The sequence below is a fragment of the Protopterus annectens genome, chromosome 4.part0 (genome assembly GCF_019279795.1).
Source record: "Protopterus annectens isolate FY-2018-M chromosome 4.part0, PAN1.0, whole genome shotgun sequence".
NCBI classification, from domain to species: Eukaryota; Metazoa; Chordata; order Ceratodontiformes; family Protopteridae; genus Protopterus; species Protopterus annectens.
In genome coordinates, this window is record NC_056733.1 from 704,817,892 (window position 1) to 704,889,980 (window position 72,089).

Consider the following 72,089-nt stretch of genomic DNA (forward strand, 5'->3'; position numbering starts at 1 on the left):
CTCAAGAAATGAACTCAATTCACTTAATAGCCATTCTCTAAAGCCATTTATTTTAGTAATGTAAGCAGGCAATCTTTGCCAATAAATAAGATCTTTAGATTTAATACTAAATTTAAATAATATTGCATTGTGGTCAGACAGTGAACAAGATGTAATCATGACGTTTTGAGTCTTTGATAATAAATTATCAGAGACAAAAACCTTGTCAATAGTTGTTTGTGTGCCATATCTATATGAGAAGTGTGTGAAATTCAGAGATTTTGATTCTTTAATCTCATATATATCTCTTAAATTATATAAAGAGACAAAACTGATATTTTTTTAGCTGGGGCTTGTATTGTAATGATGCCACTCTTAGTGGTATCTTTTGCAGATAGGATACAATTAAAATCTCCTGACAGGATAATATTATTTTGGATTTAGATGAAAATATTTCAAGATATTTATTTGCTGTTTTAGCGCCGATACCAGGAATCCAATATGCAGTTACTAAAGTAAAATATTTCTTATTCAACTCCAATATTGCTAAGCATAACATGCCATTTTTGTCTGAATATATGTCAATTATGTTAGGAATTTGGTAATGATGTCTTCCACAAAATCATGGTGCCTCTTCTCTTGGTCTGATAATGGATTCAGCAAGGACAGTGTAACCATTAAAAGATATTTTATCCAAATCTTTCTGTATTATATGAGTTTCTTGTAGAAAGACAATATCAACTTTATTAGATGTACTTCCTATCTTAATAGGGTTATTGAGACTGTTAACATTTAGAGATAAACATTTATATGAAGACATTTTTAACATTACATTTCACACCATTAGAATCTACTTTGGACTCAAACAATACAGAAATTTAAAAAAACAAAGAAACAAAACTATGTACAAGACTAAACATGGAACATCTAGTGCCTGGATTGATGACTAGATCATCAAAACCACCCACAACCATCCTTAGTGCTCAAGACTACCACTATCTAATACAACTACCTAATATATAGCAAAACAAGCAGACTATAAACAAAATTGAATCTCCAGAATAATTAAAATTTACTTTAAGATACTTATACAGAGTGAATTCATGTCAATACCATTAGTGTTCAATCTCTAGTTAGTATATAATAAATAATCATGAGTATGGTCTAGGATCTTAAACTAAAATAATTATAATAAAAGTTTTAACAGTGGTAATGAAATATACATATTATTCATTTCTTATGTAAATGGATAGAATTCTTTTAACTTATTTCCCTTCTTTTTTTCTCCTTTCTTCTCTTCCCCCCATCCTCGTCTCTATAAACAAAGACAGTTTCACCACCTTACCCATAATAATATTAAAGCATAAGGTGCCTATCCAAGTCTTATCTGGTCTGTCATCTCATTAACTTTTGCATCCCCTTTAAGAAGAAATAAAAATAATAGGTCTATATAAAAAAAAAAAAAAAAAGCTGTAATAGATCACATCTACATTATATGGGTCCATCAAGGAATAGAAGTATTAGCAATTACTATATTTATTTCTTCAGAAGTGCAGCATTTAATAATAATCCATAACAAATGAAACTTGTTATGACATCTATACCTCACTCTGTGTTGGATATTAAAAAAAATTCACTGTCTAAGCCTTTTAGCTGATTTCCTATGCAATAAAAATATCCCAGAAGAAATTAAAAAGTGTCACATGAGTGCACATCAAAGCAATGCCACTGTAATAACCTATAGTTATGTAACCATTTCAGCATTTGTGCCACTTGTGCAGAAATCTGAAGTAAAGATATTAAAGGCAAAAATACAGTTGTAATAATGGATCTACAAAGTCTAAATATCAACTGACCAGCAATAGTGAAAGACAAGAAGCCCATAAATATTCAGACCTATACCTCTAAGAACCCAACAGACATTTACATATAAACATTTTCAAAAAATTTTAAAACAACACTTGAGTTATGTCACTTAAAATGGAGGTAAGCACATCTGAACAAAAATGTGGAGAATATGCAGTATACTTAAAGGTAAGCAATGCAGCTATTATATATTTACAAATCATAGGTGCTTTGCTTTACATTTCTGAGTTCTTGCAGACTGCAAAGCCATTAAATTTTAGATGCCAAAACTATAATAATAAACAAGTATAAAGGGCTTACCCCTCGTTCCTCCATTCTTGCTACTTTTTAGCACAAAACATGCTTTGTACAAAGAAATTTAAAAATTTAACATAAAAAGTAATAAGGCAAAATTCATTGAATGCTTCCAATGACCTGCTACTCAAAAGTCTGTTGCATTTGACTCAACAAACAGGTGACGAAAGTTCAGAGCTCAAAGAAGTCTTCCGTTTACATGGGAAAACATACAGTTTGATTCCTGTTGAAACAAGGATTCATTGACATGTCTCGAGGGGATATTCTTGCAAAGCTTTTCGGATTTTGGCAGTAAGGGGCTTGAAATGAAATAATCGCAAGTGACTTTACTGTGGCTTCACCAGACACTCGTGAGATAAATGGAAGTAGAAAACAAAGTTATGAAATGTTAATTACTTCCAGTTAGAATGGCATAAATAATTAATTGAAACCAGCAGTACACTGTAACTTAATATAGGCTTCTCTATGAACATACAGCACTCACAAAAGGACCAAAACTAATTACACAAACATTCAATCCCCAATTTACATACTTTAACATTTCAGGGGATATTAAAAACTTTCATAACATAATGAATAAAACGAGAGAAGATGGCAAGCTCCCAACCCTCTCAGACACACGAGAAGTCATTCCAGCCCCTCTAGGAGCATTTTTGTGAAAGCAAGCTTCCATATAAATCAATGGAACTATAATATGAAGTCAGGTCAAACCTAGCAAAGACACTTCAAATTACAACAAAAATAAATCTAGTGGAGACCATAGAGGTCACAAAATAAAAGTTACATAAAACAAAATGAATAATGTAAAGGATTAAATATAATACCCTAAAGGCACACACCCTTGTCATTCATGCAATAGCCAGCAAAGCCAAACATGCATGTACATAAACCTTATGAAGTTCAAATTTTTTTTGTTTAAATGAGATAAATGCTGTCATTTCAATGGGGCTATAAAGTAATAAAACATATATGCTATAACAATAATAAGCCCCCTATTGCTCAATTATAAGTACTGAATAGTAAGTAAACATATATGCTATAACAATAATAAGCCCCCTATTGATCAATTATAAGTACTGTATAGTGCATTATTGGGAAATTATGTTATTGCAAGATTATGTTGTTGAGTATATATATATATATATATATATATATATATATATATATATATAGCGAGAGAGAGAATGTTATGACAATACCTTAGAATATTTGTCCTTTTCCATATGAAGATAATTTACTGTAGAAAGGAGAGACCTGGTGTTTGGAGGAATTTAAGAAAGTGTAGTAATGAAGTTATTTGCCTTTAAGTTTCTTGCTTGTTTTGTCATTTGATGTCAGTTTACCATTTGTCGCCTGCCTTTTCAAACTAGGAAAGCAAAGATCCATTTCTTCAACATTTTCAAGTGTAATCATTGTCAAACCTTATATTTCTTCCATTTATTTGTATAGGATTTCCCGACCAAGTTGTTCTCAAAATTAAGTCTTTGTCTTGGGTTAAGAATTTAACGATGATGTATCTTACTATATTAGGGGTTTTTGACAGGGACCGTTGGGCTCTTTCTATCCCAAAAGAAAGAGACTCAGGCAAGTTTAATACCTTGGGTAACCAGTCATTTAAGAAATGAATCAAGTTATTTCCTTCCATTTTTTCTGGTACACCATATATTGTAATATTATTTCTTCTAGATCTAGACTCTAGATCTTATGTTTTGTCTAATAATAAAGTGTTTTGTTTTAATAAGAAGTCTATCTGATTATCATTTTCAAGTTGTCTTCCTTCCATCTATCTCATTCATAGATTCTTCAATTGCAGCTACCTGAGCTGTGTGTTTTGTAATTATCTCTTTCAGGTCATCCATCTGTTTCTTTCTTTCTTCTTCATGTTGCCCATAATTTTCTCCAAATTATCCATTTTCATGGAGAGATCTTGAAAGCTGGAAATTGTTTTGTAGTTCTTTCTTCATGGAACTATGCTGGAGAAAAGATTTTGAATGACTCATAACTGAAACAGTCTGTAAAAGGCAGCAGTAGAACTTCTGACAGGAAAATTTCACTTCAAAGTCACTAAAACTGATTTTCTTGTAAAGGAAGTTATCCACAATATCAAAATGAATGAGTGAGAGCAGAATCCTTTTTTTTTTTTTTTGAAATATTAAAATGAAAAAATCCTGTCAGAATAAATTATTTAAAGCAGAGCATGTAAGAAGTGCTGTTATCTCCTTGGCATCTTGGCCACTCCCACTATTTATCTTGTTTTATGAAGTATATAAGTATTTAAAAGATTTATTGATAGTATTTTTTTAACTTAGACTGGCAGTATTAATGAATTAAATAAGTTTATATATACTGAGTTGAACCAAGCACAGTCGTCATCTTCTTCTTTTGGCTTTTCCTGGTTAGGGGTCAACACAGTGGAACAGTCTGCAGAATGATTGGCAGTGGAGTTTTACAGTGTTGAGTTTCCAGCCCACAGCCCAACCTTCCACAGAAGGCACATACAAACACACGCACACCTAGGGCCAATTTAGAGTACCTAATCCACCTACAGCATATCTCTGGGAAGAAATTGGAGCACCCAGAGGAAACCCACGCGACCACAGGGAAGACATGCAGACTCCGCACAGAAGGCACCCCAGCTGAGAATCGAACCAGAGAACCTCTTGCTGTAAGGCAGCAATGCTAACCGCTGCACCACCATAGCCACCCTATTTGAAGCAAGCACAGTATTCTACGAAATTTAGTAGGGGCTATAATATGAAACATTTAGTTTTCCTAGATATTGGGCTTTGTAAGGAGAATGGTAAATTGTGTATGAATGTTACTAAACAAAATGTTAATAGTAATGCTTATTTATATTAAACAAGTATGCATCCCCCTTGGATAAAATGTAATATTATAAAAGAACAGCCCATTAGAACAAGTAGGTTGACTCAAAAAGCGGATGCCTTTTTAATGGAGATGGATTTACTGAAAAACAGATTTTATATGAGGGGGTATCCTAAAAAAATGTCAACAAGGAAGTGGTTAGTGTAGCAAAGGAAAGAGATACTAAATATAAACCAAAGATATTATGTGAGTCACATATTCATGAGGTGGGCAGGGGAAAGGTGAGAAGTGTTTGGATATGAAAATAGTGAATTCTGTAGATGCAGGTTCCATTAAGAAAATTAATTATAGATTAGAAATGGAGAATAATTAAGGGGTCACCTAATGTTATGAAAGTATTGGGTGAGGTACCCAAGTTTATATCTAAAAGAGAATGTTGAAGGAAGTTCTACAACATGTGCTGATGGAACAGAAGCTAAAGGGAAAACTCGCATATTTGGGAATTGTAATCACTAATATATTAAGACACAAAGTGACTAAAGCTGTTGAGAGATCTGTGTACATTGCAGGCTTTTTTCCTGTAATACATGTTGTTCTGTATGTTCAGCATTTCATATTGGAAGAACATCTCAAATATGGTCAAGACATATTTATGAACATATATACGTGCAGTAAAGATGGTGATGAGAACAATGCTTTGTTTAGACATAAAAGAATGTAAAAATGCATGTTTTAAGTTTGCTGTTATTGAGCATGTTAAATCTGTATATGGAAAAGGAATGATAGAAGATGTATTAGATTGGAAGGAATATGTATGGCAGGTTAAATCAAATGCCTTATAAGCCTGGTATTAATGACATGGAAAATGTTATTGCTTATTTAAAAAGGGGTGTGGTCCATTAGTTGGGTTTCCTATTAGTTGCTTTTTGATGTATAAGCAGTATGTGATTTTAAATGTTTGATGAAGTCTTCTGTGAGGAATAAAACCTCTTACTGTTTATTAAAAAATATATATATTTTTTGTGTGTTGAAACACTGTTGGCTTTATTATTTATGACTCAGTGAAAACTGTTATCCTTGATAGTCAATCCATCTACTAAAATATTTCAGAACTCTTTTCCTTCAAACCTCCACAACTGAAGTGTCATAAGGATAGGTTAGTCATTGAGACTAATCCATCCTTTATGTGCAAGGATGCTATGGATGCAAATGTAAACTAATGTATAAAGTTGCTACATTTCTTCCCAGCCTACTTCAACAAAGCTGAACATCTCCTTGACATCAATAATGTCCATAGAGATTTCAGTTAGTAAAGAGACAGAACTAAGTCCTGGAGGAAATATGATCAACTGTTTGTATCCTTTTTGCTAAAACTTTGTGGGGTAAGAAGTTTACCATACTGTCCCCAGATGATTAGCTAAATGAATTTCCTTCTCTTACAAAAAATACAGAAGAACTCTTCCGACAACCCCAAGTCTCATCCTGCAACAGCAGTAGCCATCTATACAGCCTTTTTCTGTAATACTGCTTTGGCTGATAGCTGCAAAGCAGCAACCTGGTCTTCCCTCAAAACCTCTGCAAGGCACTATATGCTGGATTTTAGCTTTGGGTCCAGGTATTCTTATGAAGCCATTGCCATTTGATGCCCATTCCAATAAAATAAAAGCCTTGGAAGATTAGCTAAGAACTCTTTTCTAAAGGTTGCCAGAAATGGACCTCTTCTTATTAGATGTAAAAGTTGTTGTTAATTACCATAAGGATGCAGTCATAAGAATCTCCAGCTTAAATAACTCACTATCTCCACTCCTACATCTTTTCATTTAATTTCTTATCTTTATCTTTCTTGTGGGACTTGCTTCAGATTTTCATTGGTCAGAGAACAACACAGCACTGCAGAAAGGATAAAGAAGATGAGGTGGCCTTGTAAAAGTTTATCTGTCAAGAGATCCTAACTCCTGTGATGCAAATCCTAAGCGTAACTGAAGATGGACCTTCTTATAGATCTAGAATTATGGTAAATTCACAAACATGAAAGCTATGTACTTACTATAATGATAAATCTGTAAGAGGTAAAGCCATACCCACAACAGGCCTACTATTGCACAAACCCAGTACAGTGCACACTCTCTTGTAATGTATGCACTTCAGCTGCTCAGTTATAGGTAGTTATAATAAAGACAAAAAATAAAACACTTTTGCAGTGAAGTAAACCTCCTGCACTCTCCCATGTGGGGGTTGCTTTCTTCTTCCCCATTACTTTATTATTCTCATACCAAAACTGTTGCATCTTGAAGAAAAAAATTAATCACTTCTTCAAGATGGTCACTACCATAGATTAGGGCAAAATGGCACATACTGCTTACCTTGACCTGGCAAAGATATTTGACACAACATCCGCATCAACACATACAGACACATCTCATGGAGCCTCTACCTCTAAGCCCATAAGGCAAGTCATCACACAATCCAACATTCTAGTCATTGGAGAATCCACTGTGAGACACACTGATGTCCCTCTCACCAGGCTGAGTAAGGAGAAAGTTACAGTCAGTTGCCTATCAGGGGCTAGGATCTGCCAGATTACACATGCACTCAGGTCACTGGATCACAATTACCAATATAACTCAGTCATAGTCCATGTGAGAGTAAATGACCTGAGACGTACCTCCCTAGACTATATGAAGAGAGACATCATAGAGCTTTCAGAATATGTGTCTCAGGCTGGTATGAGCCTAGCATTAAGCAGCATTTAACCTTCTCCAAGGATGATCCCACAATACAAACAAAAGATGATTGACTTTAATATCTGGTTTAGTTTCTGGTGTTATTCTAAGGGGGTGCAATATTTGTCAGCATGGAAGGAGATGGTCAACAGACCATGCTGCTTTGCCAGGGATGATATGCACCTCTCCCCTCTAGGCTTTCGAATATTAGCTAAAATATTGTCTTCCTCCATAGTGCTTTTTTTAGGCAATGCCAAACTGAAAGTACTTCTGACAGAAAATCAGAACCAAGAAAATCTAAAGGTATTACTGCTCAATGCTAGGAGCCTAAACAAAAAACTCCTCTCCCTGGAAGCTCTCTTTTCCCTAAAGAATGCTGATGTCTGTGTGGCCTCAGAGACATGGTTTAAAGCTGCAGAAGGCACACCAACAGTGCAGGGTTATAATGCCTTCCGCACATTTAGACCAGCTACTTCACAGGCAGAGACTAAAGGTGGGGGTGTCTCTATTTACATCAAAAATAAATATACTTCAAGGCTAGTCAAACAGGATAATGCACTTGAGCTGTTCCATGTTCAAATCACCATAGGTATAATCCAATACCACTTCCTTGCAAGCTACAGTCTCCCTCTATGACCCAGGAAACCCATACCATGTATTTAAACTTATTACAAACACTAACCATCCAACCCAATTCCAAATTCATGGGTGACTTTAATTGCCACACTATTAACTCGGAATCCTACACAACATTAAATATACATGGACAGAGATTCCTGGATTTTGTAAACACAAACTCCCTGGAACAGATAGTCAACACACCAACCAGGGGTGCAACCAGACTGGATTTGGTCCTCACTAATATGGGAGAGTGCTGCACACCCCACTACTGTAATGCCTTCCCTGGTAAGGTCAGACCACAAAATGGTCTCCTTTGAAGTAAAAATAAAACTTGGACCCCCAGCTAAACTGGGAATATTCTGAACTATTCTAAGGCTAACCTCCTGCTATTAAGTGAGAACCTGGCAAAATTTCAAGCACCTATAAACTCTGAGAACACTTCTGCCTATGCAGAACTGTTCACAGAAACCATGTATAGAGGCAGCTGTACCCACCAGGAAGTACAGAACTAAATCAAAAAACAATCCACCCTGGTGGAATCACAAAATCAATTGGACGTACAACAGGAGGAAGATCATGGCAAAAATGAGGAGGTGCAACACCCAGCAGGATAAAAGCACTCTCATTAAACTACAAACTCAGAGGACAGATAAAGTCTACCAAAGCCAAATTCGAGATAAGTTTGGCCTCCCAGGACAAGGGCAACCACAAAGCATTCTTTAGCTATGTCCACAACCTCAAAGGCAATACACAATTGTGTGCAGAGCTCATTGTAAATGGAGCCATGTATACTGAGCCAGAAGATATAGCAAACCTCCTGGCTGATAAATTCAGCTCCAACTTTACTCCTCTCTCCCCTCAACTTTCCCTGAGGAAATACCATTAAATATAACTCCCCCTACTATCACTAGGGAACAGGTCCATGATGCTCTCTCTAAGACCAAAGACACTGCATCAATGGGCCTAGACAACATCCCAGGATGCCTCCTAAATAACATGAAATGTGACCTATCAGGGCCTCTGGAATTACTATTTAACTGTAGCCTCCAAACAGGCTTTCTGCCTCATGAATGCAGAAAGGCAACAGTCATGCCTCTGCACAAAGTTGTGCCATCTACAGACCCTGGAAACTACAGACCCATAAATCTCACTAGTCTTATATGTAAAGCCATGGAAAGAATTATCATGGAGATGATCAATAGAGATATAGTAAACCTCCAGACACTGGACCCAACCCAGTTTGGTTTTGTAAAGGGCAAATCATGCCTACTCAACCTGGTGGACGTTTTGATGTCAACAAAGCAATGGATGAGGGCAAAATTGTTCACACTGCCTCCCTTGACCTGGCCAAGGCATTTGACACAATACCCCACTCAGGTAGTGTTGACAAACTCAAGAGGTTAGGTACAAACCTACATCACCAAGTGGATAGCCAAGTGGCTCACAGACAGGACCCAGGAAGTCTACAAAGAGGCCAGTCACAAGTGGAGTCCCTCAGGGATCAGTCCTTGGACCATTCCTTTTTGGCATTTACTTCTCAGAAATCAAGGCCAATGTCAGTGGTCTCTGGCTGACTAAATTTGCAGATGATTGCAAATTAGGAGCTGTCATTGATTCTCACACTGGCACAAATGTTCTCCAGGAGGGGCTGACAGACAAACTGGTGTCAGAGTCGTGGACTAAAATAAATGCCAAGAAATGCATAATAGTATCCTTTGGGAAGTCATCCATCCCTGGTAACTACCATATTGATAACACAGCCTTTGATTATCATGTCTACAGTGGTGAGGAAATCATTCTGTGTTGCACAACTTATAAACAAAGATATGGCATCTAAGTCCAAGGAAGTCATTGTTCCACTGTATTTGACATTCATCAGACCTATTATTGAGTACAATGCCCCCCTTTGGTATGTATCTAACCAGGTATATCCAATAACTGGAATGTCCCCAGAGGTTTCTCACTAAAAGAATACAGGGCATAAGTAATATGTCCTATGCAGACTGCTTCAAGGCCCTAACCCTGCATTCTGTCTCCTACAGACTTTTGAGGGGAAATGTATGCCTGGCATACAGGGCATTGTCAGACTCCACTCTGATGGACCTCCTGCATATCCATAAAACAAACAGTAGCAGGGTTACACATTCTAAAGACTTAAACCTTGCATGTGATATAAATAGGACCTGCTGGAGAGATAGATATGTATCCCAGAGACTACCCTGTCTATGGAACAAGCTCCCCATCCATGTGAAGCAGAGTTCCTCCCTAATCCAATTCAAGTGCAAATTGGATGGAAAACCAGAAATTCATCTCTGGTTTGACACCTATGTCTATGACGCAAACAGGTAACCTACAAATGGTTCATCTCCCAGGTCCATGCTTACACTTATCAAGGATATCAGAACTCATCAGAGATTTGGGATGCATGGCTAGGCTTAAAGAGGAACTTGTGGTCATTAGCCTAGTAAACACCTATGAACCTTATGAACCACATGTGGGTATTATACACACATTTACAAATTTAGGCATAAATCCCTCTGTCACCCAATGGAAAGCCAAATGGCTCACAGAAAGGACACATGAAGTTAGAGGAATCCACCTCCATCAAGGAGTCTGTTACTAGTAGTGTCCCACAGATCTCAGTACTGGGCCCTTTCTGTTCAGAATATACTTCTTTTAAGACAAATGTAGAGGGCCTTTGGCTGACCAGATTTGCTGATGACTGTAAGCTGGGTGCAATCACTGAATCCCCCAAAGATATAGATATCCTCCAAGAGGGTCTTACACAGATAGAAAACTAGTCCAGAACCATGGCGTACAACTCAATGTAGAAAAATGCATAATTATACCCTTTGGGAAGAAGACTACCCCTGCAAATTACATTGATATCAATTACCTAAGAGCAGACCTACTGGTAAGGGACTTGGGAACTCAGGTTGACAGTAACCTGAACTTCGATCACGGTGTGTCTATTGTGGTGAGAAAATCCTTCTATATGGCACAACTTATAAGAAAGGACATGGCATTCATATCTAAGGAGATCAAAGTCCCACTATACTACAGGATATATATATATATATATATATATAAAATCTGCCATATGCAGACTGCCTCAAAGCCCTGTCCCTGTACTCAGTCTCCTACAGACTATTAAGATACAACCTATGCCTGACCTACAAGACATTCTTTGATCCAGCTATGATGGATCTACTACACATTCACAAAACAAACAGCACTAGAATTAAAGATCTAAACATCATCCGTGACATAAAACATGTTGGAGGGATAGATGTGTGTCGCAGAGATTTCTCCCTCTCTGGAACAGACTTCTCATTCATGTAAAGCAGAGCTCTTCCCTGCACCTATTCAAACACAATTTGGATCAATGGATGGGAAATCTTAAATTCAAGCCTGGCTTGTTGCTTGTGGCCCTTATGGTCTGTACCAAAGCTGTTCTAAGCCCACACACATTGACAATTGGGAAAATTTGGGCATGAATGGCTAGGCTGGAAAAGGCTTTAGGGCTGTTAGCCCTATAACCTCCTATGGTCCTACATTATGCAAATGATGTAATACCTGTCTCTCTTTCTTAGAGGTGCACTGACATCAGACAACTCAAATTTTCACTACAGCTCATGCTACAGATCAGTGAGCAAGAAAACATGAACATATTAAAAAGCAGCCATGACTTTGAGCTTGTGTCCCAAGCAAGTGTCTGTAGTCCTCATAACTTCACACAGCAAGACACCTTCACAGACTGACACACTGCCAGTAACCTTCTCATAAATCCTCCTTACAGGTTTGCCCATACAAAAGATGGCAACAATTTCAGAAACCTGGAAAGTCACAGATGCAGACAGTTAAGTAGCAGGTAAATGTTTTAAAGAACAAAAGGGGGGAATCTGATGTTGGAGAAGGTTTTGGTAATAAAGAAAAGGAGATAAATGTCTCTCCTGAAGAAGGAAGAGACTTATTTTATGAGATACAACTTCAAATGTTGTTTACGGCTTTTTAAATGCAGCCTCACAAAATTCTTGGCAAATTAAAAAAATTACTATTATGTATCACCCAAACAAAAATTACTAATATATGTGTCACCTGAACAATAAAGGCAGTGAGTTTGCCCCATACATCTTAACATCTGAATATTAAAAATCAAAGCACTGATCTTTAAAGATCATAGGGCCAAAAAAGAAGCACTTTCTTACCTTTTTTTAAAAAAGAAAGTCTTTAAAAATAATAAAGAAACAAATCCCGAAGTTGCCATAATGGTTAAGGTCTTCACTGCCCATGCATACGGTTCTGTCCTGACCTCCAACCAGTGCCTCTGTGGAGTTTGCATGTTCTTCCTGTGCATCTGTGAGGTTCCTCCTAAAAACATGTTAGGTGTTTCCACCTCAAACTCATCCAAAAATGAAGTTGGGGGAAGTATTACAGACTCCAGATGGATCTTCTTGGGGGAAGAGTTGTGCAGTCCAACCACTCTGGGCAGCAACTGTCATGCCTTGTTTTCACTAGATAGAACATGGATCACAGACTGCAGGCCATGTTAGCTCTAGCCACTCAAAGATGTAAAAATTGGATATAGGTGATTTGGTCTCAATGACTAACATCAAAAATGGGCATGGGTATATGCCGGTGATAAGTGGGTTGAGGACCCAACTACTCTGATCTATGCCAGGGACCCACATTAACAATGGGAAGGTTCTATATGTCCAAATTTAGCCAGTGTGCTCTTCATAAAGCTCTGAGTCAATAAGTACTGTCAGTCTCGTGTCCAGTTGTCCAACTTTGGTTACCTAGGACAGTTCTCTTAAAAGCTCAATGTAAATCTAATCAACTTGCCAAATATGAACTAAGGATTGCTACACAGTATAAATTCACTGTCACCACCATGCAGCTTGCAAGTGTATGACATGATGCTAAGGAGGAGGCTGGACATTCTCTGTATCCAGAAGGCAAGATGGAAGGGGATTGCAACAAAGTCATTTGCCTTGGATCAAATGTTTACTACTCAGGGTGAGGAAATTTTGATGAGGGAGGCTTTGGATGACAGTGAGGGATGTCATTAGAATTAGTGACAGATTCATGGCAATCAAACTCCAGTGTATACTGTACTATACATAATCTTAGCCTATGCTCCACAGCAGTGTTGTGATAGTGAAGGAAGAGAGTGCATTCAGACTGCAGCTGCACAACTTACTGGATAAGACAGAAAGATAAAATATGACAAGACACCCATCCTAAGGAATACTAGCAACAATCTCACCAGTCCACAGAACATCAAAGGCAGATGGAAGGAGTACTGCTAGCAGTTTCTGAATGAAGAAAAGCCCACATAAGCTCTACTTCTCCAGACAGCGCCCAAGATGAAAGAAGAGGAGACTCACATCTTAGAAGAGCACTAAAGAAAATGGAATCAGGGAAAGCAGCAGACTTAGATGAGGTCACAGCAGTTGTGATCAAGATATTGGCAGGTTATGGGAGAAATGACTCCTAAAGTGACTCATAGCCATATGGTGAGAAAAGTGTATCCCTGATGACTGGCAAATAAGTATACTGTCACCAATTTACAAGAACAATGGGGATATAATGGGGACATTCACAAATGTGGGCAGGACAGAAGTATCAAATTCCTGTGACACAGAATGTATGTTCTGGTGAAGGGGGTTGATAAATGAATGCACAGACTATAAGAAAGTAAGATGTGAGATAAGCAGTTCAAATTCAGAACAAGATGCAGCACAACCAGCCAAACTTTTGCAATGAGACAGGTAGAGGACAAGAAGCTAGAGATGAGGAAAGAGTCCAACTGGGCATTCTGAGACTTGGAGAAAGCATATGGCAAACTCCCATGAAAGCTGATTTGAGCAGTCCTGCTATGGTTTGAAGTCCTAGAAACATTATTAGAGTCACTGCAAGCTATGTACAAGGACTCAATGATTAAAGTATGAACAGAGCTCAGTCTTGCACAGAGATTCCCCCATGGGATTGGGTGTGCACCAGGGTTCAGCTCTGAGCCCATTGTTGTTCATACTAGTGATGGACTACATAAGCAAACAGGTCAAAGTAGATAGATCAACAAAGTTCCTCTACAAATAGACAATGTGACATTAGTCAGACTCTGAACAAGAAGTTCAGCAAATAACAGGGAAATGTCATACAAAACTGAAGGCACATGTGATGAAACTGAGTACAGATAAGATATGTAAAGGCAGCAAATAGGGAAATTAGAAGAGGCTGTGGATTAAGACAGAAGAGAAAATAGTGGAACTGGTTAACAGGAGAGGGAAGGTCTTTATTCAATGTACATCACTAGCAAAAGCAGTCTTCAAATAATTTAAGTAGCCAGTTTATGTGCATTTTCTGAATATAGACTGAGACAAATGTTAGGATGCACACTGTGGGACAGATTAAATGAGAACATCAAAGCCCAAGTAGCTCCTATTACAGAAAAGGTCAAACACAACAAGGTTGTTCGAGCACATGTATAGGAAATCAGAAGACATGGTGAGGAAGATTTGGGACAGACAGAAAAAAAGCAAGAAGAAACAAGGGTGTCCAGCAAAGAGAGATGGATTGTGTGACAGGACCTGCAAGAGTCAAGCATGACTATCAAGGTAGGGCAGTGGCACTGAAATGAAACAGATGGCAGCAGCTGACACAAAATGCCAATCTCATGTAGAAAAATGGGGAAAAAAGGGGATTGTTGATGATGAAGATATTGTGGAAGTTGCTTGCTATTGAGGCTAAATTCATGTGACTTACTACTGGTTGTTGTTCTACTAAGCTTTTTGTTGCTTTATTTCTGTTATAAATAAGGCGATTTAGCCCTAGTTTCTCATTTGCTACAAGAAACAACACACCAAGCTAAGAGCACCACTTAGTCATTAGATAAAACCAGATCAGGCTGCTCATTCTGAAGCCAGAAACAGCAGACTAAGTAACTTTGATAGAATCACTTAATATTGAGTGCACTGATTCTGCTTGAATGGTTTTACTGCTAAATTAGTGCGTTTTTTCTTTAGTGTACTGGCTCCTTCTGGTTGCAGAAGGTTTCCAGGCTGTTGCTTGCTACTGAGGCTAAACTGAAGTGTTTTCACGTTGGTTATTGTGCTCTAGTGAGCTTTTTGTTTATTTCTGTGACATGACAGAATTTAGTGAGACGCTTCTCACAGCACTCTACAGACTCAGGAATTTAAGCCTTAACTTACTCTATACTAGCTGCTCCTCTAATTCCTATTGTAACATAAATTGTAATAGACAAAGTACAGTTGTGTACACTTACCATAAATGTAGATGTCTGAGTGTATTCACTGTTGCAGTCATCACTTTTCTGCTTGCAGTAGCCCTCAGTCGGCCTGATTAACAAATTCTTGGGTCCTGTGTCGGTTGCTGTCCCTTCATCCATAACGTCAGGTTGTCAGGGGTATAAAATATGCAGCAGATGCCATTACATCAGTTTTTCTTGCCCCAGATGTCAGGTGTCCCCTTAATGGGAAGCAATTAAATCTATAAATATACAAGGTTATACCCTCTAACAAAAAAGCAAATACACCAAAAAGCTTTTGAAGACAGAAAAAGAAAGTAGTATCCAAAATAAGAAAGGGGGCTGGAGGGAGGGTAACCAGGACTGCAACAGTGAATACACTCAAACATCTACATCTATGGTAAGTGTACACAACTGTACTGTTATTTGTGTTTCACTGTTGCAGTCATCACTTTTGGGTAGATTCCCAAAGCTAAGGATGGGAGGAGGAGGAATTTAAACAACATTAGGACTGGCTAAAAGGCCATGCAAGACTGCAGTGGCAAAGCCAGCTCTGGATTTAGAGAAAATTGTCAGATGGTAATGCTTGGGGAAAGTATGTACAGAACTCCAGGTAGCAGCTTCTAGGATGTCCCTGGTAGGGATGCCTCTGAGAAAGGCTGTAGAAGTAGCTGCAGTCCTAGTAGAGTGGGGTCTGATCCCCTGTGAGATAGGTTTTCCATGGTGTTTGTAGCAGAAATTAATGCAATGGCCTATATATTTGGAAATGGTTTGCTTTGAAATAGCCTTCCCATCTGCCCCTGCAGGAAATGCCACCAGAGTTGATCAGATTTCCTTTGAGGTTTAGTTCTGTCCAAGGAGAATCTAAGTTGTCTGTGCACGTCTAAGGAGTGCATAATCTTGTCCCCCTTTGTTCAGTGGATTAGGAAAGAAGGTTGGCAAATGTATGGACTGATTAAGGGCCAAACTGGATACCACCTTGGGCATGGAGGGATTGGTCCTGAGGGACATCCTGTCCGCATGAAAGATGATGAAAGGCTCCACTGCCACGAGGGCCTGTAGTTCAGATACCCTTCTTGCTGAAGTGATCGCTAAAAGGAAAGCTGTTTTCCAAGAAAGAAGTCTGCAGTGGCAGCTGGCTCGAAAGGAGGAAGGGTGAGCTTTTTCAATACAAAGTTGAGGCCCGAGACTGGAGTTGGAGCACTCCTGGGTAGTTGTAGATTTTAGCCTCTCTGAGGAGCTGTTTAAGCAGTGGATGAGAAGAGGGGTGGCTCTGTGTTGCAAGCTGAAATGGCTAAGGCGTGAATTTTGATGGAGAAAGGCCCTTATGAAGTATCTCAGTTAAGTATTGTAAAATCTGAGGTAAATTGGGCACTGTTGTGCTCATCCCTTGAGATTGGTTCCAGGCACAGAATCTTTTCCATTTTTCAACGTAAGCCTTTCTAGTACTAGGCCACCTTGCCTCTAAAATGATATCCATCACTGGTTTACTGAGGGATGGTAAAGGAGAAATTATGTAATTAGCCAGGCTGCTAGAGTCAGTGTTTGAAGTTGAGGGTGCAGAATTTGGTTCTCCTGCTGAGATAATAGAGTAGGAGTCAGAGGCAGGTGCCATGGGGCCAACAGTGACACACTGCGCAAGAGGGGGGTACCAGTGTTGGCGTAGCCAGTCTGGTGCAATCAAAATTGTCCTTTGTCTTCTTTGATCTTTAGTATTACTTTGGAGAGCAGAGGCAGAGAAAAGGCATAAACTGATATGTTTTTCCAGCTGAAGGACAGAGCATCCCACTTTCCAAGCTTGTTTGTGGGGAGTCCTTGTGCAAAATCTGTCCAACTGATAGTTTGGGGGGAAGGCAAACAAGTCTATATCTGGGCTCCCCCAACTGCTTGTCAACATCCTTGGTTCCAGTTTCCACTTGTGTGGGTCCATGAGGTTTCTGCTTAGTTAGTCTGCCAGTGTATTTAGTTTTCCCGGCAGGAATTGAGCTTGTAGATGCACTTGATAGCTCAGGGCTATGTGCCACAATGCCATGGCTAGTCTGCAGAGTGGGTAAGAATGTGTACCCCCTGCTTGTTTATGTTTCACATAACAGTGGTTGTCAGTCTATTAATTGTCCTGGAAGAATGTGGTCCTTGAAGGCTGTCAGAGCATTCTGTACAGCTAACATTTCTTTCTGATTGATATGCAGGTGCATTTGACCCTGGGCGCAGTAGATAAGCCAAAGGGCAGTGCAGAGAACTGATAGTGCATGTAGCCTGCTTTGAAGCGTAGGTATCTTCTGCAAGACTCCCTGTTACGGATGTGCATGTATGCTTCTTTTAAATCTAGTGTTGCCAACCATGCATCTTTGCCTAGCATAGGTAGCAGCTGGTGAAGAGTCAGCATCTTGAATTTTGGAATCACCAGAAAGGTATTTAGAGTAGAAAGGTCCAGGACAGGACGCCATGTATTGCCTTTTCTGGGTACCAGGAAAAGTCTCAAATAGAACCCTTGTCCCTTTCCTCTTCTAGTACCAACTGAATAGCCCCCATGCTTAAGGAAGTACTTGATTTTGGGCCCCTGCCCACTGATTTGGGGGTAGATCTGGCCACCCGCTTTGTGTTGGTAAGGTGTGGAAGTGAAATCTGTATCCATGGGACACTATTTAAAACCCATTTGTCCTGGGTAATGAGTTCCCAGTTTTTGGCCTGCAGACCAATCTTTCCGCCTAAAGGAGCATTCAGTTGGGAAGTGCTTGGAAGTTTGAAGTCAGAGACCGTTTTACATAGGGGGAGTCTTACTCCCGGATTTTGGTGCGGAAACTCCCCACTGCTTAGTCTTGTGTGCCCCCTGGGACTGAAACCTGGGGTTTCTGCTATGTCTGGGTTTGGCTTGAGAAGACCTTGAAGAGGCTGGAAAGGACAATTCTTAGGTCAGTGCCTACTAAATCTAGGGGGGGCTGCACTTGTAAGAAATCTTTAACAGTTTGCATAGATTTGGCTTTATCTTCCATCTTTTTAAGAACTTCCTCAGCCTTGTTGCCAAACAGGCGATCCTGATTTAAGGGAGCATCCAGCAATTTAGCTTTAACATGATCAGGTAAAGATTGCTCCTTAAGCCAAGCATGCCTTTTGAGCACAGAACCAGTAACAGCAGCCCTGCAAGAGGCCTCTAAAGAATCAAATCCACATTGCAAATTATATTTTCCAACCTGTTCAGCAGAATGCATTAAATCCTGTAATTCTTTATTTTCTGCACAGTCAGGAATCATTTTCTGCGTAAGCAATCCAATAACATGTTGATACTTTAACATATGACACTGGCAGTTTAAAGCCCTAATGACCAAGGTTGCAGAAGTGTAAACCTTCTTACCCCATCTATCCAGCACCCTGGAGTCTATCAGAAGGGGTAGGAATTTTAGCAGTAGAAGCCTTAATGCCCTTGGATCCCTGTGATCTAGTGTCTGGATCTGCAATAGAATTTTTGAAAAGGAACTTGTGTGAATCAGGAACCCTGTAATATCAGTCAGGTTTTCTGGAGCAGGAGACAAAGAATCAGGGGCCAAACTAGATTCCGAAAAAGCATCAACAATGTCTAGTACAGGAGGAATAGCTAAAGGCCTATGCTGAGGCAGGAGTAAGAAATCCCTAAGCTTCTTTTTAGAATCAGAAAAATCATGTCTTTCCCAGTGGAAATGCTCCCTTAGAGTAAGGTTTCACCAAAAGAAAAATCCTCTGGAGGGGAAGCAGAGGGAGTAGAGTCCTCTGCATCAGAATCCTCTTAAGTAAATAAGGGCAAATCCAGATCAGAAGAATCAGAAAACTCAGAATCCAAGTCAGAAGATTCATAAACAACTTCAGTCCTAGGTCTCTTAGAAGGGGGAGGCTGGCTTCCCCTGATTAAAGTAATAAGATCTTCAGCATTCTTGTTTTTATGCAGAGGCCTGAGCATGCGCGGTCTGGGCATCGTTTTTTAGGCATGGTTCGAGATTTAGGCCTAAGAGAAGGAGGCATTGGTTTAATATGCAAGTCCTTAGGCCTGAATACACCCTTAGAAGCCGGTGCCTGCACAGCAGCTCCAGACCCATCCAAGGTAGAGAAATCCACAGGTTCTATAGTTGAAGCATCTCGTGGTATACCAGACTCAGAATGGGTCTCAGTAGAGGCCTGCAAATCAGAAGTAGCGAGTATCAGGGGCTGCAAAAGCACCTCACTGAGTACCGGCAACTGGCTTAGAAGCATCGTCGGCAGTTTTGGACCTCAGCAGCCTCTATCCTTGCAGTTTTTTTGGAATCCCGATAGTCAGATGGCTAACCTGACATTTCTAGATAAACAGAGAACCGAAATATTTATAGGCAAAAATATACCAACGGATAGTGTGCAGATTAAATAAAGCACAACCAGCAGCACTGTATGTCATGGTCAGGGCCTAGGCAAGGAATACAGTACAAAAAATCTGTGAGGTATTTGCTTTCCAGTAATGTAATTAACTTTTACTGACATCAGTAAGGAGCAAGAAAAAGTTTCCCCAATGGTGTACTTCGCTTTAGTTGAAGACTTTGGTTCTGAAACTTGAAAATGAAAATTTCAGGAGTCTGCTGACCGGCACTTACAAACTGCTTCTGGCACCACATGGCAAGAAAGACTGATGTAATGGCGTCGGCTACATGTTTTATACCTTTGACGTCATGGAAGAACAGCAACCGATGCAGGACCCAAGACTTTTGTTAATCAGGCTGAGGGCTACTACAAGCAGATGGCCCAAAAGTGATGACTGCAACAGTGAAACATGAAGGTATTCCTTTAGGAGCAGTTTGAAACTGTTCAGGATATTATGGTGCATTACATTCCAGAAGTGTCAAAGTAATTATGGCACTTACACAGGGTCTTGGGGTTGGTACTTAGTTGCACTAGGTTGGAGTGCAGGGCAGTTTTCAGGTTTGTGGATAATGGAGTGGGCAGTAATAACACTAGTTTTTGAAGAACAAAGCAATGCTGGGTCCCATTAGGTATATTAGCAGCAAGTCTTGCCATTTTATTATAGCAGGAATCAAGTAGATTTAAATCAGACATGACGTTAGTGAAAATTTTAGAATAGTAGAGATTAGATAGGTGGGATCTTGCTGTGGCTAGTCTGGCGTTTTGAGTAAGGTAAGGTTTGGCTCTATATAGTGCACCAAGTTTGACATGAACTTTGATAGGTTTGAATGTTAGATTGTCTATTGTGACCAAGTAATGTTTAACTGGTTCTATTACAGTGCCATTAGTGGAGTAGATGGGAAGAGGTAGGTTTGCTTGGGTTTCCTGTTTAAGATCATTAACTTTGTTTTGTTTGCATTTAGGATGAATTGAAGCTTAAAGTAATTTTCAATCTTTAGAAATGATTTTATCCTGGAGTTCTTGGGGTATGAGAGCAGAGCAAATGAGTAGCACCATCAGCATACTGAATGACAGATTTAGTGGTAGTACTTAAGACTATTTGTGAATATAAAAAGGAAAGGGCCAAGGATGGAACCCCAATGGAGGCTGGGGGAATGTGGATAGTTTATCCCATTTAGTTGTCTGATTAGTAAGGTAGCCAAGAACCAGTGGAGAGGTTTAGAGTTGAGGTTAAAGGAGGCTAGTGTTGAGTAGTAGGTGGGATACTGTATGAAAAGCTTTGGACATACCAAGGAATATAGTAGACTAGTTGTCCATTGTTTTTGAGGTAGTTGTAGTTAATGAAGCTTCATGGGTAGCTGTGGAGGTGCTGTTTTGGATGGAAGCCATGCTGTGAACTAGACAATAGGTTATTTGTAGTGAGGTGGTTTAGTAGCTGCTTATAGATTTCCAAGATTTTGGCTATGGGTGAGAGAATGTCAATGGGCCAACAATTGGAGAGATCTTTAGATGGGACTCTTGTGGAGGGGAATATGGGATATTTTCCCCAAGTATGGACACACAGTTCTGCAATATAGTGATTAGGATACAGGACAGGTGGACCTGGCAGCAGTTTTTTAAGAAGTCATTGGAAAGTTAGCTGCTGGATAGGTTTTGACAGAATTTTTGATACAAGAGGTTTGTATTGGTTTAAAAGAGTAGTTGGGTTGAGAGTTAGTGGAGGTAGGCACCAAGTGGTTAGATTCATTGTTTAAAAGTGAGGTGACAGTTGACAAAATGAGTTAAATTGGGATGATAGTGCCATTTGTTGCAGATGTTTTGCAAAAATGTGGGTTGTGTTTTTGCTGACCGGCTAGAAAATGAGATTGACATTTGCTTCTTAGATTTCTTAGCAGTTTGTAAGAGGTGGTTTTCTGAGGTCTGGCTGTTTGATAAGCAGTCCAAGCTCTATCCCATGAGATATTTAGCATATTTGGTTAAAGGTATGCTTTTGGCTTTAGAGCATCTTTACTTGGAGCAAAATTAAAGATGTTGAGGAAGGCATTAAAAATATTGTACAGCCTGGTCTAGGCGGAGTGCTTCTGAGGTGACCAGCTGCACTTTTGAAGTAGGTAATTTAAGATAGTGGGGGACAAGTTTCTGTATGCGTTTGAAAATGATGTTACAGGGGAGTGATCATTAGTAGAAAGTTAGAGTGATCAGGAAGACCACCCAGCATGGTGGGCAATGTTGGGCTTATTGGTTAGGATTCTGTAGTGTTTGATTCTATCGGGGAGTTTATAGCTTGGGTGAAATCAGATTGATAAAACTGGAGGGGTTGTCAGATTAACAGGATAGCCAGTCTAAGTTGCAATTGCTTAACACTATAGTTTTACAAGTAGAGGATGCACAGGATAGGCTTTCAATGGTAGGTAGATTTCCTGGCGGTAGGAGGCAATTATGGTTTTATGCAGATTTACTTCAAATTAGGTGGCTAGAATGTCTGTTTGATAGATTTGGGTAAGTACAGATCAATTTCTCAATTGAGCAAATTACACAGCAAAGCCTCCGTGCTTGTTCAGACTGACATTAAAAAGTGTCACAGTATTTCCTCATAATTGAGTTTTAGCCAGGTCTTGGTAATTATCAGGAGTGTAAGTAGCTAGGGCTGCACTCGTTCGGGATACTCTAGGTTAAAAGTGTTAGCAATTCTGATTTGGAATTTAGGGGAGGAAAGTGGAGGGTAGTATTAGTGTACTGGGTGAGGTGGGAGTTAGCTGTGTGGGCACTGGTTTAGGATGCATATCAGCTTGAGTTTAATTTGTCAGTGAATAGAGAAGAGTTTGAGCATGGAAGTCTATTAGCTGAAATCTGGATAGGAAGGGCTGGTAGTATGGACATTATAGTGAAAGAGTAGTGTTAGTGTAGGTTAGAAGATTTATCACTGTTCAGTACAGATCTGGTTTGTACATCCTGCTGCAAAGGGAACTGTACTGGTGGCAGTCACCTCAACCTGCAAGGTGCCAGTCACCTCAACCTGCAAGGGTCAATGCCCCCAATGATGTGGGTGCCAGACATACATCTCCTGGTAGGGGAGAAAGTTCACCCGGTTTATTTTAACCATGAGGGATCATGGTCACTAAACAGGATAGTAGCTCTCCCAATAATGGCATAGAGGGTCATCTGGCTATCACCCATCAACTGCATAAAATGACATTTAAGTTGTTCCAGCTGCCTGCCTCACCACCTGGTGTGGCTAGCCGAGATGGGCAACCAGCATGACAAACTGATTTCTAGTTGCATAATCTAGACAAACCACAGGTAAATATAATCCATGCAAGTGGCTAAACTGCAATTACTCCTCTGGGCCAATAAGGCTCATTTATATTGCAACTTGAGCCAATGGCATAATCCCTTTGTGATAGCAGTGGTGGCATTGGTGGATAACATTTCCTGTGTCTCCAAGGGAGAGAACAGTAAGATGCCCCAACCCCATACAGCACCAGTGCCACTTACCTGCCCCCTGTCCCAATACTCTATTCCCACTTTTCATAAACATGCTAGTGTGTTAGTTACAACCCTTGCATCAGAATGATGCCCTGCAACATTGCACTTTCTGTAGAGTGCATCTTTCCCTGTACAGCATGTCCTCTGCTCGAGGCTGGTACCCTTTGCTAGCCATCCTAGACTATACTTTCTATGTATTACATTCTGGAATCCTGACTATGCCCTATACGTGGGAAAGGTAGCAGTTGGGCTAAAAGAAACCTGAAACTATAGAAGTGTTCAAGAACTTGAGACTAGTGCTCATGTGATGTTAGACTACATTCCTATTGAGGTCCAATTGTGCAGCCTCTAATCACAGGGACCATTTTACATATGAACTGACAATACTAGTATGGTAACAAGCAATTTAGGAAGCTTCAGCTGTCAAACGATGGCTAGGCAAAGAAAAGGGTGTCCAGGATTCTGCTTGCCTTTCTGCAGAGGATGAGAATTAGTGCCAACATGACTTGGAGCAGAAGTGGCAAATCAGGTCTATGATGGTGATTAGAAAGCTGGGGACACCGATGGGGATTTTGATCACAAGTTCTGGTAACTGAAGGTTTCAGTATTAAAAAACTTAGCAATATTGGAACCTGTATGGGCATTGACCATCTTTTTTGGACTGGTACTGAGAAATGCATTCAAGGAATTAAAAATGATTAAGACAAAGTTTAAAATTTACATATCAGATTAACAAGAGTTAAATTACCTTGATGGGTGGACAACAGTTTCAAGTCTAAACTACATAGAAAGCAAGACACGGAATTCTTATCTTCACTACAAGTGCCCACCCCACACCAAAAGAGATGAATGTGATTTTATAGTAATGTTTAAAGCCACAGGGCACCCTCCCACACTTGAATGAATTAACAGAAGTCATGGATAGTAGAGTCAAGGTTTGCCCCCATTTTGGGTAATCACCCTGATTATGCAAGGCTAGGTACAAAGAGAAGGGGAGTCCTGCCAATCTGTTTTGATGATCACATATGGTCAAACAAGTTAGTGGAAAAAATTTGCAGCCTTATCAGATTTAAGTTGTACATTTGACAAGCCACTAAGTGTGTACAAAAAAAGGAGGTTCCCATTATAACAATTTCAGAACTCAGTAACAAAAGGTACACACAACTGTGGAAGTTGTACCCAATGCAAGTATACAACTACTAGAGGGTATGCAAACTAATACCACAGGTGTGGTATGTGGGGGCATGCGACTCCTATGTGGGCATGACAAAGGTTAAAAACAATGTATGAACACCTTTGATTTAATACCAACACCCTGTACAAACCTCAGGCATGCCCAAAAGCAGAGCATCAATTTTTCCATGATGGAGGTGGTCCTTAGACTCCAAGGGTGGGCCATGGGAGACCCAACTAACAGGGAACTATATTGGCAATTAGTCCTGGATGCTTGCAACAATTCAGAACTTGATATGGTGTCTAAAACCCACTCAGAAATTTACATTTTTATATATGTTTCATGGTTTAAGTGAATTCTTGATTTTACACATTTTCATGCGTTTTGGCCACCAGATGGTACTAGAAGACTGTCACATGCAGTTTATAATCCACTATCTTAATTTAATTACCGATTTCATTGGTCTATTCAAACAGGAAAATAGTTTGCCCATTTGAGACCAAAACTAGTATTTTTATCAGCATTTTTTTGTGGAGGTGTTCCTTTTGCTGGGTTTGAACATTAAATTAAATGTGTTTAACTGCTGGTCTCTGTGCCTAATTTTGGATTACTAGTTATATTTTGGGCACTTCCTTTGCCATTCAAATTCAAGTATCTAACTTTTAGTTATGTACTTACCATAACTTTAGATGTTTGGGATCCATCTCGCCTACATTCTGTACTGAGTACAGAGACGATCCTCTGCTCTGACTTGGCATGCTATACTATAGAGCAAAGTCTAATTGGCTGAGCTATTATACATCCCAGGATGCACCACCACTACTTCCCCAGATCTTGTTTGTCCGCACACATGCAGTCAGACAGTTGAAATAACATTGCCAGGTGTATGAAACTGTTAACCGAACCGTCTGGTCTCTTCTGATCTCCAAGGCAGGGGGAAGGAGGGTGGGTTATTAGGAATGTAGGTGAGATGGATCCCAAACATCTAAAGTTATGGTAAGTACATAACTAGGAATGTAGGTGAGATGGATCCCAAACATCTAAAGTTATGGTAAGTACATAACTAAAAGATGTGATCCTATCTCGCCTACATTCTGTACTGATGGGACAGCATCCCTAGCACCAGATTCCTGGGTGGCTCAATGGAAAACGCTCCTGAGAACTGTGGAACTGAAGGAAGCTTGCCCCTGAGATGCCACATCCAATTTGTAATGAGAAATGAAGGTGTGAGGAGAAGACCAGGTAGCTGCAGCACATGTCACTAATGGCAAGCTTGGAATGAAAGGCTGTGGAAGTAGCCATAGCTCTTGTAGAATGAGCTTTCACAGTGGTTGTAAGCTCTATTAGAAAGTAGGACTGATAGTCTGATCCACTTGGAAATAGTGACCTTCGTGACAGCTTTGCCCAATTTATTATCCGAAAAGGACATAAACTGATCCGTTTTCCATGTTTGGTGCGTCCTAAGTAGAAACACAATTGCCTGTGAACATACAATGAATGGAAGATGTATTCTGCTCTCAAGTAGTTGGGGAAGAAAACTCGGAGTTCCAATGACTGTTGAAGACAAAAACTAGAACAAACTTTGGGAACAAAGGATGGATTAGGCCTGAGGGATACACTGTCCTTATGAAAAGCCAGGTACGGTGGTTTGACACAGGGCTTGAAGTTCCGAAACTCTTCTGGCTGATGTAATTGCCACCAAAAAGGCAGTCTTCCAAGAAAGAAATAAGTCACAAGTTGCTGCCGGTTCGAAGGGGGAAGAGGTCAAAGCACCCAATATGAAATTAAGATCCCACGGTGGAGCTGGATGAGAAATTGGAGGTTGTAGCAGCCCAGCACCTTTCATGAAGGCTTTATACAACTTATTGCTCAAAGGTGGGTCTATACTTTCATGAAAATTAGAAATAACTGCTAATTGAACTTTAATGGTAGAGACTGAAGACCCTTGATTGAATAAGGAAGCTAAAAATTTAAAACTTCACCGGGGCAGTAATGGGATCCAATCCCTGGAGCTGGGCCCAAATGGCAAATCTCTTCCATTTGCTGTTATACATTTTCTTAGTGGAATTCTTGTGGGCCGAGGACAAGATATGTATGACTTCTGACCAGTCAGGAACCAGGTTTTGGATTTGGAAGTGGAGGAGCCAAGCTGTTAACCTCAATGGAGTGAAGGGACTGATGCTGTCCTGACTGGTGGATCAAGAGATCTGGAACCTGGTCCAGAAACCATGGACTGTCCAGTGTGTATTTCTGAAGAAAGGGTAGCCAGACTTGAGGCCAGTATGGGGCAACTAAAATCTTGCACTGCAAGTGAATCTCCTTCTGGATCACCCTGGGAAGTAGGAGAACTGGTGGAAAGGTGTGCCATTGGGCCAAGCTTGGACTAAGGCGTCCTTGGGAAACCCCCCCTGGAACTGGGGTGAGAAAACTGTAGACATTTCATGTTGAGAGGAGTTGCAAAGAGGTTGCAACAAGGAGTTCCCCCGAGTTGCCACTCTGTTCAGAGACCACTCGTGTGGGGAGAGAATGGTTCTGCTCAGTCTGTCGGCTATCACATTGGATCTCCCCAGAATGTGCGTTTCTACCAAGAAACGGTTGGTTGCAATAGCCCAATCCCATACTTCCATGGCCTCTCTGCAAAGGGGTAGGACCTGGTCCCTCCCTGCTTGTTCAGGTACCAGACTGACATGTTGGACTGAACGGCAATCATGCCCTGGGGAAGGTAGCTGTGTAGTGCTTGTAGGGATAGAAGCACCGGCCTCATTTCCAGTATGTTGTAGGGAACTCTTGTTGGGGGTGCCACTTACCTTGGACTGACCTGCCCAGATAATGTCCCCCCCACTGCATCTGGGAGGCATCTGTAGTCAGTGGCCACTGGAGGTGGAGGAATGAAGGGTCACCCCTGATCTAGGTTGGACAGAAGCCACCAACAGAGGTCCTGTTTGCATGTCTCCGTGAGTATGAGGGGACTGAGAGGGAGATCCTGATAGGACCACTGGACTGACAGGAGCCACTGGAGAATCCTCATGTGCAATCTTGCCAAGGGAACTAGGAGAACGGTAGCCGACATGGAACCCAACAGTTGTAGGACCATCCTTGCTGGGGCTTGGCGTTTGAAGAGCAATGCTTGGACCTGAGATTGTAATGTTTCTATCCTTTGTAGGAAGATAGAGGCACATTTGCTTTGAGTCCATCTCTACTCAGATAAACCGTATGTGCTGAGATGGCAGCAACACAGACTTTGCCCAATTGAAGGTGATTCCTAGGGAGTTGCCTAGAGAAATAGTGGCTGCTAGGGTTTGTAAGAGTAGATGCCTGGAGGTGGCAGTTAGGAGCCAGTCTAGGTATGGAAACACCTGGAATCCTAGACTTCTCAGGTGAGCAGTCACCACCACCAAACATTTGGTGAACACCCTGGGGGCTGTGGTGAGACCAAAGGGCAGTGCACAGAACTGGTAATGACAGTCTCCCAGGCTGAAGCGCAAGTGTCTCCTGGACGCCTGATCAGGATGTGATAGGCATCCTTGAGTTCTATAGAGCACATCCAAACACCTTTCTACAGCAGCAGGAGAATAGATTGTAAGGTGACCATCCCGAACTTTGACTTCTTAACGGTTGAGCTTGCTGAGATCCAAGATGGGCCTCATGTCCCCGGTCTTTTTTGGCACCAAAAAGAATCTTAAGTCCCTAATCCGGTCTGGTCTTTGGGGACTGGTTGGATGACTCCTTTTTGAAGCAGCTTTGAAATTTTGATGGCTGCGAGATCCTGCTGACTGGGTGGTGGGTCTGGGATTTTCCAGGATGGTGGGGGGGCTGAGAAAAGGGAATGTTGTAATCTCGGGCAATGATACGGAGCACCCATCGGTCCTGGGTGATATTCTCCCAGGCCTTTAGGCGCCTTGAAAAACAACCCCCGACTGGCTCCGGAGTGGCACAGTCGGACAATCCTTCAGGGATGCTGGAAGGTGGAGGAGCCACAAAAGGACTTTGTCTCCAGTGTTGCGGGGACCCCTGCCGCCTCTGGGACAGCATCTTCCTGAAAAATTTCCCCCCTCTGCCTCTAGAAGGGGGATCATCCTGCTGTGAGGGGCAAGTCTTCTGAGATTTGCGGAACCACATTTTCCCCCCTCTTCTAGCCTTGGGATAAGGCCAGGAGTGGAAAACTGTGCCCCTACAGCAGTCAAAGTCTTACCCTCTTGTTCACAGCAGGTCAAGATGTCCTTTACCTTGGGTCCAAACAGGGAAGACCCATCAAAGGGAGCGTTGGAAAAGGAAGACTTCAAGGCCTCTGCAAAATGACACCGGTGGAGCCAGGCCTGTCTCTGTAGAGCAACACCTGTACCCACCGCTCTACTTGCCCCCTTGGCCGCATATGAAATGAGCCTCATGGAGTTAGATATGACAGGGTAGCCAACTGAGAGCTAAACAGTCTGGGCCAACTGCTCAGGTAGGTTACCAGAGAGGGTATCTGAAAGCTCCTTGATCAAATCCCTCTGAAGTCTGGTGAAGTGAGTCAGGTAATTCAGAGTCCTTAAAGTAAAGGCTGCTGAAGTAAGGGTGCGCTTGCCGTACTGATCCATACTCCTGGACTATGAGGATGGACGGATGAAGCCTCTGCCATATCTTGCTGGGTAGCAGATGCCACCACCAGGGCATCTATGGCCACACCTTTGGATAAGAATTCCTTTTCGGGGGGCTATTTGTGTGAGCTGGCACTGGTTCCACAGAATCTGGGTGCTCACGCCCTTTGAGAGATCAAATCCAGGAGCTCAAAGGACGGAGACACCCAGGAAGTGGAAGGCTGAGCCCTGAAGGCCTTGAGGAAGACAGACTCCTCAGCAGAAGGGGGTTTGGACTGCCAGTCGCCTTGTTGCTTGAGGATTTCTAAGTCGTCCACAAAGGAGACATCATCCGAGGACTACTTGGGGAACCCCTCTGCATAGAGGTCAGTGTCTGGTGCAAGAGACTCATCAGGTGAGTCGATGTGCTTCCTCTTACACAGTTTCTTCCTGGGAGGTTCTTCCGAAGAAGCCTTGGAAGGACCCCCAGGAAGGGAGGAATCCCCAATGGGGGTGACCTCAGGCCCCAGGGCTCTGCTGTCTTGAGACAGGGGGACAAAGGAACTAGTCTCCATGCCAAGGGAAGGTGCTGGAGAGATGGTGGAGGTAGCCAAGGAAGATTTGTCCAAAGCACTCATGGCCCTGAAGGCTGGACCCCCCTTGAGTCCTGGGAAGGTCTGACCCGAGGCCACAACAGTAGATGGCACTCCTGTAGCAGATGCACCAAGAGGGAGGCTCAGGACTGAAAGCATCAGACCTGAAACGTCACCCCCGGGGCCAACAGGTCTGTGTACCGAAGTCAGACCCAAAGGTCGGGGTTGGAGTAAGGGTCGGAGCAGACCCGAGAACCTCTACTGGCTCCACTAGCACAGACTCCAATGGCAGAGGCTGTTTGAGGAGGAACTAATACCACAGGATGGATGATCAGCTCTGAAGCCAACTGGGCTGGAGCAGAGACTAATTTTTGGAAAACTGGAGACAGAGCCTTTGCAGTACCCTGTCTTGCATCCGAATCTGACATCCTCGAAGACAAAGAGACCGATCGGGCCCGAGTTGACTTCTCTGCCGGTTCTGAAAGACTGGGGGACCGGCTCCGAATAGTCTCGAGTAATATCGGCACAGAGGGAGATTCCACTAGTACAGCAATTTCCCTCGGAGCAGACAGGGACTTTGGCACTGAGGTAGAAGAGTCTGAGCAAGCGACTCTCCTCTGCTCCAAAAGCAATGGAGCCGAAGAAGGTGACCCACCTCTCAATGCTTGAGCACTCTGCTCCGAAGACAGGAGTCGAGGCTGGAGGCAGACAGTTCTGACCTTGGCTCAGAAGTCAGTGGAGCTGACTGAGAAGCCTGCCTTGATTTCTTTGTTGTCTGCTCAGATAGACTGGTCGGAGCCGAAGACCTCTTCTTTTTGGAGAGAGGGAGAGGAAGATAAAGCCTCTTCAAAAGAGGTGATAAGCCCTTTCAATATTAATTTGTTTTTCCTCTCTTGGAGGACATGTGAAGTGTGGCATACACTGCATGACTCTTGAAGGTGTTTGGGGCCTAAATAAACAGAGAGAGTGATCATCCGTGATAGACATTTTGTACCCACACTTGGTACACTTAGCCTGAAGGCCTATGTTCCTTCGACATATTACAAATACACAAAAATCAAAGTAACAGAATAGCGTAATCCTTCTAACTTACAGGATAGGCCAACAACTCACACAGGCAAGAAGTTTCAACACAGCTCTAGCAGAGCGCGAGGGCAAGGCCCCTCTAAAACAGAACTGCAACGTGTAGACAAATACCAGACACAAGAAATTTTTTTAAAATAATTTTGTAACCAAAAAGGACCTTAAGAATGTCCAAAATAGAGCATGAGGGAATCCCTACTAAATTAAGCGGGAACCTAACGCTAACAATCCACACAAACTCAAACAAACCCTACAAAAACATTTAGTAGCTGTTAAAACAGCTTTTGGTTGAAAATGTAACAAAATTCTGACAGGAAATTAGTCAGTAAAGAGTACTTAGCCCAAGTTGAGACCACGTCTAATGCTGTCAAGCAGCAAATGAGAACTGGGGAAGTAGTGGTGGTGCATCCTGGGATGTAGAATAGCTCAGCCAATTAGAGACTTCACTCTATAGTATAGCGTGCCAAGTCGGAGCAGAGGATTGGCTCTGAACCCATCAGTACAGAATGTAGGTGAGATAGGATCACATAACATCCATGGCTTTGCCTTTTCCACTGCAGCCAACTTTGCTATCCTGACAAAATGTAGTCATTCTGCTTGCCAGTTTCTAAACTGGACAGGGAGAAGAGAACATTTGGCTACTCAAAGTATCCTCAGCAATGTCCATCACCAATACAATATGCACCAAGAGGTTGAGACTTTGTAATGCCAAGTCCACAAGGCAAACCAGACTACAGAGACAGAAGTCTCCACTCAGACTGAGCAAAGTCAACAGCTGTCAGAGGTCAGGATCCAAGACCATGCATGCACTCAAAATCACATCACAAGTACCAGTATGGACTTGTGATGTACCTCCCTGTGCTACAGAAATGACAGCATCCCAACTACATTCCAGACGGTACAATTCCAGCAAAGAGCATCATTTTTCCATTTACAGATAATGCTGCATTAACTTTGCAGTTGTACCAAGTGGATACATTACTGTGACAGAATTTAGACCATGCTGCTTTGTCAGGAACAGTCTGATCTGAAGTTAAATGCCAGGCATCTTAACAGGAATCTCCATGCCTTGCAAACTCTCCTCACCGAGGAGACATCAGGACTTCATTTAACAATGTAGAGGGCACCCCAGTAATACAAGGCTATCCTGCCTTCAGACAAGATACTGCACAGAAGGATTCAATTGTGCAGTTTGTTAAAGCAGACAAGGCTGTTCAACAGTATGACACTGCATCCAACTGAAGTCTTATCCTTGCAAGATACAGGTCCCCTACAACCCAGGAAACTCCACATCCACCCTATTGCATACACCAGACTCTCCATTCAACATTCCTGTGTTACCAGTTGTTACCTTTTAACTGGCAAGTGGGAATCTGCCTCAAACATGCAGGCAGAGAGAGACCAACACCCCCAACAACTAGTAGGCTGTCCCACCACAGCTGGGAATCGCCTTAAAGTCCTCACTGGATCTGTTGACATTGCAAAACTGTTCCCAGACCATTTGAAAAACTATTCCAAGTCCAACTACCTCCTAAGCAAAAGTCTAGCAAGATTACAATCCCTTGGAACACAGCTGCCTATGCAGAATTGCTCAAACCCTGTACAATCATGTTAACTGCTACAGAAAGTGGTGCCTGCATAAAAGCATAGGACAACCTGCAAGTTGGTGGAATCTCAGCTTAAACAGGTTGTATAAAAGCAACTCTTGTCCAGTATCTGGAAGGACATTCCCCAGCAAGACAAACTCCCATTTTGAACAGGAGTTGGGATGCTAGTTTAATCAACTTCCACAAGCCAAGGACAAGCACAAGGCTCTTGTCAGCAACCTTAAGAAACATGGCAGATAAGTTACCCCCCTCCCCTTGAGGAAACCCAACACCATTTCTACACCAAACCCCCAAGGGGCAGGTTTACTGTCCTTGCTCTACCACCAACACTGCTTCAATGGGCTCTGATCCAAGGACACCTCCTACATAGTATGCAACTTTACCCGTCAAGCCTGCTAAATGTACCCCAACCACAGCAGAGACGGACTGCAAAAGGGTACTTCCATTGACATGGGAACTAGACCAAGTTTGACTAGTCTCATTGATCTGAGATGACAGACCCTACACCACCCTACCCAATTCAGTTCTTGCCAAAAGATGCCCATGCCTCCTTACCTGGACTTCAAAGGTAAATATCAGATGACAAAACAGAAAACTTCCTACCTCAACCTGGCTGAGAGGTTAGACAATTCCTCAGGCATCTAGACACTTGTCAAACCCATATCACCTGATGGATTGTAATGGTCAATTGGGCTGGGGCCTGTCCTATTTGGAATCTTTTCTGAAGTCAAAGGCCTCTGGCTGACCAAGTCTGCAGATCACAGCTAGGTATAGTCATTAATTCCATAGAAAAGATTAGCTTCAAGAGGGTATGACAAACTGATGCAAGAGGCATGGAATAATGCATTAGTCAGATCAGAGAATGCATGTGGACAGTAACCCAACTTTTGCCCATGTCTATTGTGGTAGTGGTCATTCCAATACTCAACCCTTCAGACTTGAATGCATCCTTCAGTATGTACCTGACCAGGCACTTGCAATAGATCATCTCAAAGCCTTGTGCTCTTTAGACTGCTGTGGCAGTTTAACCTACAAGGCAAACCTCTGATGGGATCCCAAATCAAAGTGGTTACCAGGTTATTTCAATTCTGCACACTGGTAAGATGAGACCTCAGTCTACCTTTTAGCTGCAGCCAAGACTTAACTACCCCTATTGAGTAGTCATTTACAGATGTGAAGTCACTACAGGTAGATGATTTACAGAATATGGAGAACTGATTACATCCATACAGATTTCATTGGCTTGATTAAGCAAAAAGGCTTAAACAAGCACAAATGAGCAATGCAATCTGCAAAGTTGTCTGCAACATATGGCCAGAAGTCTTTATACTGTGATAAACTACTATCAAAGAAAGGTCCACATTAGCACTCAAGAAAATCTTGATTGGATGGGAAATAGGAAATTCACCCTGGGGATCACCTCTGGCTCTGCTAGACAGTGGCACAGGAAAATCTTGGGTGGCAAAAGCCAGGGTACCTTTTTGGCTGGGCTTGTATAGGCCCCAGGGCAGCCAGCCTAGTACCTACCTATGAGCCCATAAGTAAACAGAGCAACATATGCAGTTAAGTCATTACCAAGTTATTGAGGACCTGTATGTAGGAAGCAATTGAGTTCTGAGCATTTTTGCCATGAACACTAGTCTGAAACTGGGAAGTGAAAGACTCACAACCTTAATACTTACAGAACAGTGCACAATTAAAATACAGCAAGTGTACATTACTTTCAGGGTTCTCTATAAAGAGGTCTTGAAGGGACTGGAAGACTTTCCTCTTAAATAGCAAGAAAAATATTTACACCAGAAAGACTAGCCACTATAGCTCAGACAAATTTAGAGCCGAGAGCATGCTGCTACCCCGAGACCACAGCTCCATGAAGAACAAGATCCATTCATTTATTAAAGCATAAACTTAAGCTGAAACTTGACAATTTCTCCAAGGAAGAGATTTGCTCAACTGGCAAGCAATGTTTATGCTTGCCTTTACCCTTCCAGGTGCAGCTGTTGGTTCCAAGGTTTACCAGCTTATTTACCAATTAGACTACAGCTGCAAACTACAGGCTTTTTACATGAACACAAACCAGGTACACATGCAATAATGGGGTATTGCATTTCAAACAGCTAGCACCCATGCAGATAGCCCCACTCAAAACTCCTATGCAATGCATTAATGCATTGTAGGCCCCCCCAATAATTCATAGCCATTTGTGCTTCCAGAATTGAGTTCAATGTGCTTCTATGCACAAAGATGCAATTGCCCTTCATTCTACTAGACAATGAAAACCTCTCATCCACAACCTTCTAGTACTGCTTTTATACCCATGGAAATTTTATAAGTCTCCAAACCAACCCATTTAGTGAAAGCAGATATGGAATCACTGGCATTCAGACACCCATCCACTATAGTAGGACACCAGAAATTCTATGCAATGCTGTTGTAATTTGTTAGACCATACAAGTTCTACCTAAATTCCATTCCAGATTGTAAGGTAGTCAAGAAAATGGACTTTTTGCATGTTCCCAAAATGGGGTAGTTTGTACACTCGAGAGCCTGCCAATAATCAGACAAGGCTCAGCCATTGAGCAGGGATATGTGACTTGCATCTACAGCCAATCACAAAGTGGTTCAACACCCCTCTTGTTACTGTGGCACAACATTGTGCAAGGTCTGAAGACAACTTTCACAAATTCAGTGATTAGGGAAAGCAGCAACATTCAGGTGACAAACCATGATATTAACATTACCAAGTCAGCAAAATGGATTGCTGCAATGGAAGTATTTCAAAAGCTAGAGTACTATGTTCTGGTGGGCATCTGCACTTGCAGAAATACAAGTCTAGAAAGACTTGCAGAATATGGAGAACTTACCACAGGCTCAGTAAGAACACAGACTGCTTTGTACAATTAAAAACACTGCTATCATGTGCTCAGTTATTCAGGACCACCATCAGTTAATTTGTACATTTTATTTTGCACATTTCTTCAGACAGGCAAGAAGCCACTTTAGATGAGTGATACTAGTCTTTATAGCAAAGAGACAATTCTACAGTTAGGAATGCATTTGCTGTTTTATGCACTTGTTCTAGTTTTAACATGATTAGCAGTGTACTCTGTTGTAGAACAATGCACATTTGCAGCAGCATTCAGAATGTGGAACCACTCCATCCAACATTTGAGGCAGGCATGTCATGAAAGTTGATGTAGACCCTGGAAAGAAAAAAGATTGTTAAACTAGATTAAAAGACAATTACCTGTTAGTCTTGAGCTACAACTAAAGCCAGATGCAGCTACCATCAACTGCAGTTTCAATACAGTAAAACAGAACAGTGCAAAACCATAAAACATTACTGTGCTTGAGTCTGGTAAACAGTAACAAGGCACTTACTCCAGAGAGCACAAGTGGGCATGCAGTTAACTAAATTCTCTATGGGGAGGAAAAATTTGTTGTAAGCCATTTTCCACAAGAATGGAACTCAAGAACCTCTGATACCAGGTTCAGAGTAGTACTGGCAATTGCCACATACCAATTAGTCTAATGCTCAGGATTTCAGTGGTGTGCAACAAATCAGTGTTCTGGGCAGCTGGCTACAGACAGCAAGGCATTGTCTGAATGAACAGGTTTAAAGTGATTACAGGGATAACTGGAATAAACTGCAACTGACCACTATGCATTAGCACCATCTACATAGATTCCACATGTAGAAATAGTACTAGAATACAGCTATACCCCCCATGCCTTTGCTGAATGGCTTAGGTGGTTCATGCTGACACTCAGTACTGATCCCTGGACTAGGAAGTTTAAATGTTTTAAATCTCATTTAGCCATTACCTTTGCTCACTACAGCTGAGCTACAATGAACTTCAAAGGGTTTACAGTCCAATGTAAATTCATAATCTAAACTGCAACCCATGCACTGGGCTTTTTGCCTTCTCCCAATGCCCCTTTCACTTGCTCCAAACCATATTGATTTGGTAAGAAACTCAGCTCATCAATACATGCAGCTGACAGTGCCAGTCAAGTTTACAGCTGACATACAAGCCGGCAGCTATCCACTTGCAGCAGGGGTACCAGCACCTTGCTCAGTGCATCAGCCTCACATTTACATTACAACAGAACCTCCAACAACCTGCAAATCTTTGAACACAAGGTGGTGTTCTGTAGCCACATTAACCTTACCCAGATAATAGAAAACACAACCAGTTATGATATCCTGGCTAAGTTCAAACTCCTCATTCCTTTTCACATCCCAAACTTCATAAGCTACCCAATGTCAACAGCAACAGTCAACTTGGAAAACCCACTCCACTTCAGCTTTGAGGAAAAATTCAACCTACAATACCATATTCAGTTCTTATTTTGCAGACCAACCACTCCCTGTTCATAGCCTCAGTCCAGAAATGGAGCCATTTTACACAAGCCCAGCTAGCTCCCCCCACTGGGCAGTCACTTCAGAATACCAAGATGCATGTTTCACAATCCCATTTTCAGATTGTACCTTAACTGAAAAGCCAGTTTCAAACCCAACTGGTATGGCTAGTGGAGTCGTATCCCTGTTCCACCCATTACCACTATAATTCTTGTGCAGTTCAGTGAGCTTTAGAATCATACTGCCAGTATCACTGCAACCATCCCCAACCCAAATGCTACAACCTTTTTGAAGTGACCACTCCCATTTGTTCCTTCTGGAGAAGAGTTCTGAGCAAGTCAAAGAGCTTCACTTTAAGACCACTGCAGGAAGCAGTTCTGAACCAGTCTTGAATGCTACTTATCCGAGGAGGCCTTGCACACCTACTACAGGCATGTGCTTGACTTGCAATTTTCTTTTGGAATGAACCGCTTTGTAATGGAGCAGTAAGACAGGCATGTTCATTATGAACCAAGGGTGAAGGCTGCCTGCTTCATCTGAAGCAGTGGCATGGACTTAATGCACTCATATTTAACAAATCCTTAGACTAGATTACAGAAAGTAATGCTGGAATGACCAGACATCCACTGAGATTCAGGATGCAGTCTTCCTTGAAGGTGTCCTGTGACTGGCCTAGTTGGCAAACAGTTTATAGGTTTAGGATGGGATGGGCCTTAAAACTTGGGCACCTTTTCACCAAATTCTCTCTGGTTGAAGTCTTTGGACTTGCTTAATTTTTTTATAGGCTCAGTCTTGCACTCCTTAACCAACTAAAATCTAGTCCTGGGAAAAGTTGTCCAGAATTACAGCATTTATGAACAAGGATGGCTTTAGTGGGCTTTATCACATTTTAACAAGGACAAAGATTTAGTGAGTTGAGGGGATAGGTGACCAAGGATCATGTTCTGCCAATATTACCAACTAGTTCAGCAACATGACAATTCACCTACTGTCCAAAGTGTGGAAGACATTCAACCTTAGGAACATGAGCTCCTGAAAACTGGTGTCCATGCACCCACTTGCCTACCTTACCACTCTCCAAAACTATAAATATTCCAAGTCCTGTAACCCCAATAAGCCATGGGTAAGCTGGACAAACTGGCCTATACTGCAGCTTACAAGCAAGTTACTCAAGATATCTTTGGGCCCTACAAACTAATTAGTGCAGCTTGTTTACCCTGCTTAAAACCATTAGACATTTTGCACTTACCTGTCAGAAGGTACGCCAAGGTGTTTTTTCAGCATCTCAGAAAGCAGCTTAGAATAAGTCTTGTTTCGTGAACCACCAATCTGTCCAATGCTGCACAAACTGCAGAGTGCACAGGGTTCTGATGTACCTCCAAACCACATGCGCTGATCAGGATTAATGTGAATGGCTATGTACTGCAAGAGAAAAACAGTGCAAAGATGACTGCATAAATGGGTACAAGTACACCATGCATTAAATGTTTGTGGTAGTGTAAACCCACTCCCATCTTACAGGACACGCCCAAGATGGCAGACACCCAAGTAATTAAGCAATTAAAATCTGCCACCCAGCTAACCAGAATTGCTGAAAAATGCACTTCTAAAAATAACATACAAGACTAGAGTTTCTAGAGTCCCCTACTAGCGTTTTGCAAAACTACTTGCGGTACCCCACACTACAGGGTCAGGCTCTTGCCAAACCTCTCCTCAAGAAGTTCAATACAAACCTAGCAACACTTCCAAAATCAAGTCTGTTGCAGTTATACCAGTCCAAGGGCTTGCCCCTGTAAATTAAAAGGCTCCCATAAGAATTGGCTACAAGGACAGTCTTCTAGACTAAAAGGGATATGCCTCACTACCATGCCACTAAAGATCAAAGGCCATCTCAAAGGCTACAGCTCAGCTCACCCAACACCTCCCCCAATTAATCTTCAGGTTAACTTATTTTATTTGATTAAGCCTACACTAGATGGGTAGTGACATTTACCATGGAAGTGGCCTCTCAAAGCCTTAGGTTGCTTTAAAGTTATGAAAATTTGTTTTACGCTCATTCAATTTAGACATAGGACATCTACCCACCTCATCTGAAACCCAAATGAGGTCAACTGCCCTTGCAACTAGTATGCTAAACCTACAGCCACTGTATTTGGCCACAGAAACCAATTTAACATCAGTGCCAAGCTAAATGTGAAAAATTGAGAACTGACAACTGGCAAACTTGTGTACATGACTGCCCACTAGCTACAGCCAGAGAGCTCCCCTTCTCTGCTTGGTCATTCTATTTGCATCACTCATCTTTCCAAAGACTAACATTAGCTCAGGCTTTTTACCCTTGCCACCTGATAAACATACAAGCTTGGTCAACAGCTTTCCCACAAATTACTCACTTTCAGTGACTGGTAATGTCATCTACTGCAATCTTTGAAAAAGTTGCAAGTCATTCCAGCTTCATTTAAATGATTTAAAAAAATGAAGTCCAATGACAGTTTGCCAACTTGTGGCACAAAAGGCTACCTTAACAGATCAGTTATATGACTAAGCAAATCCTAATGTTTCTTCCCCATATCGGCATTGTCCTAAGGATCTAGCCTTAAGCCCTGTACTCATACAAAAACCTTTAACAGCCAGTAACATTACAGTATGTAGAAAATGCCATGCATCTGTGCTGCTCAAAGCCTTTACACCATGCAAGAGATAGAAAGTTGTCAAACAGCTGTTCCTCACCCCAATACATGGGACACCCAATAAAGCTAGTATAAGCCACAAAAACATTTCAACTCCTAGGATGAAGCAAAAGTTAACCCCAAACATCCACCCATTAATACCAAGATTTTGAATGAATCTTGCAGGTTTACTGCTACAAAACACATGCAGATTTACTACTGTGTTGCTACTGCCAACATCTCTCCAACAGAGCCCATTCTTCTAAACTCTGCTACTAATCTCAAACTTCTGAACCCAACCCAAATACCATCTCCCTCAAACCTGTACCCACTAGCTAAGCTGTGATGGCTTATCTGCTTTGACCTTCTCCCTCAAACCTGTACCTACCAGCTACCTCAAAACTCTGTTAAAGCCATGCTCAGCATCAGCTGACAATATTCCTTCCACTTTTCTTCTAGCAGTGGACTCTTGCTCTCACTATTTATCCTACTTGTATCTATCCTAATCAATCCATCTGGAAACAATGCTACACCAATATCTCCAACTTTAGAGGGGACAGAATAGCGATAGGTCTAAAGTACTAGAAACATGGATTCATAAACAAGTTATGCAGCATCTAATACAGGAAAGTCTGCTTACACCCACAACAAAGCTTCAGACCCAGACATAGCACTATAGCTCCATTATCCTTACACTCTATAGCCATGAACCATAAACATTTCTTGCCTATTCTTGGACATCTCAAATGCTTGACACTGTCACATGTCTGCTGCAAACTGCACAACCTCAAATTCTCCTCCAATACTGTTCCATCAGTGAGGTAGCTGGAGAGCCATGCAGTGTGATGGAACCCTCCTCCATACAGTCCCTTAATCCCATTCAGGTACAATCCAGCACCAAGCTCTTGGGTGCAAGACCATCATCTTAAATTTGACTTGCATGTTAATAACCCATTAAAAACCAGGTCTCCTTTACTGTAAGAAATTCCTTGCCTCCAAAGCAAGGATTACTCTTCCCTACCTTCTACCCAGTCTAATGTAGACTTCTCAAATCTTAACTCAGCACTCTTGACCAAACTAACCTACAAGGTGGCTAGATTTGCTGTCCAACAAACCTACAAATCCCATCACTGTCTCTAAACACCTAAACTGGCTTGAATTACTGCACCAGCTTCTTGGCTTCAGATTATCCATTCTATCCGATACCAGCCTTCCTACTGCCCAGCACTAACACTACCCCCCCTCATATCCCATTATTCTCCCTCCACTTCAGAAGCTCTAAGACCTACTACAAATCTACAAACCTAAGTCTACATTTGGACACATGTACAGCTATCAACCCCACTATTGATTAGAATAGGCTCCCACTAGAAACCAGGACCTTTGCACATTCTAAATTTGAGACAGCCACCAAAGAGCACTTAAGTCACTGGTTCTGCCACTGCACTCACTCCTTAAACACTCTACTTCATACCTTAATCTACTTTCTGCCCTTAACTCACTCCTCACTAGCCCTAGCCCTCTCCAATCTTAGACCTCTTTCTACGGTCTTCTAAAATCTATTAAGCAAACCACCTCATTCTATTGTAATAGTCTTGCCATCATGCAACTTTTGATGGCTTTTTTGTAATGCCTTAACCCCAAAACTACATTAATCTTAATTTCTTTTTATACATAGAAATTTGCTATACTCTTGATTGACACTGTACAACATTGTACTATATGTCTTTTAATAATCCTGCAACATTGCTGTTTAAATTAATCTGTTGGAGCTTTTATCCCCAGGCCTCTGCTGAAAAGAGGGCTCTTCAGCTCAGTTGGACAATTCTGGTCAAATTGAAAACAGACCCATTACTGTCTGGCACTCCATTGCACTTAAAAAAATACAAGTCAGCCTGAAACTGTCCAGCCCTTGTCCATTCCTACAAGGTTATGGAACTGTGCATCTTACTTCTAGGACACCATTTTACTCCAGGACCACAAGTCCTTCAAACAGCTAAAGTAGAGGTACTCAACTCTAGTCTACTCACCCTATTTTCTCCATTAAATGTACTCTTCCTGGCTACTCAACTTGCTCCAGCCTGTACTGCACTTATTCCTACTAAGAGTGCTAAATATGCAACACCTGCATAGCCAATGACACCCATATTTGGTTACTTACACCCCCTGTACTGCAAAGTTCAGCCCCCACTAGGAAGTTTTGCAAAGTCTCCTCCCCTTTGTGTTGCAAGGGGTGCCTACTTTAGAGGTTCTTCAGGGTTATCCCAATTTCTGAAAAAGGGAGAGCAATCCTGAAGTGGTACAAGACCTGTCCTGATAATGGATCAGTTTCTCATGCATCCTGGGATACACCCCTAGCATAAGCTAGCAGGATCCACTTAATCCCTCCCTAGCTCACTACCAGCAGTGAGAATGCCAAGTCTAGGTATCAGTAATTGCTTTGCCCCTCTGCCATGGAGCACAATTGCTTCACAGTAAATGTGAAGCCCTGCCTTCTAGTCAAAGGCCTGAAGGTGCCCAAAGCTTCTCAAGCTACTTGAGAGGACTGCCTTTGCCCAGCACAAGTCAATTTTGTGCTGCCACACAAATACTAGTGCCAAGTCCAGGGAAGGATGAGAAGGGTGATCAAAGCCCCCAAATCCATCCCAGCTCTCCATCCCTCTCAGAACCCACTACAAGCAATAATGCAGCCACTTATCACATATACAAGTATAGAAATGGTCATGTCCTTCAGGAAGTATTGTGGATCAATACTACAAGTGTTCTATGAAGACCAATATTGTCAACTTCTCCAACACCCAATGCATCTCACCAGCAAAAGCATAAATTGAAGCAGGTGCCAGTTTGTGCATTTCACAAAGATGAACAGAACCACTTCAGTGTTATGGTAGCCAGTGAAGGCAGAGTACACTGCTTCACACAAGTCAATCAAGAACAGCCCAGAACAGTCACACCATGATGCAGCCACAGGGCTATTTCAGGACCTTTGCTCCCTTAAAGGCTTCTGAAGGATCAGGATCACTCACTAGGCAAAAACATGACCGTTGCAATAGTGTACACGTGGTTTGCAAACATTTTAGTCATGTAAACTCTGCATTAAACCACTAATGATAGTGAACACAAGTTTCACTATTAAAGTTAAGCTTGACAATTTCTAAAAGGCACAAGCTGCTTTCACCACCCATGACAGAAGGAACATAACAGCCCAGTTAGACACCCATGATGCAAACATATGGCCCTTTACAGATGCCCACTGGTCATTTAGTCCAGTAAGGCTGTTCTACAGCCAGTGGGCAGTAGGCACAAATGCTTCTGAAAAGCACTCAAACCATTAACCGCTTCAGTTTACCTCCAGAATGCCAAACCCAACGTGCAACCCATTTCAGCCTTCTTACCAAACTGCAGCAACCTATAAACCCCCATTCTAGCTAAACAAGCCCATCACAAATCCTGCATGTTTAAGAGTACAAAGGAATATTATATGTGATCACATGGATTATTCAAGACCCAACTATATATACAGTCAGGTTATCATACTTTGGGACCACCTCAAGAGAAGGTACAGAACCCTGCATTTATGTATACTTGTCCCATAGAGACAGGCCTTAAAGGCAGGCCAGTACAACTTTGCTCAACCTGTCGGAAGTAAATGGAAATCCTTCCCTCCAGCCAATCTTATTTGGTGTACATTTAAGACCAAAGTGTACATTTGCAGAACAAATGGTTTTGCCAAGAAGCACTCAAGTGAACAGGTCAACTTAACAGCTGTCAGAATACTGAGCCCCACAGTTGCTAACCTGGACAGCCAAATGATTAGAGCCCTTTAATAAAGACCTTTCCATTTAAGCAACCAGCTTTGATTTGTACATAAAGGGGAAGTGTTTAGTCAAACAAGGGAACAGTGTGGTGGTAAGATCAAATCTAGGGAGATATTCTTAGACAGATATCCTCACCACAGAAAATCCTACCAAGTGAGATTTGTCCATCCAACTATCCAGGTTATAACCATTAAAAAACACTATGCTGCAGCATCTGCAAACAGTATACCAGGTTATGCATATTCCAGCCCTTTTTGGTGCAGTTTAGAACCAGACTGAATATGCCAAGCTGGGTCCCTATTTAAAGGGTCAAAACCTCAATGCCAACAGCATACACCAAAAGAAAATGCAGTATAGATCACCCTGAAACCCCACTCATGTATACACTACAACTCAGATCACCTTGGCAAGGTGAAGAAAGGAGCATAGTGATCTTGTTATATGGAGGAAAGTCCAGTGTACAGTCTTTGGACTCACTAAGCAAATAGTGATTTCAAAATTATCTGCCCAGTTTGTGGGCATCAGCAAACAACCATACCTCAAGAAAATTTGCTTTATATCTGCAAAATGCAGACTAGGACAGGGCCCAGCAGAGATACCAGTGGTATTAGGGTTCAATTTTCACTACTTGGGATCTGTTGGGCAGTTTGCAATCCAGCAAACAATGCAGGGTTTGACAAACTTCCCAAGGGCACCACCATGGGGTGGCAAACAGCCAAGATCAGCAGTATGCAAAGCCACTACTGTCCACAGCCTCTAACCTTCTAGGTTCAGGACATAACACTTGCAAAACCAAGCTGAAAAAGGGTCTATATACCAGTTGTTGCCTATGCCTGCATGTTCCATAGCTTTGCATACAAGGCTAGCAAGGTTTGCACTTACAATTTAGCCATACATTTATGGCCAACACAGAACTGTTGCCTCAAGGGGGCCCTTTACAGATGCTGGTAATTGTAAGTGTAACAGTACTCTGCACAATGCATGATCACAACTGCTCATCTTGAAGTACACAGGAGTTTAATATATAATCCTGGGTTGCACCATGGGGCAACTGCTCTGGTTCTGGGCATGTGGGACATACCAGCTGTGCCCCTACCCAGTGATGTGGGTCAATACCTTGTAGGTATGCCAAGGGTGAACAGGCAGCTCAGTGTACGCTTTTCACTTCAACATGACCTGGTACATACCGGGTCCCAGCATTTAGCCTTTGACAGGGGTTAAAGTATTTGTTGGAAGGTAAGCCTAAAGTACAGTGGGCAGGTAGAGTCAAGTTGCACTAAGTCTGCCTGCCAATATTGGTGATCCTTGGGACTGGAATATGCAATACAGAAGCTCACGATACCCTGACACTGGCTTTGCTAACATTTCTCCTACCTACACCACACTGAATAGGATTTCTTGTTTTAAGGTAGAAACAAGTCCTACAAAAGATTCACAAGTTTGCCACTTTATGGTAAACAAGTACACTTGTGCAGCTGTTTAGATTCCAGTAATAAAGGATAGGTGAGGCAGGGAATCGGTGGAGGGCCACTTGCAGGGAATCGGTGGAGGGCCACTTGCAGGGAAGTCTAACAAGGGGTTGGTTTGATATTTAACCCCACAGTGCATTTACATCTTTGAAAATAAGTGATCACTATAACTAGCACTGACCTACCTACATCTGTTAATGGTAATGCAATGGAGTGACTGGTTTTGTCAACTGAGTTTTGACCTCCCAAGTTAGAATTGTGAGATGGCTGGCATGAGGCAGTGGATAGCCTCCCCCTCATCCCCAACAGGCCTCCCAAGTCAGACTTTAATAGAACCTCTTAAAAGAGGCCACTATAGGGGCAACAATACCTTTAGCCAGTATGCAGCACTGCTACAAGGAGTGTAAGCCATCTTTGGTGAAACTGGGGTGTTACCCCCACACAGAGCAGATAGCTTCACTTGGAAGGCACTACTTATCTAGCTTCACTTGGAAGGCACTACTTATCTAGCTTCACTTGGAAGGCACTACTTATCTAGCTTCACTTGGAAGGCACTACTTATCTAGCTTCACTTGGAAGGCACTACTTATCTAGCTTCACTTGGAAGGCACTACTTATCTAGCTTCACTTGGAAGGCACTACTTATCTAGCTTCACTTGGAAGGCACTACTTATCTAGCTTCACTTGGAAGGCACTACTTATCTAGCTTCACTTGGAAGGCACTACTTATCTAGCTTCACTTGGAAGGCACTACTTATCTAGCTTCACTTGGAAGGCACTACTTATCTAGCTTCACTTGGAAGGCACTACTTATCAAGTTCAAAGTACTTAAAAAGACCAAACTATGCAGTCCCATTTATTCCCTGCTACGTGAAAACAAAGCTGCCATCAGTCTGTGCCCATACACTCACTATGTACACAGCAGCAGTGTTTTAACATGTTAGCTTTTACAACAGCAGGACAAGCCCTGTGGTGAAAGTACTACCAGATTTAGGTTTAACTTGTACAGGCTAGTGTGGTTTTACTTTTTGCAGCAAAGTTTCAGTTGCCATGCTAGTGTATATGCAGCAACAGAATGCCTGCTGCAAGGAAGTCAGAGTAGATGTTCTACTGGTAAAAAGCAGGTTTTGCTTCAATATTCTTAACACTACTCAGCAAATGCAGCATATGTCTAGCATTAATAGACATTTGCCAGAAATCATTTTCTAAGGGACAAAACACATAAGGCATTCTTAATTAGGAATGCCAGTACAAAGGCAAAATATACCCCTGGGATCCCACCTATGCCCCTGCTAGACAACATGGGTGAAATTCCTGGCTATGCTTACAAGGGCCTCCAGACAAACAGCCTAGTATCATATGAATCTATCCTATGATGGGGATAGGCAGGCCAGGATACCACAGGCCTGCATGCTGCAGATCACTTTCAACCACCTCCCAATTTTACTCAGATTTTTACACTGCCCCTCTCCCTTCTAAAACTGGTGACTTCTAGTGGAAGGTGGTAATTATACTTAATGACAATCAAGTGTTAATCATACTTCAGAAATTGTATTAATCCAGTGGCAAGACTTCAAGTTAGTGGGACTAATTTTTAAGTGCCCCCCCCAAATTCTGAAGTTCATCCCTAACTAGGTGAAAGCTATGGTTACTTTTACTGGCTGAATAGCACCAGTGAACAGTTATGAATAGATGATTTGCAGGACCCTTCAGGCATTGGTGCTGATTGTGTTTAAAAGGCACAGCTAAGGTCAGTTGCCCTGTGTACATATAAATATTTAATGACAGGCAGATAACCAGCTCAAAGCATAATTGGTTAAATAGGAACGTATTTTGTTTCATTCTAAAGTAGTTACGAATAAGTTAAATTTCCTTACCTTTCAGTATTAAAGTTATTTCACTAGGGTTTGGGTCAAGAAGCGCAAAACCGCTGTAACTACACAACTACACATTGCTCCCTTAGTGCTCATACATAAACCACGTATACAATGAGGTGTGGATAGCGTTAAGCCGTATTTGGTCACATCTGAGCAGGCGAGCATCACTTTGGAAGAGTGATAAATAATAAAGCGATAAATTCAGTCACCTGCCCAAAGGGCCACGGGCCTGCAATGTGTGTGTGTGTCTGTCAACTCACGCCATGCCTCTGCCCAGGCTCAAAGTTATATACCAGGCCCATAGTCAATATAACGCCATGCCTACGCCGACAACGGATATTACCAACATCGCCTACCATGCCTACGCCGACAACGGATAGTACCAACATCGCCTACCCCCAGTAATGAAAGCTTTCTCGTACGAAACGGAACAAAGATTTTACCACAAGCCAGCTTTGCTTTTCCTTCCTACACTGAAGTAGAGTTGTACAGCACTTAAGTTTTGTAGGGCCTACATTATGTAGTTACTCATAAATATGGCAATTAACTTTTGCAGGGCCTGCATTATGTATAGTTAATCACAACTGTAGTCATTAACTGACTTCATACCTTCTGAAAAAAATGCAAGCCATTTGCTTACATTCTTTGCATCTACAAATGCGACTGGGGAATCCTGGTGTAGTTTTTATGCTTAGAAACAGGATGACTAAACAGCAGCAGTCACGACCGCAAACCTAGGATCTATCAAATACAATATCTATAGAGATTTGAAAGTAGGGCCCCAAACCCACCTGAAAACGTTACACTTCGACACAGCCAATCTACTGCCTACCTTACCTGTTCAGGTTTGCCCATAGCCTTGGCCAGCTCCTTCGTTAACTCTTCATACAGGGAGTCTGTTACTGCACTTCCTGGGGCATTGGTGTTCACTACAAACATGGGCATCTTTGATCCACAGGCGCCAATAACCCTATAGTAACCTAATGTAAACCTTGAACAAACACCCACCTCCAAAAGGTAGCAAGACAGCTTCGCCGCGTTTATACATGCAGAATACGTTACGTCACTGCGAGGCGGGGCGGCAGTTAAAGTGCCAAATTCTTGCCCACTGCCTGATCACATGTGGACCCAATCCACGTCCGAATGTATCTTATTAAAGTTATTATAAAGAACCAACGTTATTTTCGGGTTTAAAATTCAATATTCTATCCCAAAGTGGTATATCACAAATCATAGTTAAGATTTTTATAATAAATACACATGACAAATCATACTAAGTCGTTTTAATTATTCAATATAGATTTTTATAAGCACGAAACAACAATTTTAACTATTCTGTGTGCTTCCTAGTAGAAGTTGTTCTTAAACCGCTTAATATGTTTTTTAAATAGGGACCCTCAATCATCGCCATCTGTCTGTCTTATCTATGCATCAAAGATATGCCTCTCTTTCTTTCTCTATATAGTCACCTTTGTAGGCAACTTCCACTTTATTCAGAGGGAATTTATTCCAGTTGTTTAATTCTGTGCACATTGTAAGTTGATTCTATTTTTCTGTTTTTACATGGTCTGACTTAAAGCCAACAGTTCATCTGTAAAGAGAATTGTTCTTGAAGGGGTTAGGTCAGCATCTTATTTTTATGGTGCAGCGGTTAGCGTTTCTGCCTCACAGCAAGAGGTTCTCTGGTTCGATTCTCGGCTGGGGTGCCTACTGTATGGAGTCTGCATGTCCTCCCTGTGGTCGCATGGGTTTCCTCTGGGTGCTCCGGTTTCCGCCCACATCCCAAAGACATGCAGTAGGTGGATTGGACACTTTAAAGTGGCCCCAGGTGTGAGTGTGTGCCTTCTGTGGAAGGTTGGGCGCCGGGCTGGCAACTCAACACCGTAAAACTCCACTGCCAATCTTGAGTGGACAGATGATCTGCTGTGGTGACCCCTAACCGGGAAAAGCCGGAAGAAGAAGAAGAAGAAGATTTTACATTTGTTAACTGGGATGGTCAGTTTTTCCGTATTATTATTACTCCCACAGAATGATGCTAGTGTAATAATTTATATCCAGCAGCAAATTATTTCTCCAAACAAAAATAAAAGAAATAGCAAAATAAAAGTTTATATAATGCTGAGAATTACAGGCCTATCTCCCTTTTGCAAAATTATACCAAGATGATTGCCAAAATACTAAACTACAGAGTAGAGAAAAATCCTTCCTCTGTTGATAGATAGTAACCATTCAGGGTTTATCAAAAGAATACAGGGAGGGTGGGCAGATGTTGTTAAACTTTAGAAGAATATATAGGAATGCTGTAAGCATTATAATATGCAGACTGGAGCATTACTGACTGATTTTCACAAGGTATTTAATTCCATTAAATTGTCTTTTCTATGGCAGGTATTAGATCTTTAAATTTCATACATGAGTGCAAACTACATCAAAATCTGATAGGACAGCCGTGGTAAAAATGGTAGGTCATCAGATACAATAAAGTCCAAGCAGAGGGACCTGACAATGCTGTCCATTGGCCCCTTTATTATTTGTCCTGACAGTATCTGCAGTACATAAGTATCTACTGGAACATTTCAAGGGGTCCTAGATTGGTAATGACCCTCAGCCATTCAAACTAACCACACGGTTTACTGATTATTGTACAAACTGGCTCAGTGACCCCCCCCCCCAATACAGCAGGTTAAATAAGTGCAAACATTAGAGAAACTGTCAGAAATTATATGACTAAGGGTAAATATAGTAAAAATGAGGCTATGTCTTTTCTCAGCTGGGGAACTAGGACAGTGGGTTGTTTATAAGGATTCTTCTTTCTCAATAATCTCCCATGCAAAACTCGTAGGAATTCTAATGAATGCTTTCATGGAAAGAATTATGTAAGATAATGGAGATGAAGAATATTTAGAAATGGTAAAGGTTAAGGCTTTCCTTTCTTAGTAAACTACAGGTTGTTTAAATGTGCATCTTGCTAAAGGACTTGTTCAATTTAAGGCACCTCTCCAAGGCTATCTTCTCGCCAATATACACACATACATATATATATATATATATATATATATATATATATAAATGTTAAAATGCCAGGGTTTTGTGATATAAAAAAATGAGACCACAATAAATCATTTCAAAACCTTTCCCACCTTTAATGTGACCTACAAACTGTACAAGTCAATTGAAAAACAAACAAATCTGTTAGGGAAAAAATATAAAAAATAAAAAACGTACTATACTCTGGTTGCATAAGTGTGCACACCCTTAAACTAACACTTTCTTTTGTGTGTGTGCACACCCTTAAACTAATACTTTGTTGAAGCACCTTTTGATTTAATTACAGCATTCAGTCTTCTTGGGTAGGAGTCTATCAGCATGGCACATCTTGTCTTGGCAATATTTGCCCACTCTTCCTTGCAAAAGCACTCCAGATCTGTCAGATTGTGAGGGCATCTCTTGTACACAGCCCTCTTCAGGTCACATCACAGATTGGATTTAGGTCTGGGTTCTGGCTGGACCATTCCAAAACTTTCATTTTCATTTTCTTCTGGTGAAGCCATTCTTTTGTTGATTTGGGATGTATGCTTGGGGTCATTGTTGTGCTGAAAGGTGAAATTCCTCTTCATCTTCAGCTTTCTAGCTGATGCTTAAAGGTATTGGGCTAAAAGTGACTGGTATTTGGAACTGTTCATAATTCTCTCCACCTTGACTAAAGCCCCAGTTCCAGCTGAAGTAAAGCAACCCCAAAGCAAGATACTGCCACCACCATGCTTCACCGTGGGGATGGTGTTCTTTTGGTAATGCAAAGTGTTGTTTTTGCGCCAAACTTACCTTTTGGAATTGTGGCCAAAAAGTTCAACCTTGGTCTCATCAGACCGTAACACATTTTCCCACATGCTTTTGGGAGACTTGATGTATTGTTTTGCAAATTTTAGCCAGGCCTGGGTGTTTTTCTGTGTAAGAAAAGGTTTCCATCTTGCAAACCTACCCCATAGTCCAGACATATGGAGAATACGGGAGATTGTTGTCACATGTACTACACAACCAGTACTTGCCAGAAATTCTTGCAGCTCCTTCAGTGTTTCTGTATGTCTCTTGGCAGCCCCCCCCGACCAGTTTTCGTCTTGTCTTTTCATCAATTTTGGAGGGACATCCAGTTCTTTGCAATGTCACTGTTGCCCCATATTTTCTCCACTTTTTGACGACTGTCTTCATTGTGTTCCATGGTATATCCAATGCTGTGGAAATGTTTTTGTACCCTTCTCCTGAGTGATACCTTTCAACAATGAGATCCATTTGAGCACTCTGTGAACCATGGCTTTTGCTGTAACAGGCAACTGAGTAAATGTCAGGAAAATCCTACAAGGGCAGCTTTATTTGGGATTAATCAGAGTCTCTTTAACTGATGGCAGGTGTGTACCCAAGAAGACTGAATGGTGTAATTAAATCAAAAGGTGCTTCAACAAAGTATTAGTTTAAGGGTGTGCACACACAACGAAGTGTTAGTTTAAGGGTGTGCACACTTATGCAACCAGAGTATTGTACATTTTCTATTTTTTTTTTTTTTCCCCTAACAGATTTGTTTTTCAATTGAATTGTACAGGTTATAGGCACATTAAAGGTGGAAAAAGTTTTGAAATTATTTATTGTGTTCTCGTTTTTTTATATCACAAAAACCTGGCATTTTAACAGGGGTGTGTAAACTTTTTATATCCAGGACAGAGTATATGCAAGGGGCAAGCCCCCTGCAACTCCTGTACCTCCCACATCTCCTACTGATTATATATACCAACTCGGAGATCTCACTACAGTGTGGAAAAGGCATATTCCCTGATCCCCAGTGTTCCATGATTTTAGCACAAACAGATCAACTTTTTAAAATGTTGACCATATGGTCTTGACCATACTAGCCCCAACATTTTAAAAAGTCGATTATATCAAGTAGACAAAATAAAACACACCTATTTGGCTTGATTCTGAGGTAACTCTAATGTCCATGAAGAAATATATTTATTCAGTTACTTCCTGCTTCAAGGTTTGGGATCCAGGCAGGATAGATTTCTGAATGGTCATTGGAGAAAAGACAGTGTAATAATAATAATAAAAAAGACTTTCTACTCCATCCTTTTTACAGGATCGTATGATCATAGGAAGTTACTAGGCTATTGGCTGTGAGGCCCTTACAAGCCTAGCCAAAAATTTAGCCCATGTTCCAAGTCAGCCCTGATTCCCCTGTCCTGCAGGGACACAGGTGGTATCCCAGGGTTGTATTTTCTGTTCCCCCATCCAGTTATTCAGGTTGTGCTTAAAAACAGTTAATGAGGTACTCTGCTTGACATGGAAAGGAAGTCTATTCCACAGAAGGAGGAGTCTCTGGGATACAAATCTGTCCTGTCAGCAAGTCTTACTGATGTCACAGACCAGGCTGAGGCCAAACGTGCGGGTTACTCGAATGGAGCTTGACTTTCGGATATGCAGCAGTCCCATCAAGGAGCAGTCTGAGATTGCTTTGTATGCCAGATAGAGGTCACCTCTGAGGAGTCTGTATGAGACTCACTAGAGGTACAGGGCTTTTAGCCTGTCTGTGTAGGGTAGATATTTGAGGCCCTGGATTCTCCTGGTGAGGGACCACTGTGGTCTCTCCAGCTGCTGCATGTGATTTGTGAGGTACATACAGAAAGGGGCATTGTACTCAATAATGGGTCTTATAAGGAAATAATACAGGGATGTTATGACCTCCTTGTCCCTGGATGAGATACCCTTCCTAATGAGGTGGACCATATAGAAAGCTTTCCATACAACAGAGGCAATATGGTGGTCAAAAGTCAGTTTGCTATCAACCTGGGTGCCCAAGTCCCTCACAACTGATTGCATGCTTAGGACCTTGTTATTAATGTGATAATTTATGGAGATGTCGCTCTCCCCAAAGGGGTTAATGATGCATTTTTTTTTTACATTCATTTTGAGACTACGTTTCCGGCAACAGTCATTTGTTTGGGTGAGACCCTCTTGGAGGATGTCCACATCACTAAGGGACTTGATAATAGTGCCTAGCTTGCAGTCATCTGCAAACTTGGTCAGCCATAGCCCACTGGTTTTGTCCTGCACCTCAGAAAAGTATATCCCAAACAACAGAGGTCTCAAGACCAATCCCTGAGGTACACTGCTCGTTATGGGTCTACTGCTTGAGGTGGCTTCCCCTATTTTGATTAGGTGGGTTCTATCAGTGAGCCAGTTTGCTACCCATCTGGTAATATATGGATTGATGCCTCGTTGAGAGAGTTTATCTATTATACCCAAGTGGGAATAGTATCAAAGGCTTTGGCCAGGTCAAGGTAGGCAGTGTGCGCTGTCTTCCCATCATCCATGGCTTTGATAACTGTCTCAAAGAAGTCAACCAAATTTAACAGGCATGACCTCCCCTTGATGAAACCAAACTGTGTGGGATTGAGTGTTTGGAGGTTACCAATGTCCTTCTTAATGAAGTCCATGATAATCTGTTCCATGGCCTTGCAGCTCAGACTAGTTAGGCTGATGGGTCTATAATTTCCTTGATTAGTGGACTCTCCACCTTTGTGCAAAGGGATGACAGTGGCTGTCATCCACTCAGCTGGGACAAAGCTGATACTCATGTTTTGTTTGAATAGGGTGCCTAATGGTGCTGCAGGTTCCTGCCTGAGTTCATGTAGGATGTAGCCTGGGATGTTATCGAGTTCCATGGAGGCTGTATTTTTTTACTTTGAAAGAGCAGTGATGACTTGCTCTTTAGAGAGAAGTGGAGGGGGCAGATGCTGGGGATGTCCTGATTTACTGATGGGGGGGCAGAGGGGGTGAAGTTTTTCCTGTAAAACAACCCATTTATTAATGATAATTAATTAGTGATACTATCAAGTTTTATCGTCGTTTCATAGATGACGTGTTAATTTTATGGGCAGGCAATAGAGATGAATTTTCAGCCTTCATTTCTAGAAACTACTACAACTTTTTTAAAATGTACTGTCCATATGACAAATGAGGAAATAGATTTTCTTGATCTACATTTATACATGGATAGGAAGGGTAATATAAAAACATCTATGTTTCATAAGGATTGTTGGAGAAATAGCTTATTATTTGGGGAAAGTATGCATCCAAAACATATTTATCCCAATATGGTTAGGAGTCAGTTTCTGAGAACCTCTAGGCTTTGTACAGATCATACTGATTTTTGTAATACCCTAGATTCTATCAACAATTGTACAGTGTGGCTATGATTTTAGTATACTGGAGAAGGAGAAAGAAGAATTGTTAACGAAGAGAGATACTATTGCAAAACCATTTTTTTTCATCTGACAGTTATGGTTGTAAGTCCATAAATACTGCTGACAGCGCCTCTAGAGCATTTCAGTCTGGACTTAGGGTTCCTCTGAAGTATACCAATGATATGGGACCTATTTGTGATATTATTCGTGGGAACTGGAAGATCGTGACTATGGGCAGTAAGGTAGCCAATACTGTTGGTCATTCATCTAATTTTCTTTTTAAGAATAGTCTGAATTTGAAGAAAATTATGTGGTTTGAGTCATAAACCTTTGGACTTGAGAAGTAATATCAAAGTGGGTACTTATGCTTGTCTCTCTTGTAGAGCTTGTGATACCATTTCTAAGCAACAATGTTTTAAACACCTTGTCTACGACTTTACATTTGAACCTAGACATCACGTTGATTGTAAAACTGAAAATGTAATTTATTTGGCTACCTGTAAATCATGTATATGTTTTTATGTAGGGAAAACAAATAAGATGTTAAAAGACAGGATTATGAGGCATTTGTATGATATAAGGACTTTAAATTCTAAAAATGCCTTAGCCAAACATATCATGAAGAATAAGGGGCAAATATTTACGTTTAAAGCACAACAATGTATCACAATGAATAGTAGAGGGGGTGATCTTATCAATTTAACAGAGATGGCTGAAACTAGATGGATACTCAGGCTGAAGGTAGACAATTATCCAGGTTTAAATGGTTGTCTGGCTTTAAGACCTATATTAAAAGGGAGGAAATTGAGACTTTAGGTGATACTGACGTACCTTAATTGATTGGTTTTTATGTATTTAAACAATTAATTGGTTTTGTTTGGTATGAATCTGATAAAGCATTTTGTAAATGCTAAAGCACTCATTCATCTGTTTTTATTGTTTTATAGTTGTATTAAAGTTTTATTTCTACTGCTGTGATAGCAGTTCATGCTTTTATGGTCTACATTTATTAAAAAACAAGATCATCTGTGCTGCATAAACTAGTGGTTATTGAGTATTTATGTTAAAGAGATATAGGATAGAGCTAACTGTCAGGTTCTGCCTTTGGATATTATTAACTTTCCTGAACTCAAAACCCATTGGTGGCAGCATCATCAGATGAGATCTGTTATTTCTGCATTACTTAATAGAAAGTTATTAGAATTAAATAAAGGTACGATGTCTCTTTTGCTGAGATTAGTAAAGAAAAGCCTATAAAGAATAATGTGAAATTAAAATTTCATACAATACAACCAACAACAATATAGATCAACATCACTGACTCTCTCTAAAACAACTTAACTCTCTTGGACGAAATAATTCTATATTGCACTCACAAATACGTAGAACCTTCAATCTATTGCACTACCCTAAAACATTCCCATCTCTTCACTCCATCATTCAACCTTACATTACTAGGAGACCTCTACACTCCACTGACAAATCATTACTCTCCATAACTAAACCCAACAACAGTGCAGGATACTCCCTGCATTCACACTGCATTGCTAATAGCTGGATACCATCTAACTCCAGTTAAGGACAGTCTGCAATCTGAAAGACTTTAAATGCCAACTGAAGCAACACCTGATAGATAAATGGCTCTGCACCTGCACTACCCTGGTTAAATTGGTACTAATATAGTTATATGAATTTGTGCCATAACTCTCTGCTGCACCAACATTAATGTAGTATCATCACACCTACACCCTCCTCTATCATCTCTTCCCCTTTACCTTCCTTATGCCTGCTCCCCTCTTTCCTTTCTTTGGGCTGCTGTAACTCTTTATCTTATATTCCCACATCCTAAATTTTGAACAATTCCTTATATTAACAAATATGTAAAACTTGGCAGTCTATGCATACTGATGATATTACAGTGCATAAACCTTCTTGTATTTAAAAATATTCATATACAACTCACACAACTGTAATTTTTAATCAAAAATGTTTGCAAATAATGTAACTGATGCCATGGATGCCTGAATAGTGGAACTGTTGTTCATGAATGAAACTGACTCCAAATAATGAAGCAATGCAGATGATGTCCATGATGGCTTAATAATAAAGCTTTTCTCCCCTAGCTACCATTGAAAAAGGGCACTGTGTAGAGTGCAGTATGATTAAATGTTGTGAATTGTGTCTGAAAAATATACTAAATGACAGATTAAGTTTCTCAAAACAAGAGTAGGCAGAAAGATTTATTAAGTCTTTCTCTAATACAGGATAACAAGTTAAACCATTATTGTGGTTATACCATTTCATTTCATTCCATGAATACTGAGATACATACTTCTCAACCTCTCAACATTCAAAATCATAGTAGAGGGCCATCAAAAAATCATAGCAGACAGGCCAAAAATCATAGCATGCAAAATTTGAGTAGGCATAAATTCTCACCTCAGGGTAGCATAAATGTATGAATTTGTCCTCTTGGCAGGCAGAATCTATAATATTAGGACATTTGTGGTGTTAACCAATGCATTTCTAGATAGGTTTCCAGAGAAATGTATCCCTACTGCACTGTGATAAGACACACATGCTTGTTTTCCTGGCTTGCTATGTATGCCAGTCATAATTAGAAGTTATGTACCTACCATAACGTTCCATGTTAGTTGTCTTCTTCTCGCCTTCTTTCTTGCTGGATGGGTTCGGAGCCGAACCTCAGCTCCGACTCGGCCACTCTAAAAGCTTGAGAGCTAGTTCCACCGGCTCGAGGCTCCCCTATATCCCACAATGCTAGGCGGTAACTCCTCAGATCACGTTTGTAAGCTAGGCCCAGCAAGAAAAAATTCCATAAGATGGAAAATATATATATATATATATATATATATATATATATATATATATATATATATATAAAGGTGGTAAAGCGTGGGAGAAAAGGATAGAAAGGTCACAAAACAACCTCCTCTAGGTCTGTCCAGGCTAGGGGGAAGGAGGGTGGGATGCAAGAAAGAAGGCGAGAAGAAGACAACTAACATGGAACGTTATGGTAAGTACATAACTTCTAAATGTTAAGTTGTCTATCTCACCTTCATTCTTGCTGGATGGGACCACGTCCCTAGCACCTTGTCCCGGGTGGCCTATCGGAACAGACTCTTGAGTACAGTGGAACCAAAGTTGGCTCAGTCCCTAGAGGCTAAGTCCAACTTATAATGAGAAATGAAGGTATGGGGAGAAGCCCAAGTAGCTGCAGAACAAATCGAATCAACAGGCAGCCTGTCTTGGAAAGCTATAGATGTGGCTAAAGCTCTAGTTGAATGAGCCCTGGGTTTGGACGGCAACTGTTGATGTCTGATCTCATACACAAGAGTAATCAACGAAGTAAGCCATCTAGAGAGAGATACCTTAGAAACTGGAAGGCCCATTCTACCTTCTGCATAGGAAACAAACAGTTGATCAGACTTCCTGAATTGTTTGGTCCTGTCTAAATAGTACCTAAGTTGGCGATGAACGTCTAAATAATGTAATTTTTGTTCTGATCTGTTCGAATAGTTAGGAAAGAACACAGGAGGATCAATGGTTTGATTCAAATTTGCCGGTGAAGCTACCTTAGGCAAAAAAGACGGGTTAGTACGTAAGGACACCCTATCCTTATGAAACAAAAGATAAGGGGGTCGACTACACAGAGCATGGAGTTCAGAGACTCTTCTAGCTGAAGTGATAGCTACCAAAAAGAGTGTTTTCCAAGATAGTAACTTCATTGAACATGAAGCCGCAGGTTCAAAGGGGGGAAGAATTAAGGACGCTAGAACCAAGTTGAGATCCCATAGAGGAGGAGGATCCCTGACAGGTGGTTTGAAGAGAAAAACTCCCTTTAAAAAAGCTTTGCAGAGCTTGTGAGACATAATGGAGGACTCTGAGACTCCAACATGAAAGTTAGATATAGCTGCCAATTGAACCTTGATGGTAGAAGGAGATGAACCTGAGTGGAAAAGTTCGGCTAGAAAGTCCAAAACTGATTGAATGGAAGCAGTGAAAGGATCTATATCCTTTGAATGCGCCCAACAGGAAAAACATTTCCACTTACTATGATAAATCTTCCGAGTGGAAGATTTATGAGAGGCTATCAAAATATCTCGAACAGAGTGAGATATTAGAGGAAGCCTGGCTAAAGTTGGAATTGGAGAAACCACGCTGTGAGGTTCAGAGAAGGGAGGGAGTGGTGCAACTGACCCGACTGATGGGTCAAGAGGTCTGGAACTGGGTCCAGATGCCAGGGTTGCTCCAACAGATAACGGTGAAGAAATGGGAACCAAACCTGTCGAGGCCAGTAAGGGGCAATGAGGATCATGTAAGCTTTCTGAGCGATGGCTTTCTGAATTAGCTAAGATATCAGTGGGAAGGGAGGAAAAAGGCATACAGAAGTCCCCGGGGCCAATCGTGGACTAGAGCGTCTCTGCTGGGGGGGCCTGGTTGGGGAAAAAGGGTGAAAAAATCGTCGCACTTGCTGTTTTGGGGAGTAGCGAAAAGGTCACAGCAAGGCCGGCCCCACTTTTGAAAAACTTTCTCCAACACTGAATTCTTCAGAGACCACTCGTGAGGCATGAGAATAGCTCTGCTCAATTTGTCCGCAATCACATTGGACTTCCCGGGAATGTGCGTTGCTAGCAGAAACTGCTGAGAAGAAATCGCCCATTGCCACAGTCTGAGTGCCTCTCGACATAGGGGGTAAGATCTGGTTCCGCCTTGTTTGTTGATGTACCACACTACAGACATATTGTCTGTCTGAATTGCTATAGTTCCTTTGGGAAGAGAGTCTTGTAGGGCTTGCAACGCTAGAACCACTGCTCTCATCTCTAGGTCATTTATGTGCAAGTGGCGCTCGAAAGGTTGCCACATGCCTTGGACCGTCCTGCCCTGGTAATGCCCCCCCCACCCGATCAGGGAGGCGTCCATTGTCAATGTAGCAACCGGAGGGGGAGGAACAAAGGGTCTCCCTAGGAAGAGCTGGGGGGATGTGATCCACCAAGAAAGATGATTCCTGCACGATTGTGTTATTGCAATGGAATGGGACATTGGGAGTTGTTGGTATGACCATTGTGTGAAGAGCATCCATTGTAAGATTCTCATGTGGAATCGGGCTAAAGGGAGGAGAGGGATAGCCGCCGCCATCATCCCTAAGACCTTCAGGACCAGTCTGACTTTGATCTTGTTGTATGTCTGCTACTCTCTGCTCTGTGAGTTTGGGCTGACATGTTGATTGTGTCTAGATTTGCGCCTATGAAGGTAATAACACGACAAGGTGACAAGACAGACTTTTCGTAATTTATTGCAATGCCTAGTGTTTGACATGTGTATAAGGTGTAGTCTCTGGCAAGAAGCAGAAGATGCTTGGTGGGGGCTGTAAGGAGCCAGTCGTCTAAATACAGAAACACTTGGAATCCTTGTCGTCTCAGATGAGAGGTGACCACTGCCATGCATTTGGTAAACACTCGGGGGGCTGTAGTGAGTCCAAAGGGCAGGGCCCTGAATTGGAAATGACTGGTTCCCAGCCTGAAGCAGAGGAATCTCCTGGAGTGTCAGCTCATTTTGATGTGATAGTACGCATCCTGGAGATCTATAGAGCACATCCAGTTGTCCCGCCCCAAAAGGGGCAGAATGGACTGCAGCGTGACCATCCGAAATTTTGTTTTCTTGACAAACTTGTTCAAGTTGCTGAGATCCAAAATGGGTCTCCAATCCCGTTTTCTTTGGAACCAAAAATAATTTGGAGTAGATTCCGGATCCTTGTTGGTCTGCTGGAACTGGTTGAATGGCTCTTTTTGCCAGCAGCTTTGAAATTTCTAGTGCTGCTTGGTCCCTTTGACTGGGTGGAACGTCTGGAAGGGATATTCCAGATTGCCTTGGAATGCGAAAGAAAGGGATTCTGTAGCCTTCGGAAATTATAGACTGTACCCATTTGTCTTGAGTGAGGGAAAGCCAGGCTTTTAGCTACAGAGATAATCTTCCCCCGACTGCCTCCGAAGGTGGACAGTCGGGCAACACCTCAGGGATGCTGAAAGGGCTTGTCAGAAAACGATTCTCGACTGCCCTGATTCTGCGGGCCCCCTCTGCCTCTAGGACGGCATCTACTATTATTATTCCCCCCTCTGCCTCTAGAGGGGAATTGACTCTGTGCGTTAGGCAAAACTTCCTGTGGTTGCTTGCGGAACCACATCTTCCCCCCCTTCTGGCCTTTAGGGTAAGGCCTAGAAGGAGTAGAAAAACGGACTCCCACAGCAGAGAGAGTCTTGCCTTCAGTCTCGCACCTAGTCAGGGTTTCCTTCACTTGAGGACCAAAGAGGGATGATCCATCAAACGGGGAGTTAGTGAAGGACACCTTGAAAGGGTCCGCAAAGTTACATAGCCGCATCCAGGCATGCCGACGTAAGGCCACACCTGTACCTGCCGCTCTACTCGCTCCATCCGCCACATATGAGAGGAGGCGCATGGAGGAGTTAACTATTGAGTTAAGGGTTGCCAGCTGAGAGTTCATCCTATCCTGAAAACCCGCAGCTGTTGGATCCTTTAACATTTCATCTGCTTCCTTGAGCAAATCCCTCTGAAGACGAGTGAAATGACACAGGTAATTCAGTGAGCGCATAGAAAAGGTCGCTGATGAGAACATCCACTTCCCGTACCTGTCCATAGTCCTAGACTCCTTGTCAGGAGGATGAACAGGCACTGAAGGATCAGCTAGCTCCTTCTTGGTGGCCGCAGCCACCACCATAGCATCAACAGAGACGCCTTTGGTCAAGAATTCTTTGTCCTTGGGGGCAGTGATAAATTTTGATGGTCTCCTGGGGGTGGGTTCCACTGAGTCAGGAGCCGTCCAGGCCTTCCTTGCCACCACTTGCATGAGGGGGTCAAAGGGAGGGGATACCCAGGAGGTGGAAGGGCAAGAGCCAAACGCCTCAAGATACACTGATTCATCCTCTGATGGGTTAAGGGCTGGCCAATTCCCCCTCTGTTTTAAGATTTCGAGGATGTCTGCAAAGGAGACATCTTCAGAGGGGGAACGAGGGGAACCTTCAGAATCCTCTAAATCAGTGTCAGAGGTGACAGACTCAGGGGAGTCAATGTGCTTCCTCTTGCACTGCCTCTTCCTAGGGGGCTCTCCTACCGGGTCAGGAGAGGCCTCTGAAGAGGAGGAGATCCCCACTGGGGAAACTTGAGGAGCTGGCTCTCTATGATCCGGGATGAGGGGGTGAGAAGAAATCACCGCAGGCACCGAGGAGGGAGAGGCAGATGGAGCCGACTGTGGGGTTGAACCAGGTTCTAACACGCTCCTCATGACCTTGAAGGCACCCCTGTCAGGCAGAGCCAGAGGTCTCCACTCCGAAAAGCTGAAAACCTCCCCCGGCACCGACAGTAATGGCTCCGAGGTCGATGTCGGAGCCGAACTCACCAGTGCCGAAGCACCGAGAGGGAGAGCGGGGTCGGACAAGGGTCCGATGCCACTCGCTCCCTCGGAGCCGACGAGGGAAGTCCGGCGCCGAGATTCCTCCAGAGAAGACATCAGAGCAGACGATGGTACCAAAGACAAAGGTATTGGTTCCAACGCAGCCACAGTCTCGGGTCCGAGCCGCCCCGGCTCCGAACTCAAAGGAGTCAGAGGAGGAACATTATGAGTGACGGGATTAGCCATCGACTGTTGAGTCGGGCTCTGAAGCATTTGGGCCAGTGCCTCGGACTTAAGAAGTCGACTCACCACCCTCTGAAGGTCATGATCTGACAGTCTCGACGACCTAAAGGAGTGAGATCTATGGCTCCGTTCAGACAACAATGGCGATGCTGGAGCCGAATGAACAGAGCTGATAGATAGTGACCTTGACCTTTTCCTGGAAGTCGGTTCCAATAACTTTATCGGAGCCGACTCAGCGATGTCTACCTCAGCTCCGGCCGGAGCCGAGGAAACAGTAGAAACAAGTGTTCGAGAATCATCGGCTCTGGTCGGAGCCGATGCTTGAATAGACTTCGAAGCCCCAGGAGACGACTCAGACACTGGAGCCGCCAGTCTGGTAGGCTTTGAGGGTTTTCCCGAAAATTGAGTCGGGGGACCCTCAGGCTTCAATAAGCCCCTTAAAATGAGCTTATTTTTTCGCTCCTGCAGGACTCTAGGGCTGAAACCATGGCAAACAGCACATGAGTCCTGCAGGTGCAAAGGTCCCAGGCAGTATACACAAGAAGTGTGACCGTCTGTCAGAGACATCTTCTGACAGCACGAGTCACACTTCTTAAAGCCTGAGACCTTTGATTCTTTAGACATTTCTAAAGAAGGTAGTGTAATCAGTCACACTTACACACACACAGATTACACTATTTGAAATTAAACTAAATTAAACTAAAATAAACTAAATAATTCCCTACAGAAACACAGTCACTCCAACTACTAGGAAGGGAGGGACGGGGCCTAAAGGCCTAAGGGAAGAACTCTTGAAAGTTCTTGGAAACAAAGGGGAAGAATTTGGAAAGGGATGGTAAAGAACTACCTAATTAAGTAAATAATATAGAAAAAAACTAATTTAAAGGGGATCTATCTAGTTAAACTTTGTTTTAAAGCAACTAACCTGAAGAGCCGGTTGGAAGAGCACCTCGATCGCTATAGCGGCAAACGAGATCTGAGGAGTTACCGCCTAGCATTGTGGGATATAGGGGAGCCTCGAGCCAGTGGAACTAGCTCTCGAGCTTTTAGAGTGGCCGAGTCGGAGCCGAGGTTTGGCTCCGAACCCATCCAGCAAGAATGAAGGCGAGTTAGCTAAATTAGTATAAAGTTTGTATATTTTTCTCTATGGTATTATTGAGGAACTTTCACTAACACACACTTACACTGTAGTTAAAGATACCTCAGCCTGGATCTGTACAAAGAGCTCCAGGCATTTATAACCAAGAGAGACACACAGCCTACATCTATTTGCCAGTCTGCACCATTTTTAATGAGAATCCTCCTTTCCTTAGGTAAAAATATTTGCTCATTTTTTATCTATATGCTATATAGGTCCAGTTATAGCAACATTCTAAAACTGTGTTGTGTTATGGCCGAAATATTTCCAATAAAGTATTCCATTTATTGCACAGAATGCATTGCCTTTTTCCACTGCCATATCCTTATTGTTGATCATAACATTATAGAAGCTTTGCAATATATAACTGAATACATACACAGATGTGGCTGCCAATTACAACCATTAGTATGACTGTGAGCATGGTATACATCAGAAGATTGTCTGTGACTAACAGAAAAATAAAAAAAAATCATAAATAATGGCCAAGAAATTAATTTCATCTCATTGCTGTGAGTACTATGCAGTGCAACTCATGGGATATGTCCTCTGCCCTCCCAACCACTTAGCTCAAAAATCACAAAAATTAAAATAAAAGGAACAGGTTTTAAATATTAGAACATATTTAGAATATGAAGCCTTGCAACAAAAAACATTTTCTGAATAATATGCAATCTGAAACTCACATGATTGTCAGTATTTACTGACTACAATCCACAATAATTTGAGAAAACCACAAATCTTATGAGGAAAAGACCAAAATAAAATAGCTCTCAACCTCATGAATTCTGGACAAAGACAAAAACAATTGGTACAATGATTACACAAAAGGTTCATTTTCAAATATTATTTTTACTCTATTTGCTAACCAGGTAGTCCTACTAGATAAAGTATTCTTTGTCAAAGGCGACCTGGGAAAACTTTCTGGGGAAGTGACTTTCTCAAAGTCACACAGCAGGCAAATGGAGATGTAAGGAATCAAACCTTTTACTCTTGACTGCATGCAACAGCTCATTAAGAGCTCATTGATTTAGTTCTCTGTGCTAATAGACTACTTTACTTTTAACAGAAAACATATGTTGCATCCACTTGCATTTTTTTCCTGAACAAACAATGAAAGTCTAATGACTCTCATTACTGTAATCCTCTGTGATTTACTAGAAAATTAAACATTTAATGAGGTCAAAAATATCAGGAAAAAATACAGATATTCAGAAAATCAGGGTCAGCTGAGAAGCAAAGTTATTGCTATGTACATGTGTATGCACATATACACTCCTCAACTTCTTTGTTCAAGAATTTCAGAGAAAGCCAAAATAATGGAACAATCTCAATAAGACAGGAGCATCTTGAATATATTACTCTGTTTTTATTTATTTTATTTATTTAACATTTGTTAACTGGGAATGTCTGACTTGGAACAAAGCCAATTTTCAGCGGAGGCCCAGGGAGAAATGCTCCAGATGCATGTCTTAGTGACTAACTGCACTTCTCACTAATTTAGAATAAAAAAGAAATATTTTATGACAGACACTGCAAAACTATGAGACAAAATGAGGAACAGCTGAGAGGTATGCTCCTACATACAGATCTAGAAATTACCAATTGTCCTCCCTTATTTGTCTACTGTTAAATGCCATAACAGACATACAATGCCTGATGCAGCTGTCATAAATCATCACTAAGTTTTGTGTAGCAAAGGTGGTAAACAATAGAATGAATGCCAGACATCCTTTGTTAACATTATTCTGTATTACACACCTAATGACCCACCAACAACTTACTGAACTAATAGAAACGTGAAACACAAAGGCTTAAACTCTTTTTTGCCATTGATCCACCTTTGACTGGGACTGTCTCCAGGTAACAATTTCATTGGCTATAAGACATAGCCAAAGAGAGTGGAATTCAGAGCATTATGCAAAGCAGAGCAGTGGAACAGGCAATGATTTAAAGGCTGAAATGAGAGTGCTCCACAAAATGCACAGCAGTTGAGAAGTATGCTGTGATATTTTACTTGGTGGGTTATTTTTCTTTATACTTTTTTATCCAAACCAAAGAGTAAAAAGGTCACACAGACAAACCAATTTGTCTTGTAGTTTTTACTAACTGGTTTGTCTGTGTGACCTTTTTACTTTTTGGTTTGGATGTCAGTTGTGATATTTTTCCAGACACCTTAATAGTTATGGACATCAGCTGGGTGTAAAGACCCTGTGCTTCTAAAGTATGGCCAAACACTCCACTTATGCTGTGCTGACAAAGTCATAAGAAGGCTGAAATATGCACATCCACAGCTAGCAGAGTTTGGCTTTGTTGGCCTGAATGTATCTACAAAGACTTAGAAAGAAAAGAGTAAAAAGTCGTGGGCATTCAGAATCCATATAGCTGAAACACATGATGGCGTTAAGGGGACATTTGCATATATCCCATGGGCCTATATTACAAGAGGTTTAAGGTATCACACAGTGAAAACTCTAGTTTGGCTAGGGTTTTTAGTTTTTACTAATTGTTTTTTCTGTGTGACCTTTTTATTCTTTTGGTTTGGATGTTGGTTAAGATATTTTTGAAGACACCTTAATTATTATGGACATCAGCTGGGTATAAAGATCCTGCGTTTCTAAATTCTAGCCAAACATTATACTTATGTTCTGCTGACAAGGTTATAAGACAGCTGAAATATTTATTGTTATAACTAGTGGGGCTTGTCTTTATTGGTTTGAATATATCCACAAAGACTTAAAAAGTCACAGACATTCATTCATAAGCCATATAGTTGAAATACTTGGTCTCTTTAAGGGACTATTTCTGTATATTCCATGGACCTCTATTACAACATTTTTATGTTTTGTATGTACAGTTGTGAATAGTAAATTGCTATGAAATAATTTTCAACAAAATTTTTGTCTAAATATCTAAAAGAGCACTAAGGGTAGCACAGTCTTTAGCTAAATCCTTGGACCAAAAGGGGCAGGCCATCCTTAGTGAAGAAAGCTGAACCTATGAACATCTTGTCCCATGCTGACATATTGTAGCTCCCTGATATATCACCATCTATTTAAACAATTCTTGAAGCCAGTTATCTTTTCTTTGTATCCAAGTATCATTCAAGGTGAATTAAGGATTTAGCCCATGACCAGCGTCTACTAAGACTTGTAACACAGATGGAAACTTCTATGTCTCTCTCTGCATGTCCCTCAGAAATTTGTATCTCAAGTTGTCCATTGCCGTGTGTACCAGTAGCATGTTGTAGTTATATTTGTTAAGAGTTAGGGTCCTTAAAATGTCAAAGATCTTGATGCCTGAAAGACAGCTCAGTGTAACCCTCTCCTTGTCTAGCCTTGTGAGCGAACAGCCAGTGTGCCTGACAATAGAGTCTCCTATCACTAAAATATTTACACTGTTGCTGTGGTTCAGAGTGGTACATTTGAAGTATTTTTGTTCAGGATGATTGCTTATAGGAGTTATGCAAGAAGTGGATGAGTGACCTGATTTTTCCAGAGATGTAATCTTATATTTAGGAGGCTTTGGGAGTGATTATTTTACATCCTCAGCATAATACATTTTGATGTGATTAGTGAAGAATTGTGTTGTAGCTATATGAAGCTCACATGCTAAGTTCTGCCAAGATTGCATCAGGATAGAGACAGTATGCCAGAAAGTGGTCAGATGTGTTTCAAATGCTAGTTGGTAGACTCTCCGCCTCATGTTGTGAAAGTTAGCAAGACCAAGAAGTCTAGTAATCCACTGCTTCATGGACAGATATAAAGTATGCTGTGCTTAGAAAAAAGTATTATTAGAAATCTGTAAGAAAGGCTGAAACATTTGATTTTCTTTAGAATAACTGTTTTTCCCTTTGGCAAACATTTTTCTCCACTCTAAGTATCCATAAAACTGGAGAACTCAAATGCTTCAGAGTGACAGGCTTTACAGTAAGGCCACAGAAATCTACAACCAATATAATTTTCAATTCAGTTTCTTTAACAATAAAGAGCGATATGCATTCAATCCATAAAAAAGGGGAAACAAAGAAAAAAATGCACCAACACTTTTAATTTTATTGTAATGCAGTCACATTGTTATATATATTTTACATGCTTAAATAACTTGACCAGCAAATTATTAAATCATACTTATGGTTATACTATAGTATTTCAACATCCCTGCATAAGTTTATATTACTACTGCTTTTATTTATAGAAATGTCTACACACTGTTCTGTCAGATATTAAAAATAAGCAAAACATTAAGGATAGCATTTAAATAACTGCATAATCCTTTAAAAAATGTAGCATTTCTCATCTTCCAGTGACAACATGCAGAGCAGCTCTCTGAATGTAATATCAATGTACATACAATATACTTGCTTGTTACCTTCCTCATATCAACAATACAACACTAAAAACTTAGTACTGAACTAAAACAGTGACATAAGATCTGCTGGGATCTTAACGATAAAGTGCCAGATGAAAATAACATGATGCACAGCTTATCAGGTGATCTTTCAGAAGGCCTTCTGCTGTACATGTTAGACTTGCGATGCATCCTTCATAAGCATCCTCATGTAACCACACCTGGCAGTTAGTGCAGAAACTAAGGCTCTTGACTGTTGATGAGTTGCTTTCTATGCCTCTGGTAGAGGGTTTGATTCCTTCCACCTTCATTTGCCTACTGAGTGATTCTGAGCAAGTCACTTAACCCAACTGTCAAGGGAAGTCAAGGGCCTCTGGCTAACCAGATATGCAGATGAATGTAAACTAGGTGTGGTCATTGAACAGTCTAAAGACACAGATACCTTTCAAGAGGGCATGACACACAAAAACTAGTGCCGGAGCAATGAGCTAAAATGCATTGCAACAACATGTATAACTGTACCCTTTGGAAAAATGTCCACTCAAGAAAAATAGCCACATTGATAATACATCCCAAAAAGTATATCCAAGGGTCAGGGAACAAGGATCTGGTTGTGCATGTTGACAGTATAGGTTCATAGATTAGTACTAGGCTAACTACCCTTATGGGCCATTTTAAGCCTAGCCAATTACCACATGTAAGAATCAAACCCTGCACCTTATGTCTATAAGGTAAGCACCTTAACCATTATACCAACCTCCCACCCCTCTACCAACCTCCCACCCCTCTACCAACCTTCCACCCCTGACTAGTGGAAAAAAAAATCATTCTGCATTGCAATACTTAAACAGTAAGGGCATGCATCCATGTCCATAGAAGTCATTATTCCATTGTACTCGACTCTCATCTGACTAATCATTCAGTACAATGCACCCTTCAGCATGTAACGGACCAGGCACTTGAAACAGCTTGAGAGACCATAGAAGTTCATCACAAAAAAGCAACAGGTCCTATGCAAATGGTCTCAAAGTCCTGTCCCTTTACTTGATCTCCTACAGACTGCTGCACAGAGATCTATACCTAGCCTACAAAGGCATCCTCTGATTCCACATTAATGGATTTCTTGCATATCTGTAAAACAAATACCATCCGAAATACCCATTCTAAAGACCTAAACCTTGTCTGGCAAATAAATAGGACATGTTGGAGGGACAGGTGTGTGTCTCAAACATTACTCCTTTTCTGGAACAGGCTTCTCATCCATATGAAATAAAGCTCATTCCTAACCATGTTTAAACATAACTTGGACCAGCGGATTGGAAATTGAAAATTTACCACAAGTTTATCACCTATATCCATAATGGACAAGGGAAACCTGTGACTGCTTGATGCATACAAACCTATACTATAATTTGCAAAACTCCTTGCGGAACTGATACATGTCAGTGATGTTTTGCTAAATTTGGGGTAAGCTTGGCTAGACTTAAAATTGCTCTTGGGCGATAGCCTAATAACTACCTATGAACCATGACAGTACTCCTAGGATGCCCTTGAAAAGGCACAATTTGTCCAGTGGGCTTACCAGATCAACAAATAGGTAAATAAATTAAAACATTTCTAAAATTTTCTATCTCCCAAGCTTGTGGGTGCATGCCTCCTTTTGATCAACCCATGATGTTCCCACACCAGTATTAGTAAGAGTCCTGCATTTTGATTCTTCTTCTGCGAGAAACACATTAAGTTACATTGATATAAACTTGATTTAATTATAAAAGGATGTCTATCAGAAGTGTAAGTCTGTGGCACTATGAGAAATAAACTATGATTCAAATAAATATTAAATTCCAAAATTCATTGTTATACCTTTAACGTATTTTGTTGGAGGGGCTTGGCCTGCCTACACCTCCCACACCACATTAACCATGAGAACATTGTACCTTGTAGTAGGGGAAACTGTGAGATACTGTAATCCTGGGCTTAGTATGTGTTCTTCCACATTTGTACCCGCAGTTCTACTATTCTGAGGATTACAATTGCAGCCCTCAAAATTTCAGCAGGCGTCCCTTTTGTATTACAGTGACCACAGCAAGAAATGATCTGCCATACAGAAACTGCAGGGTGATAGTAAAACACCCCTTGCAGAAACTCCTCAGTGATCAGTAATTTAGTGGGTAGTGACTTATCTGTTAGACTTGCTCTGAGGGAACCTTTGGGCAGAAACTCAAAGAGTGCCCCCCAAAACAAAGAAGTATAAGGAACCTCATAACCATAAAAAGATCTTCAGTAGAAAATGTCCTGATGAACTGTTCTTCCAAAAGGCACTCTGCTGCTTCAGTGGTGTGCAGTAAAGACCAGGTGGTTATAGATACTTTGCAAAAACAAGCACTACGAGTTGTCCTCCCCTACACACCATTCAGGGGCTGAATGATAGAAATAGGACAGCCCTCCTTGCCTGGAGCAACAGATAGACAAAGGCATCCTCTGATCCCACCTCTATACTGAGGTAAAACCTCAAGTGGTGATGAATGTTCAAGGAATAAAGGTCCCATTCTTCTCTGTTTTGGACCTCCAGTACGAGCTTCAGAAGGTGAACGGACTACTTATATGACGGAACTCAGCTCAGGTATAACCTTGGGAAGGAAGCACTGTTTCGTGTGGAATGAGAGAATTTTTGTGAAAATACCAAATGTCAGACTGAAGTTTTTAGATACAATAAACAGAGGTGCTAGCTACTACAAAAAGTGTTTTCCAAGTTGTATGTTTCATGTACAAAGAACTAAACTGATTTAATGCAAATGAGAAAAATGTGTTGATTCTGATGATAACAGCCCATGGAGGAGATGATTCCTTCAAAGGGGACCTTATACGAGTAATTCTTAAAAATTATTTCAACAGAGAGTACTAAATCATACTATCTTTGATCAAATCATAGAAGACCGAAATGACCAAATGATGACAGAAAAAGTACTCAAGATAAAAAAAAATTCTAGTTAAAAAGTAGAAGACCAACTAGATTGAGGTACAGAGAAATTTCCTGGCCAAAAGAACATTTCTCCAGCTGACATTATAGACATCTGTGGTGGAACGATTATCAGTGGTTTTAAGAACTACTAAGATCTCTGCTGGAAGATCTAGTGTCTGGATATTGATGAGTAGTCAGATATTCAGAAGGAGGTGACCAGTGTGGCAAAACAATAAAGCTCCCAATGCTCAGACAAAATGAGTCTCAGGTGTTGTCAAGGCCCAAAGTACGAGACATCAGGCCTAAAGAAGCCATCAAGGGGCAAAAGAAATGAACACTGGCCTTTCCTACTGGAAATTCACTAAAAGTTAAGAATCAATTGAGAAGAAAGAAATATGCCAGGGACATTTTCTCCATGGTCACGCAGAATTCATCCATTTCCCATTCCACCCCTTCTGTAAGGAGCAACATATGTACAGAACTGATTTTTACCTAGGAAATCAATCAGCATCTGGCATGGCCCCCATTTAGAAGACCATATAGGCATACTCTGGAGCCACACAGTGCTCTAATAATGGAAATGAAGATGCAACTTATCATGTCTTCCAGGATGACTGATCTCCACTAAGATGCAGATGCCACATGCAAATGTGAAGCTGACTCTTTGCCCTTGTCAGCAGAGGTTCAGCCTTCTGGAGATATTCCATATGTTAAAACACCAACTCTGAACATAAACTGGCAAGTAAAGTGGAGTACCAAAAAAAAAAAACTGTTTTATTCTAAGTGAGTGAAAGAAAAGTGGTTTCCAGTCTTCTTCCAGATGGAGTTAAATGTATCAAAACTACAGAAATAATTAATTTGCTTGTTGGTGGCAACTATAGTCTGTATGAAAATGAAATTCCAATCCCAGAAAAGGTTTTCATCTGTGAAAATATCTAGAAAATATGTTAACTCCTTTAAAGATGAGATCATCTTGGGCATTTTGGCATCCCTTAATGTAAATAAATCCTGGAGGACTTGGATACAAGTCATAGACTGGACTTGAGAGAGAGAGAGAGAGAGAGAGAGAGAGACATGGCTGTTGTACATACCTTGCACTTTAATAAAGTCTTCAATAGAAATTAAGTACCACAGGACAGGAAATGAGAAATTATGGAGTCCATATTTAAGAAGAAAGGGAATCCTATTGATACAATAACTACAGCTCACTAAGTCCACTACCTAACGTAGGAAAACTTATGGAAAGATTTATTCTGAACGTTCTGCAGGTTGAACAGAGTGAACTATGGTATTTCATTGCATCTCAGTTTGCCTCTCAGAAAGGCATATTAACAATTTATATATATTAAATGTGATTCAAGGTGTGGAGAACCTAGAAACTGATACTATGTATGTAGACTTGTGTAATGCATTTGACTCAGCTGATGTAACTTACTGACTAACCAACTTTAGAAGACTTGGTTATCTGGGCAAATCAATCACTAAATCGCATAATGACTAGATAACAAGGAATGACATGTAGAATGCAAAAGGGACAACACATAAATGGTACGAATTAATCAAGGAGTTCAACAAAGGTCAGTTCCCAGCTCCTATTTATTCAATATGTATATTTCAGACTGTTCACCAAACAGTTCCAGTCTCTGTGCATCATAAGCTGACACTATAAAGTTAGGTCATATTGCAACTAACTTCGGGAAAACAGAACTACTTTAAGGTTGTCTCAGGAACTTATTCATAAAGGCTCAAGCACACAATCTTAGCCTGGATAGTAAAAACACGTACATACATGTCCCTCAGAGGAAATAAATGTTGAATCAAAATATAATATTAAAGGCATGGAACTTGAAATTGTCACTGAAGTTAGAGACTTAAATATTATAACTGACCATACTTTATCAATTAAGCACCACTTAGAGGTCATCTGTAAAGTAGTTATAAAACCTAAGAGTATGAAGAAAATTTCTGTAAGCTGTTAAAGGACACAAGTGATTTCTGGCTACTTTATTAATCAGCCAAGTACACAGATCGAGTTCAACTTATTTTCAGAGAAAAACAGATAGTTTATGAGATGTGGTATACACTGCGAGACTGGTACATTG

General features: G+C 41.3%; 1 protein-coding gene across 1 annotated transcript; it reads right to left on the reverse strand.

The window, feature by feature from the left end:
- Window positions 1-35,387: 35,387 nt before the first annotated feature.
- On the reverse strand, window positions 35,388-47,685 carry LOC122799551 (macrophage migration inhibitory factor-like). The gene is made up of 3 exons (XM_044068681.1): window positions 47,474-47,685; window positions 38,053-38,225; window positions 35,388-35,643 (listed from the first exon to the last, which is right to left on the reverse strand). Exons 1-3 carry the CDS (start codon window positions 47,579-47,581, stop codon window positions 35,580-35,582), a joined length of 345 nt encoding a protein of 114 aa, XP_043924616.1. The 5' UTR covers window positions 47,582-47,685; the 3' UTR covers window positions 35,388-35,579.
- Between the last annotated feature and the right edge of the window lie 24,404 nt (window positions 47,686-72,089).

Bases quoted from the DNA above. Each gene is read 5' to 3' on its own strand.
- LOC122799551 (XM_044068681.1), bottom strand. From the start codon at position 47,581: ATGCCCATGTTTGTAGTGAACACCAATGCCCCAGGAAGTGCAGTAACA. The intron at 38,226-47,473 runs GTAAGGTAGGCA...TTTCTCTTGCAG, and splicing joins CTATGGGCAAACCTGAACAG to TACATAGCCATTCACATTAA. The intron at 35,644-38,052 runs GTAAGTGCAAAA...TTTTCTTTCCAG, and splicing joins CTTGGCGTACCTTCTGACAG to GGTCTACATCAACTTTCATG.